Source organism: Diospyros lotus, chromosome 4, assembly GCF_014633365.1.
Source record: "Diospyros lotus cultivar Yz01 chromosome 4, ASM1463336v1, whole genome shotgun sequence".
Taxonomy (NCBI): Eukaryota; Viridiplantae; Streptophyta; class Magnoliopsida; order Ericales; family Ebenaceae; genus Diospyros; species Diospyros lotus.
The window spans coordinates 18,079,283-18,151,371 of record NC_068341.1 but is presented as its reverse complement, the minus strand read 5'-3'; the positions used below and the strand labels follow the sequence as shown (position 1 = coordinate 18,151,371).

General features: G+C 33.8%; 4 protein-coding genes across 5 annotated transcripts; 2 read left to right on the top strand and 2 right to left on the bottom strand.

Annotated features, from left to right (window-relative positions):
• The first annotated feature begins 28,226 nt into the window (after positions 1-28,226).
• On the top strand, positions 28,227-30,111 carry LOC127798970 (3-ketoacyl-CoA synthase 4-like). Its single transcript, XM_052332629.1, has 2 exons — positions 28,227-29,167; positions 29,276-30,111. Exons 1-2 carry the CDS (start codon positions 28,479-28,481, stop codon positions 29,961-29,963), a joined length of 1,377 nt encoding a protein of 458 aa, XP_052188589.1. The 5' UTR covers positions 28,227-28,478; the 3' UTR covers positions 29,964-30,111.
• Positions 30,112-46,304: 16,193 nt separating this feature from the next.
• Positions 46,305-55,364, top strand: LOC127800045 (protein PIGMENT DEFECTIVE 338, chloroplastic). Its single transcript, XM_052334440.1, has 8 exons — positions 46,305-47,248; positions 49,012-49,086; positions 49,174-49,245; positions 51,009-51,089; positions 51,284-51,381; positions 53,620-53,745; positions 54,750-54,798; positions 54,901-55,364. Exons 1-8 carry the CDS (start codon positions 46,445-46,447, stop codon positions 55,063-55,065), a joined length of 1,470 nt encoding a protein of 489 aa, XP_052190400.1. The 5' UTR covers positions 46,305-46,444; the 3' UTR covers positions 55,066-55,364.
• Positions 55,365-56,375: 1,011 nt separating this feature from the next.
• On the bottom strand, positions 56,376-61,100 carry LOC127800044 (uncharacterized). 2 transcript variants are annotated; one of them, XM_052334437.1, is made up of 3 exons: positions 60,703-61,086; positions 59,204-59,368; positions 56,376-56,841 (listed from the first exon to the last, which is right to left on the bottom strand). In XM_052334437.1, exons 1-3 carry the CDS (start codon positions 61,009-61,011, stop codon positions 56,743-56,745), a joined length of 573 nt encoding a protein of 190 aa, XP_052190397.1. In that variant the 5' UTR covers positions 61,012-61,086; the 3' UTR covers positions 56,376-56,742. The 2 variants fall into 2 exon arrangements, with proteins under 2 accessions (XP_052190397.1, XP_052190399.1); XM_052334439.1 differs by lacking the exon at positions 56,376-56,841 and adding an exon at positions 59,926-60,016 and having other exon boundaries at positions 59,224-59,368; positions 60,703-61,100.
• Positions 61,101-62,031: 931 nt separating this feature from the next.
• LOC127800143 (polyadenylate-binding protein 3) lies at positions 62,032-67,574 on the bottom strand. Its single transcript, XM_052334591.1, has 7 exons — positions 67,075-67,574; positions 65,430-66,208; positions 65,240-65,317; positions 65,049-65,138; positions 64,103-64,402; positions 62,892-63,110; positions 62,032-62,625 (listed from the first exon to the last, which is right to left on the bottom strand). The coding sequence occupies exons 1-7, from the start codon at positions 67,340-67,342 to the stop codon at positions 62,401-62,403; spliced, it is 1,959 nt and encodes a 652-aa protein (XP_052190551.1). The 5' UTR covers positions 67,343-67,574; the 3' UTR covers positions 62,032-62,400.
• Positions 67,575-72,089: the final 4,515 nt, after the last annotated feature.

Below are 72,089 nucleotides of genomic sequence, written 5' to 3'. Positions count from 1 at the left end.
CAATCCCCCTTTTTTACCCTCACCTTTGTTCAAAAATTAAGTTCATTTTTTACCATTGACACAATTCTCATTTTCATTTAATTTAAAACACAATTTGCAATTGGGCTCAAGCCCAAATCAATAATTCAACAGATACTTACCTAATGGACCAACTTTATAATTTTATTTAATACAACAAAATTTCAAATGGGCCTAACCAATTTTCAAAGCCTAATCAATATCATTCCCATTTAATTAAAACACAATCCACTAATACATGGGCTTAGGCCCAAATGGACAGCCCAATCCATTAATTTAACACATAATTTATTTACATACATTTGCCACATAAAATATTTCTCACATTTAATTTAATTGGGACAAAATTCCCAATGCTCATAAATAAAATATTAATAACTCCTAAACCCACTAACGGGTTGTTACATCATTTTTGTCCAAGTGTGGACAAATATTTATATTCACATAAACTTTTATTGTGGATTGTATTGGTTGTCTAGAACCGTTAAAATCTAAGAGTGTATCTAGTTTCCAACATAAGCTAGAGAGAAAACCTTGGAAGAGTGGAGTACGTGTGTGTAAAGACATCAAACTACTATAAATTGTCTATTATCTCATTTTATTTATTTTTGCTATATCTTGTGATTTGCATATATTATTAATCTCAAACACTATTTATACATATTTGTTAAACATATTCTTTAATAAAATCATTAATAAATTTTTTTTATTAAAATTGCTAAAAATTTTAATAACTCAATTCACCTTCCTCTTGACTGGCTATACCTTAAGGGACCAACAAATTCTGGGGCTACCATTCATGTATGCAATTAAAGATTTTCAGAGATCTCGTGATTTGGAGAAGAACGACACAATACAACAAAAAGGAAGAAATCATTCTTATTGCTAATCTACTTGGTACATACACGCTCGTTTCATATTTATAATGGAAAACCAGCTATAACAACCATGCTAACCATACTATAACAACCGTAATAGCTACAACAACTAAATAACCGAAATAACAAACATTCAACTACTAACCAACAAGACAGTGGACTAGTTGGTTAGTTAGTTTTAACACACCCCTTACAAGTTGGAGTCTTAGAGACGGTTAGGGATCCAACAATCCCAACTAGGAAATAAGACATCGGTGTTAAGCTGAGCTGAGAGGCTCAGTGAAGACATCCACAAGTTGTTCCAAAGAAGAAACATGTATAAGAGTAATAAACCTACGCTTGTATTGATCACGTACAAGATGGCAATTGATATCCAAGTGTTTAGTTTGTTCATGAAACACAGGATTTGTCATGATGTGAATGGTAGCCTAGTTATCACAATGAAGAGGAATAGGACTAGGCAATGGAATGTTGAAGTCCTGAAGCAAATTAGAAAGCCATAAAAGCTCACAAATAGTTGTACACATACTTTGATACTCTGCTTTAGTTGAGGAGTGCGAAACAATCGATTGTTTCTTTATTTTCCATGACACTAGTGCATCCCCAAGGAAAACACAATATCTAGCAAGTGATCTACGGGAAGAGGCACACAAAGCCCAATCTGCGTCACAATATGCTCTAAAGGATAAATGATGGACAAATTGGCAAGTATACGAAATTGCTCAAGTAATAAAGTAGTGAATCAGATATCATTCTTACAAAGATTGTATATTAACTACCAAAATTGGTTAAACCTATTATTATTTAAACTATTCAGAAAAATTATAAATAAACTAAACCTAAATGAAATAGAACTAATTAATTTAATTTCAATGAATTAGATAATAACAATAAAATTCAATATTAATTTATTACCAGAGTATTTTGAATTCACTTAAATCAATCTTATTTAATTTATTTAACTAATAATCCAATTTTAATTATCTATGCAATAGTTAAACAACCTTAAAGTAATTGATATTCTCTCTCAAGTCAACCAATTATATTCATCAATGTTTATCATCTATTTTCCAATAACAATGATAAAGATCAACCAATTTATTAAGATCAATGGTTATTGAATTCACTTCCACACAAGTCAAATCTTTACTCCCGTTTCAACTATTTTCTTATGAAATTTCTTACCTAAATCAAATCATGAAACTTTCCTCTTGGTTTCATTCCATGACAACAAATCAATTAAATATTGGCCAAATATTTAATAGCTTTAGGAACAATAAGAAATTCTTTGCATAGATAAAGAAAATCAATTCAAATAAATATAAATTGTCAATTATTCAAGTTTCATCAAAAACCATAATAAATAAAATTAATTCATGGAAGATTTAATAGAGTCCATAAAATATAATTGAAATAACAATTTAATGCTCCTTTGCCCATATCTGAATTGTAGAATCCTTCTACCTTGCAGTTGTTGTTGTGCGTGAGTTGTCTTGGTTGTTGCGTGATAGTGTTATGCATGAGGCTTTTTTAATTCTCCTCTGATTGCTGCTTCGACCACTACTTGAGTCCTCCTAATTTTATATTTGTTCGCCGCTTTAATCCTTTGTCCATCTCCAATCTTTTTCCATCCTCTGCCTTTATGTATATAAAGCATGGCAACCCTAGTCCTCCTCCAATTGGACATCTCCTTCAATTGCAATTCTCCAAATCAATGCCTCCAATTGCCATTGCCTCATCCTTTTAATTCTTTAATATTAATTTATAAAATAAAAAACAATATTATAAATTAATCAAAAATATCTTCTTTAAAGCCCAATTTCTTGAATTTATCTCCTTTGCTATTCCTACAAAAAGATATTCAAATTATATAAAATTCATATAAACTCACACTTTAAGTAAGAAAAATCGCATAAAGTTAAGACTAAAATTAGATAAAAATATGTATAAAATTAAGACCTATCAATAAAACATTAGAAATCGGATAGTATAGACCTGTAAAAGATGTCTCCTTTAAGTAACAAACCATTGAAGTGCACTAGCAAGGTGAGGTTGACGAGGGCTGGTCATGCATTGACTTAAGCGTTGTACAACATAGTTGATGTCAGGCCTAGTTAGATTGAGATATAAGAGTTCACCAAGTAAACGACAATACTGATCTAAAGTAAATAGGAGAACCCCCTTATCAGGGTGCAAGTGTAGCCCTTTAGGTAAAGGAAAAGAATATGGCTTGGCTACATCTAAACCTGTCTCAGATACTGAGTAAAGAATGAACTTGCGTTGAGAGATAAACGTGCCCATAGAAGATCGAGCCACTTCAAGGCTAAGAAAATACTTGAGAAACCCAAGGTCTTTGATAGTAAACTTATTGTCAAGTTGGTGTTTCACCTATTGTATCAACTACAAACTATCTCCAGTGATGATAACATCATCCACATAGACCAAAAGAGCCAAGAAAGAAGACTCGGTGGATTATATGAAGATAAATTGGTTATGAGGGGACTGTGTGAAACGTAAACCAACAAGAAAAGACGAAAACTCAATGTTCCACTGATGAGATGCCTGTTTAAGGCCATAAAAGGACTACAGTAAGAGGCAAACTTGCCTAGGTAAAGCCTTAGAATAATCAGGGGGCGGAACCATCTAAACTTCTTCATCTAGAAAACCCATGCAAGAAAGCATTGTTAATGTCAAGTTGATGTATTGGCCAGCCTTTAGATGTAGCTAATGCTATGAAAAGTCGAACGGTGACCATCTTAGCAACTAAGGAAAACTCTCCTTGTAATCCAAGCCCTCAATTTGATGATAACCCTTGGCCACTAATCTGGCTTTGGAACGATTTATAGTCCCATTAGGCTTGTACTTGACTTTATAGACCCATTTAGAGCCTATGGCTTTCTTGCCCTTAGGAAGGCTAGTAAGTTGCCAAGTATTATTTTGTTCCAAGGCTTGCAGTTCTTTATCCATGGAGTCAACCCAATATGGATTGGATTTGGCATGGTCACAAGTAGATGGCTAAGAAACAAGAGTCACATTGTTAATGAATGAAGTGTAAGAGGGTGAGAATTCAAAGTAAATAGGTGAAGTCAAGGCTATACCAGAAGTGAATGAAGCAGGGGCAATTGGTGCAACCTGGTGCTGTGCAAAGCAGACAAAATCCTAAAGCCAATTAGGTTATGAACAACATGAGTGTTGCGGCGTAATGGGGGAGAAGATGGACAAGTTGGAATAATGGGAGAATCTATGATGGGATATGAGGATGTAGGTGAAAGTGATGCTCGTTATGGTAGGAAAATGTTTGTATGAGGCATAGTAAACTTTGCATCAAGTGAGAGAAGGGCAACTGGAACTAAAGGATTAGAAATTTGGCCATAATAATTAATGTGAAGGAAGGGAAATACTACTTCAAAGAATTGAACATCTCGATTGGTAAAAATGGACTTTGTTTGGAGATTATACAGCTTATACCCCTTTTGTTGTGTAAAATAACCAATGAACAAGGATGGAATAGCTTGTGGTTTAAAGTAATCTTTTCTTGGCTTGTTATTAGTAGCAAAACAAAGGCAGCAAATACTCGCATGTGAGAATTGTTCTGGGTTTTATTATATAACAACTGATATGGGGTTTTCCATTGTAAGACAACTGAAGGTAATCGGTTGATAATGTGTAGCAGTAAGGATACATTTTGACCAAAAAAATATTAGGAACATGGGATTGATGTAAAAGTGCTCGTGCAGTGTCAAGGAGATGCCGGTGTTTATGCTCAACCACTCCATTTTGTGTGGTGTGGAAGCACATGTACACTGATGGATTATACCAATGCTTTTAAACACTTGATCACATGTATGATTAACAAATTCACTACCATTATCAGTTCGGATTACTTGAACTTTGGATTGAAATTGCGTTTGGATCAAGGAAAGGAAACATATTAGAATGAAAGTTGGTTTGGGACTTATGCTGCATCATAAAAGTCCAAGTAGCTTAGGAAAAATCATCCACAATGGTAAGAAAATATCATGCCCCACATGTCCACATGAATAAAAGCAAAAGGTTTTTCAATGTGGGTAACACTATTTGGGAATGATTGTCTAGATTGTTTTGTAAGAGGACAAACAATACATGGTTGTTGTGAAGGTTCCAGATGCTCAAAAAATGAATGTGAGAAATCTTAGCCGTCGAAGTATGTCCTAATCTAGCAAGCCATACATTGTAATGACATCAGGTAAAGGATAATACTGTCGAACTTCGGAAACAAATGCATAAACCTTATCTTTGAGGAAACTTGATCTTGTCAACTCGTATAGCCTCCTTTCTAACTTCCCAACTACCACAACCTCACAAGTCTTCAAGTCTTGAACAAGGCAACTAACAGGAAAGTTGGTGTCATTTAACAATTTTCTAACTAATAGTAGGTTATATCGAAAGACAAGGATATGTAGAACATCATGAATGAACAAATTTGGGTTTACACTAATGTTGCTAGCCTAATTAATTGAAGCAACGATTCCGTTTAGCAAAGAAATTGTGACATATTGTTTTAAGGTATGCATGGTATCAAATAGGTGTTTGTGACAGCACATGTGGTTTATGGAACCACTATCCAAGATCCAAAAATCGTTAATTACAGAACCAAAAGAACAAAAATTACCAAGAACAACATTACCAGCACATCCAAGTGTGTTGTTAATTAGGGATCATAGATAAGTTGTTGTTCTTGAGAAAATTGAGGAAAGAATTGGCCAAATCTGTTCCTGACTCATTTTCCTCATCCTTGCCAAGATTCATGGGTGTATCTTGATGTATTTCTTGTTTAACAGTCACTTGAGGTACAATTCCCCTATTATCTCCCTTCTTATCTCTATTAAACTTATACCATTTTGGATAACCAATGAGTTTAAAACATTGTTCCTTAGTGTGTCCATCTCGTTTACAGTACACATAATGTCCCTTAGCTATTTTCCCTTTCTTTTGATCTTGTTTTGACTGACTATTAGTGCTAGAGGTAGCATTTCTAACAAACAATACAGAAGCATCACCTTCTTTAACAAAAGAAGAGGCAACATAACCCTGTGACTCCACCCATAAGATCATAGAATAGGCTTTATTAATACTAGACAATGGATCAAGTAAGAGAATCTCACTTCATACCTAATCATATCCATCATGAAGTGCCATTAGAAATTGCATCAACTTACTTTGATTGAGTAAATCTTCCATGGCATGTGCTTCTCCACACGTGCATGATGGAAAGGGTTCCAGAACTGTGAGATCATCCCATAATTTTTTGAGTTATGTATAATAAACAAAAACATGTGAATTATCTTGTGAAAAATAAGAAATTTGTCATTAGAGTTGATAAACTAAAGGATTGTTACTTTCTCCAAACTGTTTGGCTATTTCATCCCAAAGTTCCTTCGAAGTTGTAGTGTATAGGAAAGTTTTAACCAAATCCTTCAAAATAGCATTTAAGCTCCATGATTGCACCATATAATCACACCTCTGCTAGGCTTCAAATATCTCTATACCTTCATCTGGAGCTCGAACTCGTCCATCGATGAATTCGAGTTTATGTTTCAAAGGGAAAGAAACGAACTGAATACCTGGATGATCTACACTATGCAAATGTAACGCATCTCCAACAATTGGACTGGTGTTTCGGTTGTCAACAATTCCTTCTAGCCTTTCTGAGTTATCATTCATCTTAACAAAAATATGCGCAACTTCAACAACAATAAGAAGAGGCATCGAACTTAAAGATCTGCTTGTGCACAGGATAATCAAAGAAGAAGCGGAATCAAGTTGTCAGACATTGTTCTGATACCATGAAGATTTTCAAAGAACTTGTGATTCGGATAACAACGACGCAATACAACAGAAAGGAAGAAATCATTCTTATTGCTAATCAACTTGGTATGTACACACTCATTTCATATTTATAATGGAATACCAACTATAACAACCATGCTAACAATATTATAACAACTGTAACAGCTACAACAACTAAATAACCGAAATAACAAACATTCAACTACTAACCAACAAGATAATGGACTAGTTGGTTATGTTGGGTCGAGACAACTCTCGGCCAAAACTAAAAACAGTAGAAAAATAGAGCCAACAAACATTCACAGAGGCTTTAATACTGTAAGCATGCAAATAAACAAGAAATAAAAATAAAACATACACAGAACGCAAGCGATTTTTACCGTGGTTCACCCGTTAATAAGGGCTACATCCATGTTGAGCTTCGGCAAAGAGAGGTCACTGCACTATTAGAAAAAAAAAATCTATTACAACCTCAGTATACACAATCTCACTCTTTAATCTTACTGTACAAAACAACTCTCAAATCAAATCGGGCCCATAACCATAGAAACTACAAATTAGAGGCACAAACCCTAGAGACAAAAAGCATGCGTATCAACTATACAGAGAGAAAGAAAACAAGAGAAATGAATCAACAAACCCTAAACGAGGCAGATAATCAAAGGTTATGAATTGCACATCTCAAGGCAACTGTAAAGGATATAAAGGGGAAAGCAGTGGTACAGATCAAGTCGTATAAAGGCAACATCGACGATCGGGGAAGCAACAAGCAAAACGACAAGGTAAGTAAAGGTACGCTTTGGTAAAATGGTAGGGAAGGTTATCGTTTTGACCATCCGCTCTTGGGCCCAAAATGCTGTCATTTTGGGCGGCCAAGAGGGTTACCAAAAGACCCTCCTGCCCCTCCGTTAAACGTTATCGTTTTGAAGCTTCACATAAATACAACAATCTCCACCTTGAAGCTTCAACTATCAAGGGATAATTCTCCAACAACAGTGCAGCATGCTTCAATCTTTTCCATCATTACTCATGTTGGATGTTCCTTCAACCAACTTTGACATGCAGCAAGCCCAAACAATGTTTGAACTTGGTTGCAGTCACAAATTTTGTTCCCATATCTACTGGGTTGTTTTCTATGGGGACCTTTTGAATACTTACATTTCCTTTGGCCACTTGGTCCCTAACATAGTGGTATTTAACATCTACATGTTTTGTTCTTTCATGGTATACAGGGTTCTTACACAATAGCACTTTGACTATCAGAAAAAATCACAACCTTACCTTATAGTATCTGAATTTCTTTCAAGAGTCCTTGAAGCCAGATGGCTTCCTTAAATGCATCCGTCACAGCCACATACTCAGTCTCAGTGGAAGACAGTGCAACCAGAGGCTGCAACTGAGACTTCTAGCTGATACAATTACCACTTAGGGTAAAGTAATAAGCTGTAGTGGATTTTCTTGAACCTTGGTCTCCTGAAAAGTCAGAATCTACAAACCCTACCAAATCAAGTGCATCAGATCTTTTCATGTAATTTAAACCAACATTCAAAGAACCATTAATATATCTTAACAAAAATTTTAAGGCTTCCCAATGAGGTTTCCCAGGGTTAGACATAAATCTGTTAAGCAAAGAAATTGAAAATGCAAGGTCTAGCCTGGTACTAATCATGGAATACATGATGGTTCCAATTACATTAGCATAAGGAATAGATTCCATTTTCAATTTTTCAGAATCTGATGTTGGGCATTGAGCTTTAGATAAAATAAAGTGACCTCCTAAAGGTGTATTCACTGGTTTGCAATTTGACATACCAAATTTATGTGCAGCATTTAGTAAATAATCATGTTGGTGAATTTTTAAACAATTTTTACTTCTATTTCTCTCAATTAACATCCCTAAAACTTTCCTAATAGAACCTAAGTCTTTCATATCAAAGTTTGTGTTCAGCATTGATTTTAATTCATTTATCTTTGACTTAGATTTGCTAATTAAAAAAATGTCATCAACATACAACAACAAATAAACAAGGATATATGAGAGAACAAAGTAAAGACAATTTTCATATTCACTTCTAATAAAGCCAATCCCAATTATCAAATTATCAAATTTCTTGTACCATTGTCTTGGGAATTGCTTTACACCATACAAAGATTTTTTAATAAAGAAACATAATCAGGATGATTTTTATTAACATAACCAACTGGTTGTTCCATATAAATAAGTTCTTCTAAATCTCCATGCAAGAAGGTAATCTTAACATTAAATTGTTCTAGTTCTAAGTCATACTGAACAACTATGGCAAGTATCATACGAATGGTTTTAAATTTAACAACAGGAGAAAATATCTCAGTGTAATCAATACCTTCCATTTGAGTAAACCCTTTAGCTACTAATCTAGCTTTAAATCTTAAGGGATTAGTGGGTAACGTACCTTCTTTAATTTTGAACAGCCATTTACACTTCACCAGCTTTTGTTTCTGAGGTCTTGGGACCAATTCCCAGGTGTTGTTGGTTATTAAAAAGGCCATTTCTTCCTCCATAGCACACTGCCATTTTGAGTAGTCTTGAGAGCTGATAACCTCCTCATAACAAGAAGGCTCACTGCCTCTCAATTCCATTCCTGCCACTAAGGCACAATAAATAAGGACTGAATATGCATACCTAGCAGGGGATCTTACTGACCTCCTGCTCATATCACAAGCTAACTAATAATCCCTTAAGTTTTTGCTTAGGAGAGTCATGATGCTCCACCTCAGCCTCAGGGACTTCAGTTGTCTCCTCATGATCACTATCATGATCAGAGGATGAATCATTATCGAGGCTGGAATTATCAAGGATTGGGGCAGCTAGCAGGTTAGGTATACCTGCTGGATGCTCTACCTGAAACTGGGTATTACTGGTTATCACAAAATCTTCTGGAACACTAGGTTTAGGGTCTGTTTCTAAGTTTTTTAATCTGCAAGGGAAAACATTTTCATTAAATATAACATCCATGCTTATGATTATTTTGACTCCTCTAGAACTCATATCCCATAACCTATAGCCTTTAGTTCCATCTTGGTACCCTACAAATACATACTTTGTGGACCTAGGGTCTAATTTTCCCATAGATTGGTGAACATAGGCTTGACACCCAAAAACTCTTAAATGATTTAGGTTCATTTTTCTGCCTAACCATTTTTCTTCAAGACATTTCAAATCTAAGACAGTGGATGGGCTCCTATTAATTAGGTAGGTAGCAGTGGAGAGGGCTTCTCCCCAAAATGTTTTAGGCATACCGACTGTGAACAATAAACATCTAACCTTTTCTAGGAGAGTCATGTTCATTCTTTTAGCAACCCCATTTTGTTGGGATGTGTTCCTAACAGTTTTGTGCCTAGTAATGCCTTATGAATTACAGAATTTATCAAACTCTCTATTACAGAATTCTAATCCATTGTCTATTCTTAAAAATTTAACCTTCTTATCAGTCTGGTTTTCGACTAAGGCCTTCCATATTTTAAATTTTTCTAATGTTTAGTCTTTAGTCTTAAGAGGGAACACCCACACTTTTCTAGTAAAGTCATCAACAATGGATAAGAAATACATGTTGCCACCAAGAGTTGGTGTTTGAGAGGGACCCCATAGGTCTGCATGCAAATACTCTAGGTATGCCTTCGCCATATGAGTTCCTTTATGGAAACTCAGCCTGTGTTACTTTCCTAGAGTACAAGGCTCACAAAATTTTAGGGACTCTGCAGTCACTGAATCAAGATAACCTTGAGTTGACAGTGCCTACAGATCTTTCTAGCTCATGTGACCAAGTCTCAAATGCAGAGATCTGTCTTATCAATTTTAACTATGCATACAGTAGAAACAGGGGAAAGAGAACAACCATCTAACACATATAAATGATGCCTTTTAGTACCAGTCAGAATTAGGTCATTATTTTTAAAAACATGCATGAAACCATTTTCAGTAGTATAAGAATAACCTAACTCATCAAGAGTACCAAGAGAAATTAAATTTCATTTCAGTCCAGGCACATATCTAACATTAGTGAGCATTCTGACTTTATTATCATTCATTTTAAAGGTTATGTCACCTATTCCTTTTACACTACATGATTAGTTGTTACCCATATACACAGTGCCAGATTCTTTGTTACTAAAGTTTTGAAACCATGCAATGTTAGGAAATATATGGAATGAACATTCAGAGTCCATTATCCATTCATTAGTAACAGATTCATTAGAAATAATAAGAACTTCAGCTAAAGTATTGTTACTGGCAGCTATGGTTACATTACCCCCTTGTTTCTGTTTTCTTAAAAGATCATAATAATATTTTTTAATATGTCCCTCTTTACCACAATGATAACACTTCCATTTAGGTTTTTGTTTGCCCTTCTTTTCTTTATTTTTACCCTTATTCCCAAAACCCCCAGGTTGATCTCAATTTCCCGTGTTGTTTTTCTCTTCAAACTTACCTTTCACAAATAAGTTATTAGCAGGCTTTTTAGATGCATTTAACTCTAGTTCCCTAACTTTGATTCCGAATATAACCAAGTCTAGACTAGGTACAATTCCAGTATATTGAAGAGCATACTTAACTACATTATATTCATCAGGTAATGAGTTTAAGAGGATCATAGCCTCACTAGTATCACCTAGGGCTTGATCTGTTCCTCTTAACAATAAAGCAAGTTTGGTAAACTCATCTATGTTTTCATCCATAGATTTAGAAACATTCATTTTAAAGTTAAATAACATACCCTTTAAATAAATTAAATTAGGAGCAGATAATACAGAATATAATGATTCAAGTTTGTTTCACAGTTCAAGAGGGGTATTCATGCCATCAACTTTACGAATAACACTATCACCAAGATGTAAGAAAATAAGATTATATGCTTCTTCCCTTACCTGATCAGTTCTAGCCAACTGATCTACCGACCATTTTTCTGTCGTCAGGCTCAAGTGCGATAAGCACTTTGTGATGAGAGTAGGACTCTCGTCTTCTTTTTCCAACTACAGAAGTTACTTTTTCTGTCAAATGTACCAATTTCAAATTAGGTTGATGTCATCTTCGCTTTGCATGAAGGAACCCTAAAACCCTAGAGGCTGACAAAGATTCACACAGTAAACACTCGATTGACAGAGACTCACAACAAACCCTAGCGTCTTAGACCAACACAAGCAAAGCAAAAAATGTGACTCAAAAGTTGAAATAGCACAGGCTCCGAAAACCCTAATCGTGAATACCAGAGAAATGGCTCTGATACCACTGTTGGGTTGAGACAACTCAGCTAAAACTCAAAACAGTAGACAAATAGAGCCAACAAACATTCATAGAGGCTTCATTACTGTAAGCATGCAAATAAAAAAGAAACAAAAATAAAACATACACAGAACGCAAGCGATTTTTACCATGGTTCACTTGTTAATGAGAGCTATGTCCACTTTGAGCTCCGGCAAAGAGAGCTCACTGCACTATCGAAAAAAATTCGATTATAACCTCAGTATACACAATCTCACTTTCTAATCTCACTGTACAAAACAAATCTCAAATCAAATCGACCCCATAACCACAGAAACTACAGATTAGAGGCACAAACCCTAGAGAGAAAAAGCATGCATATCAACTATACAGAGAGAAAGAAAACTAGAGAAATGAATCAACAAACCCTAAACGAGGCAGATAATCGAAGGTTGTGCACTGCACATCTCGAGGCGACTGTAGAGGATATAAAGGGGAAAGCAGCGGTGTAGATCAAGTCGTATAAAGGCAGCATCGATGATAGGGGAAGCAACAGGAAAAATGATAAGGTAAGTAAAGGTACGCTTCAGCAAAACGGTAGGGAAGGTTGTTGTTTTGGCCATGCGCTCCATGGCCCAAAACGCTACCGTTTTGGGCAGCCAAGAGGGTTACCAAAAGACCCTCCTGCCCCTTTGTTAAACGCTATCGTTTTGAAGGTTCACATAAATACAACGAGTTAGTTAGTTTTTGCAACAATAACATAAATATGTTCAAGATTTATGAAGAGTTGAAGGAATCTAAACGAGTAATGATGGGAAACCATTTTGCTGCATTAGTGTTAAGCCAAAGGATTCACTATAAAAAAAAAAAAAAGCAGGTTTACATACGAACAACATTCCTCTCTAAACCCATAAAATTTTGTCTTTGATATTTTAGGGACTGATTTTCGTCCGTCTCTAAAAGCCTCATCGCTAATTGTTTAGCGACATAATTTTTGTTCCATCACTAATTAGAGAAGGAATTCTTTCCATCTCAAAATATAATAATTATGTCTCTAATTTGGTACTAAAATTAGTGACAAAATTGGTCATTTTTTGATGTTAGAGACATAATTTGTTCCATCTTTAATTCATGTTTTGTCTTTTAAAACCATTTAGAGATGGAATTTGTTTTGTCTCAAATTTTGGAGATGGAAATAAAATTATAGACGAAACAAATTCCATCTTTAAAGGGTTATTAGAGATGGAATTAGTTTCGTCTCTAAGTAGTTAGATTAGAGATGGAATTAAGTTTTGTCTATGTCTCTAAAATCAACTATCAGAGATGGATTCCCAATTTGTCAAAAGGGGTCAAAAATTACCAAAAAATAATCAATTTAGAACCTATTAAGAAGTAATATCTATAATGCCAAACTCTAATCACACCAATAATTTACAAATACATAAATTACTCCAAATATATCAATTAAATAAAGTATCACAACAAGTATTCAAAATACATAACAAATATGCATCAACAATCATCATCAAAGTCATCATCATATCTACGAGTGTCATCTGTTAGGTTATGATGGTGAGCTGGATCAATTGGGTCAAAAGAAGTAGCAGGCTGAGGTGGAAACTCCAAAGGGGTGGGAGTTGGTGAATGACGACTTGAGGGCATTTGGGTGATCCCCAAGTGCTAGAAGAGGGAGTGTATCATCTCTTGTTGTGACTACATCTCCATCGTCAAGCTAGAGGCCCTCTGGTGCATAACGTCCATCTCATTCGAATACACAACTGTACTAGATAAAGGCATGATATAGAACTCCAAATATGCTATCTTGAGGTTGAAAACACGTCCCTTCTTATTTCGTATTCCAACCACCTCCAGATATACGTCATTATCAGAGGAACCTGATAACTGACCTAAACAACTCCTCTCTACAGATGCTTGTGATGAGTCTATCTTTTCCCGTCACATATTAAACTCATCCTAAAATAATAAATTTAAATGAAAGTAAATTATGTGAAACAAAATTGAATTTGTTGTTATGTAATTTTTATGATGAAAAACTTGGGTGATTTTAGAATTTGAAAATGATATATGTTGTCTTATGTTTTGAAAATTTCCAAATGAAAAATTCTTAGCACAAAGGTGTTATTTTTACTTTATCAAGCCTTACAAAATTTTTATTGAGGCTCATTCTATGAAAAATGTCTCTATCTCTTGAACAATATGTTGTTTAGAGTGTGTGTTCAAATTTTGTCAAGTTTCTTCTTCAAATCACACATCTCTTTTAAATAATCAAGTCAAAATGTCGACTTTTTCATGCCTTTATTTTGTAAGAATTTGTGGAGTTGAATTTTTTTGACTTTCTAACAAAATTAGTCTACTTCTTTTGCTCCTTGAGAAAAATCAGTTGACAATTTTGGTAATCTGTCAACAACCAAATTTCATGCTCTTGGTCCAAATTGTTTTAGTTCAAAAATAGTCGATAGTGATTGTATCATGTCGACACTTCTTTAAAACAGTTGACCTTATGTCCAAAACATACAACAGTTTGCCTATCCAAGTTGACTTCTTTTTCTAAAATGTTGAAAGTTCTTGAAATTGTGTTTGAAAATTCAAATGTTTCGAAAGAAATAGTTGACTGATTCTAATCAATCAATAGTTTCTATTCTGACATCTTTGAAACGAATAGTTTTTCAGGCATTTAATGCGGGGCAACGATCATTAAATTGAATTTATGAGCTTGGCCGATTGGAAAGCTATAAATAAAGCATGAAGGAGCAAGTGGAGAGACTAATGAAAGTGCAAGTGTTCAAAGTGATCATTCATCTTACAATCTCTCCAAGCTTTCATATTTTTTCAAAGGCAAAGTGTATTTCTTGTAACATTGTTTTAGGCTTTGATTTTACTATCTATGCTTCATTGTAGCTAAGAGAACTATCTCTTAGATCACCATTGATTGTAAAATTTACTATTGTATTGCCTAGTTTTTGAGCTAGAGGGCCTATCGGGTATTGGTAGGAGAATTTGTATCTACCTACCTTATTGCTAGAGGGCCTAATTGGGTTCAAGTAGGAGATGTTATTGGATTTGAAAATCCTCAGTGAGGCACTAAGATAGTGGACTAGGCTGGTTGAGCCAAACCACTATAAATCACTTGTCATTTGTATCGTTCTTGTTTCATTTCTTTCACTTTTTGCAAACTCCACTATACAGTTACTATTTCACAGCATTTATTCCTCATTTCGAGTAAAGATTTTCATATTTCTAGTAAATTTTTAAAACACTCGAGTCACCCCCCTTCTTGGGTGTGTGGTGACATATTTTTGCAAATCTAACAAAATTTCATATTACAATGACAATACAAATATTAAATTGTAACAACCTATTATCAGGTCTAAAAATATTTTGTTATTAATTTATGTGTGAAAAGTGTACTACTATTTGAGGAAGGTGTTGGTAATATTTTATGTGAAAAGAAAATAATAATAAAAAAGGGAAAATTAAAATTTTGAAAGTGAGATTATGTGTATATAAATGTGTATATATATGATAATATGTGTAAAGTGGATAAAAAAAGAAAAAAAAAAGCTAAAATGACAAAATGGGGCATGGTTATATATGTGAGTGTATGCAAGTGGGAGGGGCAAATTTAGGGAGCATAAGTGGGTGGTGGGGTGGCAAGCATTCCCCAAATCCCTTGTCACTTTCCTCCTCATTTGTTCCTTTTTCCCCTCATTTCTCTCTCTTTCACTCCCTCACAATTGATTTTTCCTTCTTCTTCTTCTACTACTTCTTCTTGTTCTCTAGTTGGAGCCCAAGGAGAGTGAAATTTCAGCATTTATTAGGTTGTTTCTCCTCCCAATTTCATCATCTATCAGGGCAAGTTCCATTCCTTTCGTGCCTTTCATTTTGAAGTTATTAAATTTTTGGCCAAATTGCACATGTTGTACGTTTTGGGCTATAACTTGCTATGTTTCTATCCAAATCAAGATCTATTTATAGCGTTGTAAACTAGAGTTATTAATCTTCGTTTTGATATATTAATTGGATTATTTGGCTAAGTATTGAGCTTGTAAGTGCCCTGTGAAATACCTATTTGAATCTAGAATTTTTATTTCCGTGTAATCTGTCATTGCTTCGATTTTTTGCCAATAAATTTCTATGTTCATATCCAAATTGAAATCTGTTTATTTCTCTGTAAACTAGACTTCATGGGATTCATTTTGATGTATTTCATGAATTATTTGGTTAAGTTTGGAGCTTGTAATTGAATTGTCAATCTTTGTTTAAAATCTGGAACTTACTATTTTTGTGTAATTTGACCATGCTTCGATTTTTGAGATTTAACTTTTTTGTGATTATATCCAAATTGAGATCCGCTTTTTGTTCCAAAAACTATACATCCTAAGCTTCGTTTTGCTATATTACTTGCATGATTTGGTTACATTTTGAGCCCGTAACAACCCTGTTAATCTTTGTCAAAAATCTGGAAATTTTACTACCCGAGTAATCTGCCTTGCTTCAATGTTTAGGTAATAACTTCTTGTGGTTATTTTCAATTTAGAATCTGTGTGTTGTTTCAGGAACTAGAGATCTGTGGCTTCAATTTGAGTATATTATTCATAATATTTGACTAAATTATGATCCTGGAATAGCTCCCCAAAATTGCAGCTGAAATCTAAAAATTTTAAGAATTTGTTGATTCAAATTATTTCTTGTGTTACTACACTTCCTATGTTAATATCATGGTTCTTATGCAAAACCCTCATTTTGATAAATGGGTTGTATCTCCCTTATTTTGGTAAGTTTTGCGATTTTTTTATATTTTTGTGAAGTCTTGTTGGAAGCCTCAATAGGGTTTTGTGTCACCCTATATTTCTTAAAGAATGCTATTTTTCTTGGTTAGGGACTTAGTTTCATGCAAGTTTTGGTGTTTCTTGCATGAATGGTTGCATGATAGATATTTGCGCACCTATTATTTTGTGCGGCGACTATGTTCCACGTGGGGGGGAAAAAAGGATATCCAAAAATATTGTGGAAGAGCACTTGACACAGGCGAGCTATGGCTATGAGCCTGGTAAGTGGATCTTGATCCACGGTTTAATGAATGCATTGAGATTATGTATGTATATGTATTTGTTATATGTGGGCCAAGGGCTGTATATGAATAGCAAAATGGGTGCATGATTTATACGTATATAGTTGTAAGGCATGTCATTAATTATTGTAATTGTTGTGTGTAGCTCCAATCTATTTCGATTTCGATTATTCATGCCTCGATTCAAATGTTCTCACTTGCTTCATATATTATATCTTGTTGAGCCTTGTGGCTCACCTTGCTTCTTTGCGTCATTCCAAGTAAGGGGCTCACCTTGCTTCTTTGCGTCATTCCAGGTAAGGGAAAAGAGATCATTGGAGGCTAGTCTAGTGGAGCCAGCGTCACTAAGTAGAGTATGTGTATAGAGACGTCCCAACCAAAAAGGTCCTTGGGCAGTCGTGTTAAAAGCGTATTGGAGAAATTTTATTTTGTGTTTAAATTTGTGATTTTTTTTTTTTTTTTTTTTTTGGTTATATGGGTCATTAAGTCAAAGAGAATGTTAATTGAAGGATGTTGTAATTAGGGATGGTAATTCCAACCGAAACCGTGGGGAACCGAACTGAAACTGAACCAGTCAACGCGGTTAAAAACCATTTGACTGGGTAATGGTTTGGTTCGGGGAAAAACCGAACACTGTTTCAATGGGTATGGTTTGGTTATGGTTTTCACTAAAACCAAATCAAAACCCGAATCGAAATCGAACCGAATGGTGGGTAATCGAACCGAACCGAATATATATATAATATATATATTATATACAACCCCGCCCATCTAAGCCCACCCCAGCCCAATTGCCTTGCTTACAAACTCTTCTCCCCTTCTCTTCTCCTTCCTCTCTCGACCTCGCTCTCACTCTCTCTCACCCTCGTTGCCTCTCGCTCGTCCGCGAGCCCTTGCCCTTGCTCTCTCCATCTTTCTTGCTCTCTCTCGCCCTCGCTAGATCTCTCTTACTCTCGCTAGGGCTCGGCCCCTGCTCTCGCTTGCCCTCGATCTCTCTCACCCTTTCTGCCTCCTTTCTCTTGCTCCTCCGCGCGAGCTCGCTAGTCACCCTCGCTCTCTACATCTCTCTTGCTCTCACTCGCCCTCACTAGATCTCTCTTGCTCTCGTTAGGGCTCGGCCCCTCTTGCTCTCTCTCGCCCTCGATCTCTCTCACCCTCGCTGCCCCTCGCTCTCTGCCTCATCTCTCTTCATATTAATTTATTTTTTATATTTATAATTTTGTTAGATGGAGTTGGCTCATTCATTTCAGATGAATATGCATCAATTTACGAAGAATATATTAATATTGTTGATGAAGGTATTAACTTTCGTAGCTAATTTTTTTTTTAGCTTAAATTACAATTTAATTATGCACATATTAATTTATTGATCTTAACAATTGTAGGTTTGGAAATGTAATTTTATATCCAATAAGTTTTGTAACTTTATGCAAGAATAAGGTAACTTTATTAGAATTTATCTTTGTTTGTTGTGAAATTATCAAAAAAAATTATGAATGCTATTTGTCTTTATTTGTTGATATGGATTAAACTAAAAAAATCATGGTTAAATCGAAATTGAATTGTTTGGTTATGGTTTTGAATTTTTAAAACCAAATGGGTAATGGTTTGATTTTGGTTTTAGTAATTTAAGTTTGGTTTGGTTATGGTTTTGGCAAAAACCGAAACCAAATCGAACCATTGCCAACCCTAGTTGTAATCTTTATTTTGGACTATTATTAGTAAGTAAATTGGGGTTATAACCATGTTGAGTTATATATGTATCAATTTTGCGGGGACCTTCTTTCGGATTCCTATACTAGTGAGATATCCAGAAGTGGGCCCTTACATAAATTTAGTTAAAAATTTAATACTTACAAAAATAGATGCAGCTTTTAAAGAGACCCAACTATCTCTAGTTTTATAGTATTTTATTCATGTAAAGAGTTCAAAGCTGATGGTTCTCTATTTAACTTAGCTCTCTACAAAAGATAAGAGATGCACATTATTTTAATTGAGTTGAATATAAAGTTTTGTCATAGGATGTAACTAAACTTAATACAATAATTTACTTATTAATTATATGTAAATAGAACTTACCAATCATTTCATGTGCTCAACTATTGATATGCTACTACCGGTGTATAGTGAGAAACCTTATCTAGAGCATTTATTTTGGATATTTTTTAAACTTTTTTGTAACCACTTTGGGTCTTGCCATTTTTCCTCTAGGGTCCTTCAAATATCAGGAGAAATTCATTCTCTTATATCATCTATGTTGTTTTGCTCTTTGTTTTGGTTTTGATGATGAAAAATATTATTTTTTTTATAATGAAAATCTTGTCAAAATATTTCTATACTTGGTGCACCTAAGTCTCTTTATAAGTCCTATAAGCACCAAAATGAAATTCAATTTTACACCATGAAAATCAATTTCAACCAATGCCAAAAATTTCATTCTTGAATCTCTTGATGGCATTTGGAAAAACAAGATTTTATGTCAAAAGAATCATTTAAATTTGATTCATCAAAGTGGTTTTGAAGCACTTGAAAAATGGAGGAAAGTTTTTAAATGCAAAGGCCAAACTGTTGACCGCTCATGAGGAACGATCGACTGCTTGAGGCCTTACTGTCAATCGGCTTTCATAGCCTATCAACTGGTTAATTGAATGATCTCAGCCAAGAGCGGTCGACAGCCACTGCATAAAAATTAATCGACAATTTTTATCCCTATTGATTGCTTTTGCTTCTCTTGTCAACCGATCCCTTAATTAGGGTTTTCCCTAACCGGTCGATTGATTTCTAACCTTGTCGATCGTTTTCATCGCAAATCACTTTAACCACTATTTTTGTAGATCATTTATGGCAATCAATAGCTAAACCAACAGCTATCAAATTCAATGGGTTGGTGAAGTTTATAAATACTAGGTTGTTGGTGCTGCATTTAATGGTTATAAAATTCATTACAAGCTTCAAGTGTTGAAATCATTCTCGAGTGCTCAAATGTTTTCAAATTTTTCTCTCAAAAGGCTTTGTTCTTCATTTGTATTTATTATTCCAACCCTTCTATTAAATTTTTTAGAGATCTTGTAACTGAGAGATTCATCTCTCTAATTATCTCTTATTGTAATCTCATTGTATTTTCCTAGCAAGGTTAGTCTACTTTGCAAAGTAGAAAGTTGTATTCCTAGTCTTGGGACTAGAGAACTTAGCATCAAATAAGAGATTTTAGTGGATGTTTTAAAATCATCAATGAGAAGTTAAGCTAGTGGATTAGGCCATTTGACTGAACCACTCTAAATTGCTTGTCTCATTTGCATTTATTTCTCATTTCCTTGTTCTTGATAAGCATTATTCTCAAACACCATCATTTTACACTAAAACCTCACCATTTGACAAAAAAATTTCAAGTTCAATCAAAATTTTTAATCCCCCAATTCACAGCCCTCCTGGGTGTGTGGTGTCATTGCTTAAATAAATTCTAACAATTGGTATCAGAACACGTTTCCTCATTTTCAAGGTCTAACAACCTAAGGTAAGATCCAAATGGCACACATTTTTTTTGTCATCTCCTATTGAGGGTCAAAGCACCAGTCATTCTCCTTACTTTAATGATACTAACTATGGATATTGGAAAAAAAATATCTTGTTTTCTTATGCAGGACATTAACATCTTGTAAATTGTTATGCAAGGCGTAGATCTCCCAAACATTGAGAATATGAAGGATTGGATAAAAGAGAATAAGCGAATCATGGAGATAAATGTAAGAGCTATGAATATTTTGTTTTGAGCTATAAGCTCGAAAGAGTTCAATCGTGTGTCATGAAGGGCACAAAACAAATAAAAGAAATCAAAATTAATTTACTTATTCATGATTATGAATTGTTTAGTATGAAAGAAAAGAAACTATAAAATAAATGTTCACTAGGTTTAATGATATTGAAATGTTTACTAAATTTAATGATATTGTCATGATTTAGAGTCTTTAAAAAAGATTTATACAAATGATGAAAAAATAAAAAAAAAAATAATGAGAAGTCTTCCTAAGGTTTGGGATCTAAATCCAATTATTTATTTGGTTTCTTTCAATCTTAAGCAATGGTACGATTAATTAAGACCTGAGAAGCAGCAAGCAGCCAGTACCCCCTTCTCACTCCAATTCCTCTGTCCTTTCCAGCAATTAATTAAAACCCACCAGCACCAGCACCAGCACCAGCACCAGCCTGCCAAATTTGACTTGTAATTTGCTGAATATTACATTACTGGTTTGGACATTTTATTCAACTGAACAGGAGAGTTGAGTGCCTTTTCTAAGTAATAATTTACTCTCAAATTTTAATGATCAGTTGCATGCGCCAGCCAAGTAGAGTCGATGGAGGGTTCGTTCGTACGGCCGACAGTTTAGTGGCTGTAATCAAATGGCCGTCACTCGATCCATTGCTTTCATGTCTTCCTGTCTCTCCGTCCTTCAGTCATGAGTTGCGCCTACCATCATCAGTCCGCCTATACCCACGCTTGAGAATAATAATTGATCACTCTTAGTCTCATGTAGGGTTAATAGTCTTATTTATTCTCAATTTTTGTCATTTTCTAATTTAATCTTTTTTTTAAGAATTATTTCAATTTTGCTAATTTTAGAAAGAGTTTCTGAATTAAAAAATGTTTTAAAAACAAAACCATCATCATCCCGTGTGGTAAACCGTATCCTTTCACATGCACCATTGGGCATGGGTAGATAACTCAATAAGGGTTTTTGGCTCATCTTTCTTCAAGAGAATGCCAAACCTAGTTACTTCGAGAGTGATAATGAAGGGCGACTATGGTCACCCTATCCTCCAACTTATTATTCCCCATAACTTCAACCAGGAATCTAGCAATAAACTGATGTTTTAAGGGCTAGTTTGGCCTAGGTTTCACCCAAAGCAGGCAGGAGTCATTCTCCCTAGGGTTCAGTTGCCTTAGAATATATATTTGAATTGCTCTGTAAGTAATTTGAGTTTGGAGATACTAGTTTTAGGGAGTGTGTCAAACCAATCCCTTGCACCACCATGTAGGGTTTGCAAAGATTTTTTGCAAAGCATAGTATCGGTAGTGTACCTAAATTGCATGACATCACTATTGGTCTCTTAGGATATGATCACTCAAGAGGGGGTGAATTGAATGATTAAATTTTTTTTCAATTTTAATAAATATTCTTGATTAATGATTTTATTAAAAAATATATATTTGATAAATATAATAAATTATATTTAAAATTAATAATAAATGTAAGTCACACAATATCAGAAAAATAAATAATATGAAGCACAATACAATTTATAGTGGTTCGGTGTTTCCACACGCACCTAATCCACTCTCTCAATGTCTAACCACCATTGGGGTTCCACTAAATCAAAATCACCAAGATTTCTACATTAGCTCACTTTGGAAACTAGATATACACCTAGATTACAATAGATTCTAGGCAACCATTACACCAAGGTTTTCTCTCTAACTTATCTTGGAAACTAGATTCATTTAAATTTTAATGGTTCTAGGAAACTTATACAATTCACAATAATAATTTAATTATTCACAAATAATTGCCCACACTTGGACACAAATAAGTAATTAAGTACAAAATATATAAGACAATAATATTTAAATAAATAAATAAATAATTACCTCAATATTAATGGAGAAGATTGGATTCAGTTTTGCGATCTCTTTTTCTTTATTTGTCTTGTGACTCTTCGGTGGATGTGTAACGAATCTTTAAGAGCTTTATTTCTTGAAAATTAACTTGAGAGCTTTTGAATGCTTTGGATAGACAATATGACCAAAGAATGATCTCCAAAATGAATTTGGAGTTATTTATAAACATTCTGAAAATTACTATAGCAGCACTGTAGCAACGGTCAAGTTCACTGTAGCAACGGTCAAAATTTTGATCATTGGAGGGGCACTGTAATGGTACTGTAGCAATAGTGAAAATTTAAATTTTTTTGTCCAAATTTTGTAAAATTATTTTTTATACATTTTAGAAGTATTTTGAAAAATAATTTTAATGGAAGATAACATTTTTGAAAATACATACACTTATGAAAAAAATGTTTAATAAATTAAATTAAAAAATATATTTTTAATAAAAATAATATTTTTGATAATACGTATGAAAAATATTTTATAAAATAATCTAAAAATTACATAAAAAATATTTTTAATAGAAAATAATATTTTTGATAATACACATGTTATAAAAATATTTTATAAATTAATTAAACATAATTTGATACTATAATTAATATATTTAATAAAAATATTCTTTTTATTAATTATTAATATAAATAAGTTGACTCAACAATCACAATATTAACCGATACGATCTTTGGGATCTTTTGTCCCCTCATATATTCAAAACAGGGGTAGCTAAATTTAGTTGGCATGGGTCCATCTATAATGTTAGTAGTAAAGAGGATTAATATCTGGTGGTTGATTGCTCAAATAGCCTTTAGTTGGCTATCGGTCAATTCACTGCTAGAATCCAACTCCTCCTCTTGGCAACGTCATTTGCACTTCTCCTTTCGTGCAAAATTAGATGTCAACTTTGTTGGAAATAATGGGTGAGGCTCGCAATTAATAGTTGAAATGAGAATGATTGAAAATAAAATAAATTTAAAAATTTTATGTGATTCATTTAATATAGTTTACATTCACGGATAAACGAAAGAAGAATTTTACTAAAAATAATAAAGATCTTACTTGCATATTCTTTTCAGAATTGTGTGTTTTAATCATCTAATGAGTTATGCAAGAATCTTTTATTTTTCACATAAATTGCTTATTGATCATGCACAAATTTGATGATAACCAATATATTTACTAAAAAAATATGCTAGATAGAGGAATATCAGTGACGGATGCAGTAGTGAATTGCCCTGACCCATGACAGCTCACAACAAAATTTATTTTTGTAATATATTTTTTTTAATTTTTTAGTAATAGTTCAGCCTTAATTTAGTCCAGTCCACCCCTAATTTTGTCCAGCCCAGCCCATCACACTTGACTGGATCCGCCATTGAGGAATACTCTTTTACTTTGAATTGTTGAGCTAATCTTTTGTCAAAAATGAATTGTGAGACTTTCGTAGGGTTGGCTTGGAAAGTTACTGTAATGCTTAAATTAGACATGAAACAATGATAAGGAAGCACAAGAGTTTGAGAGCATAATTGAGAATGCCTACCCTATATGAGAGATCATTCTCTATTTATAGTAGTTAAGAGATAATCCTTTACTTTAAGATTATGTCTCATCATTGAACAATAACTAAGAATAGTACTCCTAAACAATTTCGAGCCCATTAATTTTATCCCCAACTACTATCTTCTTGGGATTTAGGAAAAAGTGGATTTATTTCAAGTTTATCAAGATTATGATAAAGTCGCTAGACCATAGAAAATAATTCCTGATCATTAGTTTATCTCTTAATTTTAAGATAGAATCCTAATTATCCCTACACAAGATTGGTTTGTTCTTGAGTTTGAGAAAAAAATCCTTTTCATTGGCTAAGTTAGAGTAAGTAAAATACTAAGGTCGATGGTAATTTGGTTAAACGTGTCAATACTGAGTATAACCTAATTAAGTGGCCTAAATTGAGAATAGGCTGACTAAGTGAACTAAAATCGAAGCCAAACATGATCCAAGTAAGATATATTTATTTTTTTATAAAAGATATGATCATGCACAGAGTTAATAGGAGATGTAAAATTCGTAACTAATTAGAGATATATTAAAGTTTATGATAGCTGGTGTTACTGTTGTTTAATTTTTGATTTTTTTTGAAAAAGAAAAATAATTATCAAATAATGCTTGTTTTTTTATATAAAAATAGTGCATTTAAAGTGGGTGCTCCAGCCTCCAGTTTTGCTGCCCTGCTGTCTCTTCCATTTGCAGATTATCTTTCACTGAAAAGCACTGAATCTATGGTCCATCATCCATACATTGAATTATTGAAGCTTCACACACACCAAAGCTTCAGCATTCCCTCAGACTGCTCATTATATAGTAATCTACAGATAATGATGTGATATCACCTACAAATATTTGACTCCTTTTGTATTTTATGATTTTTAAACATTTCTCCATATAACTCAATTTTTTTTTTTATCTTTTATGATTTTGTATTTTTATATTTAAAAAATGATAAAAAAAAAACCATTATATAAATTTTCAATTGCTTTTTACTATTGTGTATTGTTTAATTATTTCTCTTGATAAAAAATATTATATGTGTGTAAGGTAGGATGGATGAATGCATTAACATTAAGCCAACCCAAGCTGTCTGTCACTGGGTGCATGCTTTACAATTGTCCACACAAGTTGTGGCTTGAATTGTGTATATCACTAAATCTTCACAGAAACCTAGAAAAGTAAGTGTCAACTATAATTTTCCCTTTTTCTTAAAATACATTTAATATATTTTATTTATAATATTAAATATTTTATTAATTAATAATAAATGTATCGTATTTTAAAATATTTTATTAATTAATAAAAATATTTAAATTAAAATACATTAAATACACTTCAACAACCGCTCGAGGTACTCATTAACAAATCTTTAAATAAAGTATATTTATTATATTTTATTTTTAATTATAAAAAATTATATTAGTTGATGAGAGATACATAGTGGTTTGTAAAGTTTATCAATTAATATCTTCTCCAATTAAGAAAATATTAATTGTTATCTATTGTTTAATATATATATATATATATCTTTTCACTTTATATATATTTATTTTCATTGTCACCTCAAATAACAAAAAGGTATTTGAAATTATTTTACATTACTATATATATAGATAAAAGAAAATATTTTTATTTTATTTGACTCATTTTTATTACTAACTCTTCTTTAGAGAAAATAAATATCCTCTAATGAGAATGCAACACAAGTCATTAGTCATGACTTTTAATATTATTTTTTAATAAAATTAAACTTAAATTTAAGATCTCAACTTCATCAACGTTATCACTAAACCCTTAATAATAATTTCATTATACCAAATCTCACCCAAACAAAAGCTTGATTTAATAGAAGGAATATACATAAGTTGCCTCATTCAATTTAATAGATAATTTATTTCAAAGACATGCAAACTAAAATTGTGATATAATAATTACTGTTTTTTCAATATAAAAATTTATTTTTACATAAAAGATACTCATATACTTTATTCTATCAAAATTATGTACAAACATAAATATGTTTTATAAAACTAATTTCATGATAATAATAATAATAATAATAATAATAATAATAATAATAATCTATTAATTTTTAGCAAAATAATAATAATAATTTATTAATTAATATGTATATATTGATAATAGAAAACTATATATAAATATAATAGAATTACTTTGTAATTACAAAATTCTTACTACAAGAATATTAATTATTAGATACGGGTATATATTTTTTATAAAGATAAGTTTATATAAATCAAAATCTTAGGTACACAGAAATTTTTAAAAAATAAAAAAGGTAGTTATGTTTACTGTTAATCATATATACATTAATTAAAAATAAAAAAAATCTTATAATAATATACTATTAAAAATATCATATTTAATATTATTCATTTGAGATCATCGTCTTTACACACCCGATACTCGTGCCCTCAATTATATCAAAAGAGATAAATTACAAATATAAAATTTTTCTCATGCACAAAGCAAGAATCAAAATCAAGACCCTTAATAATTAAAGTATTGAAACCACCCCTACATAATCACAAGTTGAGTGTCGGTAGTTGTTAGTTGGGTAGTGCCATTTTTTAAATCTACCCACTTCAAACTAATTAATAATTAACAAAAACCATAGTAAACGAATAAAATATTTTTAAATACTTGAATTTAATTAATTTGATTACCCAGTCCAGTCGTCATCTCATCATCTTCCTCCCACTGATCTCCGGCCACCCTACCAAAATATCCTGCCTTTAATCCACAATCCAATTCAAACTAATTAAACAAAGAAGAGCAATATTGATGGTCCAGGTATATATTTGCTAGTTGGGCCTTCGCCGGAGTTAGTCCAGCGACCCGCGATGGCCGGCTTTGGAGAAGAAATTAATCTCTTCTCTTGTTATATGAATTCTGTGTGCAACAGTTATACATACATCTAAATATTTAATAATGGAGCAAATGAATATGCTCTGGAATGAATAATTCCAGAACCAAGTTGGAACCTGCAAACAAGTGTGTGTAATATATATATATATATATATTATGGGAAGTCTGCATGTATTGAGCAATGAATGATGCAGCAGCTATCAAATGGCCAGCAGAAACTCTTCGATATGGATTGCCATGGTTGGGGAGGTTTGGCCGATGGTGGTTGGCTGATTTTTTATTTTTATTTTCAGTCTCTATATCATTCTACTAATTCATTTTTATTACATTATTATTATTTAGATATATATATATATATCTATCTTTGGATCACCCCTGAAAACAGTGGAAGATGGATCCACAGAGTTGAAGAAGGACGATGACTTGACTTAACAAAAAAAGAAAGAAACTACCAGCACCACCATGAAAAACTACACTTTGAATTTCTGTTCAACAATAAATATAAAATTAAGCAAATATTAAAATGGTGTTGTTTTATGTTTCTCAAACATTTCCTACTCTGAAATGTCAATAAATTTAAAAAAAAAAAAGAAGATTTTTGAGTTGTTTTTGTAATTTTAAAAATATTTTCAAATCATTTTATAATATTAAGAAAATATTATAGATGTATTTATGCTTCATGATCAAGTTAAAGATAAGAGCAATTCTATCTTTGTTGTCCTCTGAAAAGCACGTTAGAGACAAAAATGACTTATATTTATATTTATGTTTAATTAAATAATTATTTTTATATTAAAAATTATACTTATAAAAAAACTCTTATATTTGTTTATTTATTCGTTTCTCTATATTTTTGTTTCTTACTTTTATAAAACATGCTATCTCTTTGTTTTTATTTTGTATCATATTTATTTTTCATTTTTGTTTCTGTATAAGTTTAAATATTTTTTATTCTTTTAGTGTGAGATTTCTTATAAATAAAAAACAAAAAAAAAAAAGGTACTAATTTGAATAAAATATAAAAGTAAGGGTGAAGGCTGGAACGACGTACGTGATGGTGGTGGATGGCACAAGTTGGAAGTAAGTATGAAACTACCGCTTGGAATGGAACGTCATTTTGGTGTTCCAACAAGGGTTCGTCATTGGGTTGGTTGAATTGAACTTCCAGTTCAATTTCCCCTTTACTACCTTCCTTTGTGTGCTTCTTCTGTCTATAAATATTTCAACCCATCCACATCACTTCTTTCCAAACTCAAAACCCAAAGGCTGGCTGTCTCTGTGTCTGTTTATATACACTGCAGAACATTAAAGAAGAAGAAGAAGATGATGATGATGATGAAGCCGCAGTCGACTAGAATCCATTTCCTCCAGCTCTCCTTCTTACTCCTCTTATTCTTCACCCTCCTCCTCCACGCCACCTTATCCTACACCCCGCGCCTCCTGCCAGCCACCACCCTCGTCCTCCTCCTCCTCCTCCTCCTCCGCCGCCGCCGCCGCCCCGTCCTCCTCCTCAACTACTCGTGCTACAAGCCGCCTCCCAACCTCAAGTGCTCCCGCGAAGCGGCCCACGACTTCGTCCGCCGCCGGATACCCAACCCTAAAAGCGTCGACTTCATGAGCAACATTTCCTCCAAATCCGGCCTCGGAGAGGAAACCTACGGGCCATCGTTCATGTTCCAAGGAAAGCCCGCTGCCACTTTCGCAAACGCCGTCGACGAAGCTCAGGACGGCATGTTCTCTGCCATCGACTCACTGTTATTCAAAACCCAGCTCAATGTCGATCTCATAGACGTCGTCATTGTCACCAGTGGAAGCTTCTCGCCGGCGCCGTCGCTCTCTTCGAGAATTGTCAACCGTTACAAGCTCAAACCCGACGTCAAAACCTTCAATCTCAGCGGCATGGGCTGCAGCTCTGGCGTCGCCGCCTTTGATTTAGCCGCTAGGGTTTTGAGCGTTGGAAAGAAAGTTCAATATGCTCTGTTAATCATCACCGAAGGAATCAGCTCGAACTGGTGCCTAAGAAGAAACATCGGAATCCAAATTAATATAGTTAATCTTAGAATAGACATAAATCTAATTTAATCTCAAACTTAAACTAATCTGATCTTACTCTTTAACAGGTATTTCGGCGACAACCGCTCCATGCTCGTAACCAACTGCATCTTTCGCGTTGGCTGCGCCGCCGCGGTGCTCACCAACGATCCGAGCCGCCGCCGAGTCGCAAAGATGGAGCTGGTCGACTCGCTCCGAACCCACCACGGCGCCGACGAAGGATCCTACCGTGCCGCCTTCCAGGAGGAAGACGACAAGGGAATTACTGGGTTTTCGCTCACCAAGGATCTAGTGAGAGTTGCCGGCACAAACCTACGTGAACACATCAAGATCCTGGCGCCCCGAGTCCTGCCGCTGAGTCAACTCGTCCGCTACTGCTACTCGGCGGCGGTGTCCCGGGGCGGATCGAAACCGGCACCGCCCGATTTCAGGACGGCGTTCGAGCACATGTGCGTGCACACGGGCGGGAAGGCGGTGATCGAGCAAGTGGGGCGAGTTCTGCGACTCGGAGACGAGGTGACTGAGCCGGCTCGGATGACACTGCACCGGTTCGGCAACACGTCGAGCAGCCTGGTGTTGTACGAGTTGGCTTATTTTGAAGCGAAAGGGGTGGTGAGGAGCGGGGATCGGATGTGGATGATTGCATTTGGGACCGGTTTTAAGATCGGGAGTTTGGTTTGGAGATGGCTCTGTGATTCCACCGAGGACTGTGACAATCCATGGAACGATTGCATACAATCCTACCCCGTTAATTAAAAGCTATTCCATTTAAATTAATATGATAATTGCATGATTCCTATTTTCTGTTACTTGTGAAATATAAAAAGATTACAGTTCTATGAAATTTTCTTTTTTTTAATTATTATTATTATTATTTTGTTTATGGTCTTCTTAGTTGGGTTAGAATTTAGAAAGAAAGCTGTGTAAATAAATCATCTGCATCTGCTAAACTAATAACTAATGTAAATTATGGACGACAATTAGATAAGTATCGTTCCATTTGTTGTTTGTGTTTTATTTGATTCTTCAATTACTAATGCTAATATGTTTGAACCATATATATATGAAAAATGTTTTTTTTTATTTAATTTAATTTTATACCCGAGAAGTCAATCACTCCTAATTTGTTAATCCACTAAAGTTTTATGAATGTGAGAGACGATTTGATTTTGGAGAAATGTTTTTAAGTATTATAAATTTTTAAATTATTTTTAAAAGAAAGTAATATAATTTTTAAATAATATAATAAACTATCATATATAAATCATTAATCTCACCATTCCAAGTAACTTTAATACTTGGAAATTTGCTTTGTTTATTTTGAACTCGTTTCTAAAATAGTGAATTTTTGATAATGTATTCTTGCCTTGAAAGCAGAAGGGCAATGCGACTAGCAATAGCAAATTTAGGTCGGTCTCACGATTCTTAATAGCAAGATCGTCGAGATGCCAAAATACTTACATAAACACTTCTTGTATATACATCAATAACACTTGGTATAAACATACAACACATCAAAAATACATGTATATGTGATAGCATGACCACAAACTTAAGAGCAATCTACTTCATATATGTATTCTTGATGTCTTTTGAAAAACATTAAGATCTCAAGTAAATGATCATATACTCATAAGATGTTTCTTAAGTTTTGATCCATAAAACTTAGATTATTTATTGGATATTTAATATCAAGTTGCTAAAGTTCTTAAGTCCAAGAAGGAATTCTTGAAGAACTTATAAAGCTAGACGTTAGTTTATTGTTAAGAAAAATCATTCAAGCATTTAAAAAAAAAATGTATTGAATTCAGTAATATTTGACCAAGTTATTGTGATTTGATGAATAAGCTAAGTAGAATGAATTTTATTTTACAAAATGAATGCTTCTAATTGAGTAACATATATTGTGCTCAACGTATTTATAATTTTTTATATGTTTTGTCTTAATCAAATAGTAAGTAAGTTACTTGACTTGTTTATATTTCATGTGTGTGTATTTAATGAAATATATGTAAATGAATAGTTATTTTCTAAAAGAAGAATAATCTTTTCTTAATTTAGAAAGGAATATTTTTAGTTGATTAATATTCAATGTAGTCGACTTAATTATTATTCTTTGAGAATTAATCTAGCGAAATTTCATGATACGAGAATATTTCATTATTTTAGTCTTTAAAACTTTCTATGCAACCAAAGTAAATGTGATTGGAAAGTTAGTCTTAACTAATTTTAACAAATAACATTTGTGTATTAAATATCTTAAATATTCAAGCTTAATGTTTATGTTAAGTTATATATTAGGTGTTAATGTTGATGATTGTTTTGATGCATAAAATCAATTGAGTATATCAAAATATTAATAGAGTAAAAATTTCATGTTACTCGATTAAAATGTTGATGAATAATCTATTATTATTTTTTTGCAATCAAGTAAATGTTGATATATAATTGATTAAATTCAATTTATAATCGAGTAATTATTTCATGTTTCTGCAACAAATACGTAATTGATTATAAATATTTTATAATCGAGTAAACTTCAAAATTAGTTGACTACAAACTGTTTGTACTCGAATATAGATAAAACTTGGTCGATTACAAATTTTGTTTACTCAAGTAAATATAAAAAGTACTCGATTACAAACTCTTTTTACTCGAATAAAAATGTGCTGAAACTTAAAATTATAGTCGTTAAACTAGCTATTAAACTAATTGTTGCAAGTGCATTTGATGCACAGTTTTGACCATTAAGGCTTTAAAATTGTTCTAAATTTTTTCTCATTCTTTTATCTTAATTTTTGAATATTCTAATCTTTATATATATAAAAGTAGGATAGTCATTGTTAAGAGTTGACTTGCCCAATTTCCCGCCTAAACTATGTTGATTTATTTATTTTTTTCCCAAGCTATTACTCTGCTCATATTAATTATTCAACAAGTTTCAATGTAGCAGGTTTATTGAATATAGCAGGTTCTAATGTACCAAAAAAAATTTATTTAATAATATTTTATTCAATTTATCAAATACAACAAGTTTCAATGCACTAAAACTAAAAAATTAATTATTCAATTTATTAAATATAACTTATTTAAATGCACTAAAAAATAAACTATTCAATAATATTTTATTCAACTTATTAAATACAACAAGTTTCAATGCACCAAAAATTGAATTATTCAATTTATTGAATATAGCAATTTCAATGCATCAAAAAATAATTTATTTAAACTTATTAAATACAACAAATTTCAATGTATCAAAAAATGAATTATTAAATAAAAAAATATATCTTACGCATTAAACAGCATATAAAATTACCCCTCCAAATGAGTGGAACGTCTTTGGAACATATTTGTCAAACAAAAAAAAATTCAAGCTCCTTATGGCATCTGAATACAGCATATAGTAATTAAATAAAATATATAATTATTTAATTATGATTTATTTAATTTATTAAATACAATAATTTCAATACATCAAAAAATAAATTATTTAATTTATTGAATACAACAGATAAATATTTAGAAATCCAACAGATAAATATTTTTTGGTGTAGGTTCCAATGCACCAAAAAATAAATTATTCAATAATAATTTATTCAACTTATTAAATACAACAAGTTTCAATGCATCAAAAAATGAATTATTCAATTTATTGAATATAGCAGTTTTAATGCATTAAAAACTAAATTATTCAATTTATTGAATGCAACAAATAAATATTTAGCAATTAAAAAATAAAAAAATATATCTTACACATTAAACAACAGATAAAATTACCCCTCCAAACGAGTGGAATGTCTTTGGCACCTGTTTGTCAAACAAAAAAACTTTCAAACTCCTTCCGGCATCTAAATACAACATATAAATATTTAGGAATTAAAAAATAAAAAAAATATATCTTACACATTAAACAACAAATAAATATGATTGATGATGATTTCAATATTAATTCAATATTTTACATTCAATTTATTGAAGACAGGTACCAAAAAATAAATTATTCAATTATGATTTATTTAATTTATTGAATACAATAGATAAATATTTAGGAATACAACAGATAAATATTTTTTGGTGCAAATTCCAACGCACCAAAAAATAAAGTATTCAATTATAATATATTAAACTTATTAAATACAACAAGTTTCAATGCACCAAAAAATGAATTATTCAATTTATTGAATATAATAGTTCCAATGCATAAAAAAACAAGTTATTCAATTTATTAAATATAATAGATAAATATTTAGGAATTAAGAAATAAAAAAACATATCTTACACATTAAACAGTAGATAAAATTACCCTTCCAAACGAGTGAAACATCTTTGGAACCTGTTTGTCAAACAAAAAAAATTATCTGCTCCCTAAATGGCATCTGAATATAGCATATAAATATTTAGGAATACAGCAGATAAATATTCTTCATTCAATCGATTTCTCTACAAACTAAAATTGAGACACAGTATTTTCCATAACTCAAATACTGCATATGCTGAGATATGTTGACAACACTCGGGCAAATTGGGTGTTCAAGATACGAGTCATCCGAAAGTGAGAAGTTTACAGTTATCATAACCAGAATGAAGTTAATAATATTGCTTTAGTATTGTCTGACAAATATGTAAGTTCGAAAAACGCTATTTTTGTACCATACACTTTTGTTGTTTTTGCCAATATATAATATGTGTAATGTGTCATTTATCATGTTATGTAGGGGACACGAATGCATGCAATAATCGCAAAAAACTTGATGCGTTACTTTGCAGTTAAAATTAAAGAGCACAAATTGTACATAATGAAAATTTTCGAAGTTGATCATAATACTATGATGTTCAAGACTACCACACATATGTACGTGTTAAGTTTCGTGAGGACCACTCAAGTGATTGAGGTTGAAGATCAATCATTTCCTATTAATATATATAGGATCAAGCCTTTTGCCGAAATTATGTCCAGTCCACAGTCCAAGAAAACTTATCTATTTAGTGTGTATTCGGCCCCTTTTTTAAGTTAATCTTTTTCTACCTCTTTTTTTGGTCAATTTTTTACTACATTGTTTTGTCTCTTTTCCCAATTAATTTAAATCAATTTTTTAGTTTATTTTTTTAAAATTATTCTTCACTGTTTGCTTGCATCTCTTTTTGGTGAGACGCACTATTCCACAATTATAATACATTTTCATTTTTGTTTTGTCCATGTTTATCTCAGATTTAAAGATATGATAGGCAAAGTCGTCCAGAAGGACAAAGTTAGAACTCAGTCATCTTCCGGATACACTACAAAGTATATTGATATTGTTCTTGAAGATTTGGAGTATGATCTTTTAATTTTGTTTATCTGTCTTTAATATTTTTTTTTATCTTTTTTTGTTGTAGAATGTATCTTTATATAATCGGATCCACTACAAAGGACAAATGTTGTATACAAAGAAGTCTTCCAAAATTTACTTTAATCATAATGAAATAAAATTGTTGTTTCTTTACTAATTCATATAGTATATTAAATTTACGGTAATATGTATTTTATATTTTAAATTATTATTTTATATATATATATTTGTTGAATATTGTATCCCGTGTATCGCACGGGTTGAGAACTAGTTATTATTTTAAGGAAAAAAATTGTTGATCTTGATGCACAACTAGCTATTAAACTAATCGTTGCAAGTGTATTCGATGCATAGTTTTGATCGTTAATATTCTAAATTGCTTTAAATTTCCTCTTATATATTCTTTTATCTTAATTTTTTAATATTCTAATAATTATTTTAAGAAAAAAGAATGTTGATCTTGCAAATATCATTCTCTTAACAGCAAGTATAAAAGGGAGAAGAGGGTAAAGAAAATGAAGCTATTTCTAAATTCTTCCTACTTTTACCTTGAGCCAAAGAACCCTAAACGCATACATCTTCTATTAGTAAAATAGAGAGTGTGTTATTATCTTTTCATCATTTTAAATCTCTATTTTCTTTGTGAGAAATTATTCATTATTTAATTTCAATTTTGTAAAAGGTTCTCAAAGTGCTCAATTTGTATACTTTACTTATCTTGTTGTGATTAGTGCTTGAGCCCATAAAATACACAGTGTAAGATGTTCTAGCTACAACTTATAAAAATTGTTTGTATTTAGTTATTGTCGATCTATTGAAAAGTAAATATTACAACTGCATCTGTCAAAAGTTGAGATTTTAGTTAATCTTGTAAAAAGTTATAGTGGATTGTTGAAATCCTTAGTGAGAAAATAAGAGAATGGAGTAGACTGGTTAAACTGAATTATTATAAATTTTATGTATGCTGAATTATTATTTCTACCTTTTATTTTAACAAGTCAAGTTTTTATTTTTAGCATTCAAAATTTGCAGTCACAACTATATTATTTGATCTTGTAAAACTTATTCTCATTAAAGTTATATTTGCATGATTATTTCTTAAAACACGAGATAAAGTTTTCAATAAAAAAATTTATAACTATTTTTCAAGAACTCTAAAAAGTCAAAAAAATTCTTTGCATAAAAGAACTATAAATTGAAAATATTTTTAAAACACCCAATTCATCTCCTATTAAGTCATATTATTTCATACATGCTCGTATGAATTCCACGTTGAAACCTTATCTCCAATGTGAAATGATAAGATTGATGACTTGTAGTAGTTCGTTAAATTGTTTGTAAAGTATAATTTTGTTAAATAGTCTAAAAATTTATAATATTTTTTTAAAAAAAAAAATCTCTTTGATTTTGAATTCTCTCATCAAATAACTCACTCTCATTTCAACCTGATCACTTTACATATTTATACAAGTGAAATTGTTATTTGTATATGAAGTTTGTATATTCCATTATATAATAAGTTATATTGTATTATATATTCTTTTAAATTAAAAATACAAGAATTTGTAAATTCAAATTGTGCAGTACAGTGAATTAAGCCAAAAGTTCCATTAGGGGCTTATTTGACGTGAGCTTTTTAGTTGGTTGAAAGCTAGTAGAAAGAGAAATATGTGAGTATCATTCTATAAATAGTGACGAGGGAAAAATGTCATAGGATTCATAATTACTCTTATACCTCGAGAATATAACTAGTAATAGCAAAGACATGTGTTTGTCGGGGGGTCAATCTAAGGTCGTCATGTAACTCGAGTTTGGAAGGGACACATGGCGAAGGAGTCTCAACAAACTAACTAAAACCTATTGTTTAATAGAAATTCTCCGGATTCCTCAACATCAATAATCGTTTTGAGGATCATGGAGATATGGACTATCCCGAACCCCTCGAAAACGATTATCATATCCATATCATTAAAATCATGACTCCGTAAGAGACGAGATCCGGATCCTGTCGATTCAAAAAGAGAATTCTTATCTTAATAAGAGAATAAAAAAAGGTAACTAAGAGGAGTGAGGGCTCTCTCTCTCTTTTTTTCCCCTAAATTTCTCTACTGCATATTGAAAACTCGTGATAAACTAGGGAACTAACTCGTGGTAAATTTCTCTTTTGCAGGTACTTGGTCTGAGGTAAGAGAGCGTAATTGGCTTCCGTATCATCAAATAGCTTCTCAAGTGAAAAACCCAACCCATTTTTTGGTAAATTCATATTTTCCAAATATTTATTTGAGTTTTAAGGAATGAACATTTAACCCATTTTCACAAACAAAACCTAAGGTAAACAATAATTTTTTCCCAATATAACTCATCTGGAAATTACATTAATAATTAAGCTATAATTAAAGTTTTCATTGTTCTTTGCTTTGTTTTAAGTCATGTTTCTCTTTAAAGTTTTTTTTAGTGTTTTTTGCTTAGTTTTAAATCATGTTCTTTGTGTCGATACATACATACTTTCTCACTAAGTAATGTAACATTCAAGTTTGGTGCATAATAGAGCCAAATCCAAGCCATTGAGGAAGAGCCCAAATCTAAGCCATCTAGCCCATTAAGAATGGGCCCAAGTCCAAAACCCCAATTGCATAAGTTTTTTTTTTTTTTTGGGTAAAAAATTGCATAAGCTGAACCTTATAGATACAATGAAATCTGCTCTAAACTTAATTTAATTTCTCTAAGCACTTTATCCTCTTCTTTTATCATCTTTCAAGCCCTGTTTTCTTCTTCTCTCCTCTGATATTTACATTTACAACTTTTAGTAGATTGTACCATGGTTTTCTCCAGGGTTCAATTAATCTAGATTCGATCAAATCAAATTAAATTGGTGGGCTCCCATAAAATCGAATTAATCTCCAACTCAACCTTAAACTAGATTGAACCAGATCAGATTGGTCTAGCTCGATTTAGTCTTATTAAGTGTTTTGATTTTCTAAATAAGGTTATTTAGTTTATACTTAGTAACGCTGATGTAGTAACTCAAATATAATGATGTAACACCTACCTTATCAAATTGTCGTGTTAAAAAAATTAAATTGGTGAGCTCTGCATAATCGTTATATTTGAGTTGCGACATCAAAGTTACTTAATTTAAATTAAACAGTGTTACTTAAGAGATCAAAACTCACCTTATTAAATCAGTACGTATATATAACATGTTATATATATAATAATTTATATAAAGAGAATTTATTCAATTTTCGATCCAAAATTGGGACCAGGCTAGACCAAACCGAAAACCAATTTTTCAAACTAAAGACTAGATCCGACTTATTTGGTCTGAGATCGAACCGGGTTTTTTAGTCTAGTTTGAAATGAAATATTTGAACACCCCTACCCCCAATGCCTTTTACCTATATTAACTTAATTGGAAGTCCTTCTGGGAACGACCTTAGACAACTTTAACCATCTATTTCACAGGTTCAATGAGGAGTCCCACCCATTCTCGCGGCCACAAATTTTTTACATTTGTAAATCCAAGCATTAATAGTGTATTTACTAACATCATCAACTAACTAATCATGTGATACCCCGGGAGTCCAGAAGAGAATAATATATATCGATGATAAGTAAGAAATGAAATACCACCAATTCGATACCTTTTGAACTGAATATTAGTAAAGAACTCCCAAGTTAAGCGTGCTTGACCTGGAATAATCCAAGAATGGGTGACCCCCCTGAAAAATTCGAGTAAACCCATCAGGGTAAGTTGTTCCGATCATTCCTATCGCTCAATGCGAAATGTTACAAAACATATATTGAATCACAATGAAAATATAAAATATCAATATCCAACTATTATTATTGAAATTTCTTGCTTTATTTATTACATTCTTGAATTGATAATAACTTTTCAAACTTTCAAATATACCATAACTAAGTGTACCTATGACACAACATCTAATCTTAAGAGTTCACAAGGCGCATGTTACAGCGAATTGGCAAAAATTTAAGAAGAACATTGATAAATGTCACTAAGTATCTAGGTTGTTAATAATAACCAAAATATGTCTTTTTGTTTTAACAACTAATAATGATTGTTAAAATTAAGGACAAATTGCACTCAGCACACTTGAAGTTTGGTAAAAAAAAAGACATTTTTAATATTTGAGAAATGATAAGGAATTCCTTTCTTACTCAAAAAAATTAGGTAAGAATATATTTTTACCCCCAAATTATGTAAACTATCTCATTATATCTCTTTTTTTCTTTTCTTTTTTATTTTTCATCACAAAACATGGTTGGATCAGCTCTTTATGTCATGAGAGAACAATCGCCCAATCATGGTTGTTCTTTAATAATAGGGAGAGTATAGAAAAAAGAAAAATTGAAAAGCCCAAAGGAACGAGAAAAATTGAGAAGCCCAAAGGAACCCCATCAGTGACGTTGATCTCTTGAGGTATGGCCACTTAAAAGGGATGGTGAATTAAGTTTTTAAATTTTTTTTCACTTTTAATGAATATTTTTAATTAATAATTATTTAAGAATATATATTTGATAAATATAATAAATTATATTTGAGATTAATAATTAATGCAAGCCACAAAATATAACAAGAATAAATAAATGATGCATAACATAATTTATAGTGGTTCGGTATTTTCACACACACATAATCCACTCTCCCAAGGTCTAACCACCCTTGGGATTCCATTAAATCAAAATCACCAAGGTTTCCACACTAGCTCACCTTGAAAACTAGATATACAGCTAGATTACAATGGGCTTTAGGCAACCACTACACCAAGATTTTCTTCCCAACTTACCTTGAAAACTAGATTCACCTAGATTTTAATGGTTCTAGGAAACCTATATAATTCACAATAGTAATTTAAATGTTACAAATAATTTGTTCACACTTGGACATAAATAAGCAATTAAAAACAAATTATACAAAGCAATAATATTTAAATAAATAAATAAATTTATAACCTCAAATGGAGAAGTTTGGATTTGTCGTAGAAAATTTGAAGAACTTTTCTCCTCTTGCCTTATAGCTCTTCGGTGGATATGCAATAATATTTCGAGAGCCTTGGGTTGCTTGAATGCTTTGTTTGAGAACGTTTGAGAGCTTTCGGGTGCTTTGAATATGCAATGGAAGTACTTGAATACTCAACAAATAAGTTTGGGAGGGTATTTATAAGCATTTTGGCCACTAAAAAAATAGTTAATATAAAATTTGGAATTCAAAAAATGTTTAGAGTTTCTCAAACAATAAGTAAACATGTCTCACCTTTAATTTAAAATAAATTTATTTTTTACATGAGAAATCAAGATTTGAAAATTCAAATATAAGGTTTTGAGACATAAATGATTAAAATAAGAAAACATATCTAAAAGCAATCTTCCTTAATTCAAAATAAATTTATTTTTTGTATGAGTAAAAGAAAACATGTCTAAAAATAATTCTCCTTTAATTCAAAATTTAAAAATTCAAATATAAACTTTTGAGACATAAATGATTAAAATAAAAAAATATGTCTAAAAGCAATTCTCTTTTAATTCAAAATAAATTTACTTTTTGTATAAATAAGATAAAACATTTATATCATAAAAATATTTTATTAATTATCAAAACTTAATTAATATAAGCAAGTTGGCTCAACAAATAATGTTAGAGTTTGTTGAATTGTACCCTAACAACGCTGAGGTCCAACTCAATATTTAGCCAATGTGTGTGCGCGTGCGTGCACACATGTGTGCTTGAGAGTGTGTGTGTGACTTTTATTTTCTTGTTTATGCTCATGATATTCTTCTCCAACTTCATCATCTTCTTAGTTTGTCAAGGCCCTAGATTGCCTTTAGCTACAAAATTAAGGTCATTCATCAATCTCTAGTTGTCATCAGGTTATCATCATTTTCTACCCTATCTTGATAAGGTTTTTAATTCATTACATTTCTTCAAAACCCCATGGTTTGGCGATAACCAAACATATGTTGGTGATTCACAAACTAAAAATTTGGGAAAGGGGAAGTATGGTTAGCTAGCAAAATATCCAATGACTATCTAAAATGGAGTTGTTTGCCAAAAGAAGAAAATGAAAGAAGAAAAAATATCCAATGACAATCCAAAGTGGAGTTGTTTGCCAAAAGGAGAAAATGAAAGGAGAAGAGATAGACAAATTGGGAAAAGATAAAAAAATATTAGTATTTTTGTATGTTAAAAATTTTAATGGGGACAAATTGTGTTAGGGAAATCTTTATCATTTTTTAAATGTCAACAGTATTCATCTTTTTTTTTTTTTATCAAATCTTAGAGGTGTTGGGTATATTTTACTCTTAGGTAGTATTTGTTAATCAAGATATAAATAGTTAGAAATGGGATATAGAAAATATTTCAAACAAAAGTAATTTACATTGTGTTTGTTAAATTTATCTGGTGATACTTAGAAAAAAAAGTCACGTGACTTTTTATTTAGGTTTTTTCAGATAAATTTATCTTCTCCTCTAAATAAATTTATCTTAGTCTTTACAGATAAAAAAAAATGACACATCTAGTGCATTCCAAAAAGTTTAACAAACAGTTTGATAAAAATCTTAAAATGTTTCGCCTAATCTTGACTATTGTATATCTTGATTCGGAAAGTATTCCAATCTTATTTTGATATAATCTTATTTTACTCATTTTAACAAAAATTACCTTAAGGAGGGAGATAAGAGGAACTATTTAAAATTTTCAAATAGAGTATAGACAAAGTGTAAGCACCCCCGTCCAGATATTCCAAACCACCTGGTCTATCCGAACGGAAGCGCTTACATAGAGGAAAGAGAAATAAACACACGACAAAAATACCATGGCATGCATACATACGAAAATACAACAGCGGAAACAAAACAATATACATGCACGCCCACAAGTACCCTGCTGGATCAGTAGTCAAGGAGTATATAAAAATATACAGACACCTGTGCCAATGAGTAGGAAATACAAGGAACAACAGGGCACAATAAAAAATTAGAGTCAGAACTCCTAACAAAACATCAGAGAATATGGGGGCAGCTAACTATAAACCCTACCAACACAGCTGGCTGCTAGGTGACGCGGTTCTTGCCCTCAACTTTCGCTTTACCTTTACCTGGAATAATGGAAAGCAATGTGAGTCGCAAGACTCAGCAAGTTTATATGAAAAGGAAAGCTGTAAACGAAACAGAAAATGAGATCACCCCAAATATAAACCCACATGTACACACAAGCCATGTGACGCAACAACGCAACAGTGCACTATAATAAAACACATAATGGTCTTTGGGGCCCACATAAAACACCTGGCACCCAAGTCCTCTACCAACTTGCCGCTGCCCTGAAAGGCAACAAGGATCCTCAACAAACCTGTGCGCACTGTTCCGGGTCGGTACTCCCGTCACCCGTAACCTTACCGGTACTCTGACAGCCGAGCCATCGAGAACTAAATACTACCAGTAACCATGCAATGCATATAAAATGCAATGGCATAATAAGCATCAACATGATACAAGGCGCCCATACATCCAGGCATCAGGCCATGCTCCGCCCATATAGTAAACCACACGCAATGCATATGCCCGTGCTGGATGCAACCTGACCAAACTAGGATGTCCGTGATCAAGCATAACCAAATCATGATAATCCCAACATGCAGCTCGTACCCATGTGCATACCAAACCATGCAACAAGAATAAAACATAATCAGGTATGCTATAATCACATAACGGCAGAGCTAGTCAGCATGTCTTGACACTGGTCAGCGGTCTGTGACTAGGAGAGACCATCTAACGGTCTAAGATAGACCGTACGACAATCGCACCGTCACCGAACAGCTAATCCTTACCCCTACTGCACAACCGCTCTAGCCAACAAATAACCAAAAATTCAATAATAATACCCGACAGCTAAAAACCTAGCCCCGGGTGAGTATGGCATCATTCCCATAGGCTTGGGGGTGGCACAAACCCCCGTAGGCAACCAACGAATAAAACCCTCGAGACTAGGTTAATAAATTAAATTATTAAACGCACCGTTTAAATTTCATAATTTATTAACAGCTGAAATCAATGAATGGAGGTCAAATAAATTGACATAGAAAGAATCGACAATGAGGGTATAAAGAACTTGTCTTTCTGAAGATAGCCTTAGGTTCAATTTGATCAAACGGGGTCAAAGTTATACAAACTGCAATATTCCAATTATTGACAAAATTAATAAAATTTGGCTCCAAATAAAATTTTGACCGCAGAGAATATTAATTACTAGCTTAGGAACATACCTGGAATATTAAATCAGGGATTAAACGGGATTTTATCAGAATTTTGAAGCCCAAATTCCTCAATTTCACGCCGTAAGCTCACTGAAATTTTCTACCAAAATTTGCTCACTGTTTTGATACAAAAAAAAGCTCGAAATCGGGCTTTAATCGCGGCCAAAAGGAGTGGCCAGAACGCGGCCACGTGGCAGCGCTGGGGCCACTGCCTTCAACCCAAAACGGCGTCGTTTTGGGACGCTTGGCTGATTAAAAATCAGCCCTCGCGCCCGTAGCACCCCCGCGATTCGAACCCGCAACCGTCTCGCACACCCGTGACCACCCGCGCCCGTACACGCCTCTTAACCTATAACGTCCTGCATTAAATTTAAAGGGACTTTCGATCCCTTTTCCGAAATCGCGCCAGCCACCCCCAAATTTTCATAAATTACACACACCCCTTATAATATTTACAGAAATGCCCAGAACTTCCAAAAATCACATAATTTAATTTATTTCAATTTTTCTTTAATTCCAGAAATTCCTAAATAACAAAATTAATTATCTTAATTTCTTATTTCCTTAAAATCACATAATTTAATTTTATTTAATCATCATAAATTATTTTTAACATTTCTTTTAAATCAAATTATTCCAAAATTAATTTAAATTACCATTAACGGGCCGTTACACAAAGTGATTAAAGTAAAACCCATATCAAGATTTGAAGAACATCACAAAGTCGCAATTCGCCTTACAATGCAATAACACTATATCACGATCATTAATATTTGAAATGTGATTTTAGATGTAATTTTTGGATGAGGGTGTGATTGGGAATATAGTTAGGATAGTTAATGAAATAAAATGTTACCAATGGCAGCAAGATAGCCGCTTGACTATAAAAATAAAATAGCTTATTTGACCTATTTTTAAAATGTAGTGATCAATTTGACACTTCTCCTAATCTTTATTTTCCATAAAAAAAAAATGCATATAAATGTTAAAGAGTGTATAAAATTAATTTTCAAAAATTTTTGGAAGACGTGTTAAAAAAAAGGATAAAAATATTTTTCTTTTGTCTAATTCTTGATAAAAAAAAAAGGACATTCGAGATAATTTAAAAAAAAAATGAAAAAACAGACATGCTCAATTGTAGAAAACATCTTCAAAATTTTAATTTTAATTTTAATTTTTTATTGGATGATTGAATCTCCTATTAGAAAACAAAAATTATAATTTTTAATTTTTCAAATTTATTCTATAAATTGGAAAATGCCAACACTATGTTTTTTAAATTTTCTATAAATGAATGCTATTGGTTTTTAAAACATAAAATATTAAGACATATTTAGTTATAAAATTAGAACTTAAAAAGTATTTTCTAGCACTCAACAAACCCTATGTTTTCCAAATCTCTAAATTACAAGGGGAAGTTTAGAAAATTAAAAATGATTTGAAAATAATAAAGAGAACACAATCTTATTTTTCAAATTTAATTTATTTTTATATTTGGATAAATTTTTTAATTTTTATTTTCTGTAAAGTAATTTTCAAAAATATTGGGACTGTTTTCCCAACTAAATGAGTTTATATTCTTCCAGATTAACATTTTTTGTTTCAAAAATTTTTATACTTTTATTTTTCATTCATCTTTAGTAAGAAACAAAAGTGTAAATTTCAGGCACCACCTTCAACATTTGATAAAAAGCATCAACAATTCCTGAGTTTCAAAAATAACACTAAGGGTGCATTTGATTGCAATGGTGAAATTTGGGTGAAAAGAAAATGAATTCTAGGAAATTGAATTTCAGGAAAAATGAATTTCTAGAAATTGCAAGTTTAAGCTGTTTGATTGTTATAATTTTCTACCTAGAAAATAATGTTATTTTTCGTCTTTTGGTGTTTAATTGGTAATATTTTTCCATAGAATTTGATCATTTTTTTGATATTTCGTGTTTGAAAAGTATTATTTTTTAGGGAAAATGACCAATTTTTCATGAAATTCAATGGTGAAATTGTATTGAAAAACATCGAAAAATTAAAATAATAACCTATTTTAAATTAACTAAATCATTTTCACAGATAAATCAAATCACAAAATTAAAAATTTTCTGTTTTCCAAATTTATATATACAAAATAATATATATACACATATATATATATACACAATCACAGATACAAATATACACATTTTTGCAAACAGAGACATATATATACACATATATATATATATATACACAGACTTGCTGCAGCCTCCCGCTCACCCACCTACCGCCGCTGACTCGCTCGCCCACCCGCCCTTCCTCTCGTTCGCACACAAATACATATACACACACACACATATATATATATATATACGCCCTCTCTCTTGCTGTCTCCCCGCTCATCCATCCGTCGCCGCTCATCGCCACTGACCTACTCGCTCGCTCGCCCTCCCTCTCGTTTGCTCTCTGTCCCTCTCTTGCTGCAGCTTCAATAGTGTAGTTGAAGGGGATGAAGATGGGAGCACAATGAGTTGCTGCTCCATTTGCCTAGAAAATCGGAGTTCTTCCCCATGTAATTTGTTTTCCTTGATTTGAAGGAAAAAACTATCACGTGACAAGAAATGAGAAAATGAGTTCCTTGAAAAAAGTTTACTATCAAACACTATACAAATAAAAAATTGGATGGAAAAGATGTATTTTCTTAGGAAAAAATAGGCTATCAAACGCGGCCTAACTTCCGTTGCTTTTAAAAAAAAAGTAAGAAGATCATTTAATTTTAGTTTTTATTACCCCCCTCCTAACCTTTCTTTTTCTTTCCAAACAAATCCAGTGTTTGGGTTTGGCCACGATAGTCGACAAGAGATCGAATGGGTGAAAATTTGAAATTTAAAATTTTGGAAGAAACTAGATATGGGTTCTTAAGATCAATAAACCCAACTCAAAAATAAATTAATTGAATTTAAACTTAAATCTCATAGACATGGATTTGATACGAAAATGAATGGACTCGTATCTGAATTTATTGCTCATCTCCAAGTTAATCTAATTTTCTCTTGAGAAGTGAATCAAAATCTAAATTTATCTTTGAAACTGTGAAAGAGAGAGGTTCGTCTATATGATAAAATATTATTATTGTAATGTTTTTTCTTATTTCTTCTAATCGACGATCTCGTTTCCTCATCTATGACGTTGGAGTCTTTATTATCGATAATATTACTTCTCTATAACTGTAATGGAGTTGTAGAGACTTCTCACTAATCTTATTCATTATCTATCAATAATAAAGAATTAAAGATATAAATATGATGATATTTTGGGCATTTACAAAATATCAACAGCAGTTCTGAGAGGGACAAATTGGTATGGGATTATTAGTGTTGTTTTTAAAAAATATAAAGATAATATGTAGTTTTTTTTATTAAATCTAATGAATGTTTTGTGTGAAATTTTATCAAGAAAATTATCAGGCTGGAATTTTTGTTGTGGATATAAAGTTTGGTTGGTTTGCATTATGATAGAACAGAAACCTCAAAAGCCCGAGCCAGGTGGGTTTCAATCCTTTTTCTGTTCAGCAGGCGCACGTTAGAAGCAGATAAAGCAGTCGAAAGATAACCGGCCGGAAGAGCATCCGATGAGGTGCGCAGGATAAGAAGCCATGCCCCTCCTCCTTCCTCCCTGCCACTCTCTGTGTCGTCCACTCTGTAACTTCACCCCCCAAAAGGGACCCCTTTTCGGTTCTCCTAAATGGCCCGCTCCGAAAACCTCTCTTTCCATTGTCTTGTCTCCCAAAACCCTAGCTTTATCTTGGAATCTCCCAATTTGGAGAAGAACCCACATCGCCTTTTGCTCTCAAGAGGAAGAGACAGTCGAAGAGTTGGGGTTGCTGGGCAAGCCAACTCCCAAATCAATTGCCAACGGTTCTGTCACAGAAGTTGAGGTAAAACCCCAAAAGCCTGATGAGGAAGAGGCTTTGAAGCCCTTTTTGAAGTTCTTTACGCCTAGGGATTCATTAGAAGAATTTAGTGATTCAGAAGAGAGTAATGAGGAAAATGGGGGAGTGGAAGAGGCTAAAAAGGTCTCTGTCGAGTACTACGAACCAGAACCCGGAGATTTTGTGGTGGGAGTGGTGGTTTCAGGGAATGAGAACAAGCTTGATGTGAATGTTGGGGCGGATTTGTTGGGCACAATGTTGACAAAGGAGGTGCTTCCTTTGTATGGCGAGGAGATGGATTATTTGTTGTGTGATACAGACAAGGAGGCGGAGGACTTTATGGTCCACGGGAAGACGGGAATTGTGAGGAATGAGGATGCTTTGACTGCAGAGACTGTGCCCGGGAGGCCGGTCGTGGAGCTTGGGACTGTGTTGTTTGCCGAGGTTCTTGGAAGAACGCTAAGTGGCCGGCCATTGCTGTCGACTAGGCGGTTCTTCAGGCGAATTGCTTGGCATCGAGTGAGGCAGGTTCTTTTCTCACTTCTTGTATTTTATCATATTCTCTTGTAATGTCTTAAGGCTTGATATATTGTTATTGTTGTTGTTGTTTACTATTTTCATATATGAATTGGTTGGATATTTTTCTTTCAACTGTCCTGACGTTTTGATTGCATTAGAGATTCAACACCGAACGCTTTAGAATAATTATGCAAAGCAATTAGTAGTATAGAGCAAACCATACCATATGTTATCTTTCTATTAACCTTTTCTTTTTGTTGTCGTGAGGTTCAGATCAGACACTGATTATAACAATAACAGCCGAGCTTTAATTGAAGTCGGCTATCTGGATTTTAGCACGACAATCTTTTTTAGCAGTGACGATATCTTCTAAAAGGCCATTATGTTTCATATCATATATAAGTGTTATCTCACCAACTTCTTTTACTACAAACTTCTTTTGTTTGAGAGTTAGCCCCCCCTCCCAAAAAAAAAAAAGAGAAGAGAACTTCTCTTGTTCGGTCTACTTTTCCTCATGTTGTGTTTATTGGCTTTTATCTCACATATTCTTCTTATTGTAAGCATGTGTTGCATATTTTATCTTCAATGCACTCTCTAATCTTATTCAGATAGCAACCATAAGAACAACATTCTAAGCCTTAACCTTGCTAAATGGGGTCAATCACATAGATTCTAGTTTTCCATTCATCCCAACTTCTTTAAAACGAGAGAGTTTCATGCCAAATTTTCTTGGTCTTTCTACCTCGTATGCTACATACTTTTTCCATTAGATCCACTCTCTCACATGAACATATATTAGTCTTCTTCTCATTATAACCAAACCATCTTTACTGTTCCCATGCATCACATCTTGTACGAATTAGAAGGCAAAAATACTTTCTTATGATTCATCCCATTGATAAATAGTAAATGGCAAGCCTTTCTGCGGTTTTTTCTAAGGTTCTCTTCCCAATTAAACCTGGTGCCCTGTTGTCTATCCAGCTGCTTAGCCTCTCACTATAGCTATCTGACTGCTTGAGTTTGCTAAGCTTGACTTTGCCAAATGCCAATCCCTGCATCCCGAACTGGTCCACAATTGCATGGATGACTGAAAAACAGTGGAATATGTTTGCATTAAACAGTTCTATATAGCATATGTCATGATAAATAAACTAGAAAATTATTGCTAATACACTGACTAGAATTTGAGGATACCAAACTAGATTAATACTTTGGGCATTAGAGACAATTAACTTATCAGGATAACTACTTACAGAGATTTTACTAGTAGGATAAATTTCCCCTTGGCTGGAAGCAGGCAATATCAACACATTAAGAAGCAGGGTTCTGTTGGTTGTTGGTCATCATATATTGCAGTGAACGAATTTGATAACGTCCGTACCAGGCATAGGGGACTGCAGGATGAAACTAAAGGCAGAGAGCAGTAAAGGTTTACCATTTTGGAGATGGGAAAATTGGGGTTTCTTGGACCAATAAAGTTAGGTTTCCTAGGAGTCCAAGGAACATCCAATGGCTGACATTTTAAATTCCTTAGTTTGTCATGGAGATTTCATTTTATGCTTGGCTTAGTGTCATTACACTCTGGAGACTGTAGCATGGGATCTTTTCTATTCAAAGAAACTTCTGAGATGCTTCTTAGCTGTTTGCGATTATTTAATTTGAGGTTGCATTGGTTCATTTTCCCACCTTTTGTTCCCCTTTGTGACATTTGATTACAGTACTTCTTAAGTTACTGAATTTAAGTTCACTGATATAGTGTTAAATTTGGGCAGATTAAGCAGCTTAATGAACCTATTGAGGTTAAAATTACAGAGTGGAACACCGGTGGCCTCCTTACAAGAATTGAGGTTACAACTCTCTCTCTCTCTCGCTCGCTTGCCTGTTCATTTTGGCCCCCCTATTAATACAATACACTGGAGAATTTGGTTTTGTAGGGGTTGCGAGCTTTTCTTCCAAAAACTGAGTTGATGGGCAGAGTTAACAACTTCACAGATCTGAAAGAGAACGTAAGCTGATGATGCTTAAGATTTGAACTGTGTTTTTCATGTCACTTAACAGGACAATGATTATTTATATTTTGTATAGATGATTATTTATATCAATCTAAACTCAGTTTCACTATCCAGTGAATCCATTGTCCTCTGTTCGCCTTTAAATGTTGTTGTAGAAAAGAAAATTAACTAATATTTCACCAAGTTTCTCCAACACATTGAGAATGTTGATAATTTATATCATGTCACAATTATTCTTATATTTGTAAATTCTATTTGGTTGGGATCTTTCAAATAATTGTAAGAGACCACATCTTTTAAACTTGTGTAACGTTGAGTTTATACATATTTAAAATTGTAGATACTTCTTGTTCACATAATTAATTTTATTGGACACTGACTTAATGGGGGTTTTGATTTACTTTCCTACTGTTTACTTAACCCTTTCAAGATTTATAGATCTAAATGATATTTAATTGTGAACATGCATAAACATTAATTAGTTTCCGTTTTCAAATATTTACTATTTTTCTTCTTATTTCCTAAATATCTTTGTTTGAGCTAACTGAAATAGCACACCTTAAAATGAAAATTTGATCCTTGTGTAAGAGTGTACGCACATCTCTATTACCTTTCCAACTTAAATTGCATTTTTACTACTTCTGGCACAGTGCACTACACAAAAAATGGATCACTATCAAATCTGAAACAGAAAATAGAAGCAACTGAACACTTCAGCTGTAGTATCCAAGAACTGGGGTTTCCTCGATAGATGTGAGCCCTACTACTAATGACTGGAAAATCTTGATCCATGTTATCTGATATTAGGATATGAAAGCTTTAAAATAGAAGACAAGTATCACACAGTTTACTATGTGATGAAAAGTTTTGCAAGTGCAATTTTCTATTATAAACTCATACTGGTTCAGATGGATGAGATTAAGATCATTTTTCTGAGAAGTTCTCCTGTAGTCCTGTATAAAATTCGAAGTTGTTCTCCTGTAGTCCTGTATAAGCTTCGAATTCCGATATCTGTTGTGTCCTGTATAAAATGGATGTCCAGCCTTTGGCACTTGCCTACCACGGTGCCACCCTATGACCCCTTTCTAAGTGAACTGGTAAAGGTATTCTTGTGTTCATTTCTGTGATACACACTAGTCTGTTCAATTTTTGTGGCATATCACTGCCATTGTTAACATGGGAGAAAAGAAATAGGGAACTTATTAATCCTTAATCTGGATACAAGTTGGTTTGAGAGTCAACTTGGTGGTTCTTGCAAAATATATTCCATAGATTACAATGGCAGAAATTTGTATTCCTATTCTAGTCCATAATTTACTCATTGAACGAATGGATTTTTTTTCTACATTTGCAGGTTAAACAAGTTTAGGCACGTCTTATATGCACATGCAGAGTGTAACAATATAGAAAAAATTTCTGCTGTTGGTGCAAAAAGTACAAATTATTTAAACCTATCTTGAGAATAAAGAACATAAATAAAAAGAGTCAATTTTGTAAACATATGGTTCTTATACTAAATAAATGTAAAATGACTGACTGGTGTGAAATTGGAATTTAGTAAAAGCACTAGCAAAAGTGGTGCCATACTGGACAACATACGAAATGTAAAAACAGTAGAACAATAGTGAAAGAACGTTATAAAAGTTATGATTCTTTAGCTTTCCCTTCACTATATTCTGATGAGGTTCTGGAATTCTTTCTCATTTATTGCCTGGTCATTAAACTGTGTCTTTATTCCTTATTTCTTGGTGATGTAGGTGGGACGCAGAATACATGTTCAGATTACTAAAATAGATCAAGCCAATAATGATTTAATCCTCAGTGAAAAGACTGCTTGGGTCAGTTCTGATCCTATTATCTTGTGTCACTATCTTATTTGGCTACTTGATATGCTCATTGGTTGAATTTTCAATACTTTTCCCCTTGAATAATTATATATTTGTATAAATTGCATGTATTCCCCTTGTATAAAAATGTTAATATGTACATGCATAAATATAGAGTTTGCTGACTTCTGACTATGATGTTGTAGGAAATGTTGCACCTCCGAGAGGGGAAACTGTTGGATGGAACTGTAAGGAAAATTTTTCCATATGGTGCACAAATAAGGATAGGTGAAACTAACAGAAGGTGAGGTTCATTTCATGATTAGTTTTGTATATTGGGTAAATTGCCTGTACACCCTCTGTGGTTTGGGCCTCTCTCTCAGAGACACCTTATGGCTTATTTTTATCTAAATTAGCCCTTATACTTGTTTAAATTGTTAGAGCAGTCCCTCTATTAGCGGTGTTAATTAAGTTGTAATTAATATAAAATTAACTTAATCTCTTTAATTAATAAAAAATAAAAATTTAAAATTTAAAAAATTAGAAAAGCTTTGGCCGCCAGAACCATCTGGTGCTGCAACCCACCAGATTGGTTGCAGTGATGCCGGAATCTGGACTGGCCAGCATTGGTGGGTTGCAGCACTGAGATCCAGGTGGGTTTTCTGGCATTGCAACCCGGATGGTCTGTTGCAACACCTGAAGAAGAAAAACCTCCAGCTTCTCCATCAGATTGGAAACCTTGGCCGGTGGCACTGCCACTGACCTCCAACCAAAGAACTCAGATCTGGAACCCCTGCTGCCTCTGCCAATTGTATTGCCACTGACGAACCTCTCTTTCTCTCTCTCTGTGAACCCAGAGATGGGCTCCAGTGCTGGCCAAGCAATTGGTTCAGCACCAGAAGGGTTCCAGCCCCAGAACCCATCGCTGGGTCCCTGCGCCAGCACCAGAACCAGAACCCACCAGATGGGTTCCGACAAACCATTTATTTTTTATTATTTTTTTGTTTGGTTCTTTTATTAATTAAAGAGATCAGGTTTAATTTTATCTTAATTACAGCTTATTTAACATCAGTAATAGCAGAGGGGGTGTTCTGACAATGTAAGCAAAATACAAGGACTAATTTGGCTAAAAATAAACCATGGGGTGTCTGGCAAAAGGTCCAAACCACAGGGTGTGTATGGTCAATTTACCCTTGTATATTTGTTTCAAATATGACTACCTTTATGTGTTTCTCAGTAAATTTTGTATTCTTGTTCTCTTTTCCTCCTTTATTTTGATACTTTCGAAGTTTGACTCTGAACTAAAGCTTTGGATCTGAAGCAGAACCTCTTTGTTACTCGGGCATGGAGATAGATAGATTTGGAGTTCATGGGAAAGCTAAGTAATGTTTAGATGAAAATAGGAGATGAAATACTAACATATATTTATCATGGATAAATGAATGATGATCTCTGTCTTTTCTTTTATATTTAGGAGTGTATGTGTAATTAGTGCTTTATCTTTCTAGTTTGTTATTTTCTTTTTATGTTTATTTTACTCAATAGAAATGGGGATGACTCCATCAGATCTGTAGCTATCCAAGGTGACTTCTGGACAGAATCTGCCTTCAATCTGATATCTAAAGCTTTTGTTCCTTCTATTTTCTATTGTAACTTCTCTTTGAAGTGTGGATGGTGGTGAATGGAGGAGCAGAACTACAGTTCTAAAAATGATTTCTGATGTCAAGTTAGAGATAGAATAATTTGTAGAAACCAAAGCAATTCCGTCTTTACTATCCCGGCTACCATGTTAGAGACATAAGCAACTTGTGTTTATATTTGCTTGAACTTTATTGCTTGAATAGATGATGGAATTTATATTTATGTTTGATTGAATAATTACTTGTTTATAATTTTCTATATTAAAAATTATATTTACAAAAAACCCTTATATTTTTTTTTTATTTAAGTGTTTTCCCTACATTTCCGTTTTCTACTTTTTTTGAAAAATGTAGTTTTCTCAATCCATTTCGTATTGTATTCGTTTCCTATTTTCATTTCCGTGCAACCTAGGTCATCTTGTTATATCTTGTCCTTTTCCTTTAGGACTTTTGCAGAAAAAATGCATGAATATTTTAGTGCCATATCAGATGAATGAAAAATTTTATATTATTTTACTTTTACACACTGCGATAATAACTTCATCTACACAATTCTTCTCCCTGATTAAAACATATATATGAATTGCTAGAGAGAGGCCATTCATCTTAGGAAAAAATGCCATCCTTTTATTTTCTTCCTCTTTGTCTGTGGAAGAAAGAGCAATACTTTGCTACAAACGACACTATGTTGATGACCAACAGAACTTTTGGTGTATAAAAACTGGGTTGTAAAGGGCTTCTCCCTTTTCATTTTTGAAGTAACTTCCTCTTTCCATTTCTTTCCTTCTACCAGGCATTGGAAGTGCCTTTTAGAAAGAGTGAAGCGCAAAATTTCTCCATTATCAAATAGTAGTTGCTCATTATGGTGGAAGAGTTGACTTGATTATCATAATGTTTTTCAGTGGTTTGTTGCATATGTCAAACATCACTCGAGGCAAAATTACTAGTGTTGATGACCTGCTTACAGTTGATGAAAAGGTTAAAGTGCTGGTTGTGAAGTCAAAGTTTCCGGGCAAAATATCACTGAGGTAAGGATAAATTGGGTTCTTAGTTTCATGTCACGTTTTATGAACAGCTGATAATCAAAACCATTTGTTTATCAATTTACTGCCATGGTAACTGAATCACCAGTATACAATTTGTCAAATTTTTCATCATAAATTGTAAACAATGATCAGAGAGTTAGAATTCACGTAGCCAACCCTATCTAGTGGGAATAAGGCTTGTGATGATGATGGATTGTCACTAAATCAGTTCAAACCATTAAGATCTCACCTCAACCATCTGCTTTCACCATTTTAGTAATCAATAACCCTTTTGCAGTAATGGCTTATAAGGTTGCTTATTAAGGGCAAAAATGGCTCATATGGTCATTTCGACTCTCTGAATATGCTCTAGCTTCCTCCAAGTAATTTTTGCATCAATTTTGGCCATGGGTAGTAGCTACATTTTAAAGAGGGCAGGGAATACGTAAATGAAATCATTCTCATGCCCTTTTTGTATCCGTCTTACTCCTGATTCCTTCTTTAATCTGTGTTCATGTGTATTTGTATTTATATAAACTACATTTCCTGAGAAATAACATAAATCATTTAGCATGGATACAATAACTACTGTTGAAAGAAAATCATTTGTGTGAAACCATGAACCTGATTCAAATATTAACTGTTCTGAAATTTAAATATTTGTAATAACTGAATGAGGAGGTCTGTTCTCATACAATGTCATTTCTCTAACATATGAGTGAACCCACATTTATATTGGAGATCAATTATTGCATCTCTAGGGCGGTTTTATGAACCCACATTTATTTCAGAGATCAATTGTTGCATCTCTAGGCTGTTCTTTTGTTGTGGTATTTTGTTGGGCTGGTCATCTAAATTTTAGTTTTTGCTCAGTCAAACTTGAGGCAATGAAGTTAAATCTAACTAAATCATTTTGCTTATATGGTTTGCTTTCACATTGGTAATAAATGGTTGCTAACAAGTAACAACTCTCGTGTTCTTTTCCTTCCAAATAATATGTCTTGCAGTATTGCTGACCTTGAAAGTGAGCCTGGCCTATTTATATCAAACAAAGAGGTCTGTCTACTCTTATTACACTATGCATATTTGTTGACAGTTTCTTACCATTTTAGTGTTTATGCTGCGGCTTAGAGTTTTCTTATGAATCTGGGTTGGCAGAAAGTATTTGCAGAAGCCGAAGAGATGGCTAGGAAGTATAGGCAAAAACTACCGGCTGTTTCAGCAACTTGCAAGTCAGAACCCCTCCCAGCAGATGCCCTGCCTCTTAACGACGAAGGGAAATTATATTCAAATTGGAAATGGTTCAAATTTGAAGCATTATGAACCAAAATGGCTGATTTTAAACATGAGAATAGGGAACCACAAAATTCAAGACCTTTTAACTTTAATCCACCCCTTTCCAGGCTGCTGCTACACATGAACAAAGAGAAGGATATATCTTAAACTAGGCAATGAAATGTGGCTATTTATTACTTTGTCTTGGGTACATGTAAATTATTGCATTTTTTCTGTTTTGTATCTGAAGCCATCACAAGCATAGGAATTGCCCATGCATGGATGACTAAGCCCTTTTGTGAGTCGCCTCTGTTATTACTAGATTAAAGCCCATTTTTTCTTCTCCAGTCTTTGGAGTTATGAGTTGGGTGGTTAATTTCCTTGATGATTGATAATTGTTTTCTTTGCATCAGAAGAGATGTGGTTGATGCATTCGCTTTCCATCAAAATATTGTCGTCACATTAAAGAAGACTTTTTTATGTCATCTTTGATCTATCATAAATATATATATATATATATGCATAAAAATGTAACCACCTATTTCTTTTTCTCCATGAAACCTCTTCAATCGCTTGTAAACTGACATCTGAGGCATTTTTGATAGATTTTTTCGAGCCTTCTCAAGGCCACTGTTGGTCTGTGGCATATTTTGATACAAAGGAGTCCCATCCTTACTTGACCTTAAGTCTTTTTTTTTTACTTAAAAGTGTGAATTTTACCTAATTTAATTTTTTATGAGAAAAGAGCAAAGAAAATAAATACAATTAAGTGGGCCCTAAAGAAATAAAATAAAAAGAATTTTGGGCCAATCAAAAGCTGGCCCATTAATAATAATAATAGTAATAATAATAAACCTATTATTATAAATTAATTTATTTGATGAAAGATAAGATAATCTCTACCCCAGATGAAGAGAAAAAGAGAATGGAAGAAGAAGAGAGAATAAATATAAAAAAAGGCGCGAGAAGAAGGCAAGGAGAAGCAGGGAGCGAGGCGGAAAAAATTATGATTTATTTAAATTCTTTTATAGATTATGCTCTTTGTTTTTCTTGAAATTTTTCATGCCCTCAATGTTGGTTTGAGGTGTTGAATAATTTCGCCATAAACTAATTTTTATGCTAATGTCTTTAATTTCTTGGAATTAGAGTTATGGTGTAACTAAACAAGGAGAATGTAATGTCTTTAATTTTTATGCTATTCAGGCATTTCTATTTCATAATAAGTATGTATTATTGTATTTAATATTTTTAAAAGGTCGATCATCTTTTAAATGAATTGTGGTGCATAAATGAGATCCAGAGAAAATTCTATATAATAACTGATAATAATGCATAAAGAGCACATAAAGAGAATGCTATTTGATCCTATAAACTAGTCCAAATTGATAATTGTGACTGTTAAAATGAATTGCTGACTTCATACAATTGACCTACCAATTCGAAAGACTCTGTAGACTACATGTCATTGATCTATTTCTAAAACACACACCTTTCCATCTCAACTCTAGCTTGGCAAATAGTCTACGATGGTAGAGAAGTAATGTTCTTTATTTATGCTACTGTTAGCGGGGTAAAGACCAAGAAAGACTCAGAAAGCAATTCTCAAACATGAATTGCAAGTCGTAAATATATAAAAGCTAAACTGCTCAACATATCCATCCTATAATTCCTTTTCTCACCCTTAAATATAATCCTGGGTTTGTATTTGTACCGGGATCACTCAAATCACTTGTATATTTCAGGCTTCAAGACGCCAACGTAAGGCAAGTTCCTGTATAGTTCAGCGAAATCCAGCCCATACCCCACCACAAAATGATCTGGACACTGCCAATTCAACAAGAAAGAAAAAAGTTGAATTACGTACATATGGGCAACATGATCATAGTTTTTAACATGGAAAAGCCCTAAGCAATTATTTCAAAATCAAACATTAATAAAAAGTCAATAAATATGAGGGTAAACTCGGATAAGAAGTATGGACGAAATCAAGTCAAGAGCCCCTGCTACCTAGCCAGTAGAGTTAGAAGTCATAGGTCATCAACCCAACTGAGTTAGGCCACTCGGAATATCCTTGGACGTAAAACCATTGGAGTTGTTAGCAATTTTGTGGTTTAGTGACTTCCCTCTTCTTGTGTTGAGCTTCTCATAAAATTTTGGCACCAAGTGAGGGAACAAGGGTTCAAATCATGGGTGCTGTGACAATCCTGCTCGGTTGGTTTAGATAGATAGTGGACCACATGGACAACACAACATAATTCCACCATAGTGACTTATGGACAATATCACAGCATGGCACTTAACAACGACCCTAGATGACAGATAAAGTTTGACAGAAGTTGGGGAACAATGCCCAAAGAGATTATAAGCAGAGAAGGTTATATATAACACAGGGAGCTGACAGTGACAGACTTCTGCTACTAGACCATCAAATTAGGATCAAGAGAAGAAAGTTCTATTGAAGGCAAAGAAGACCCAAGAGTCCAAGACAATCTATTACAGCCCAACCATGTTTCAAGGGAGTCTTGTAGTTTCCAACAAACTCATGATAGCAGTAGACATGCTCTATCTTAAGGAGTCACTGAGGACCAAAAAGAAAAGGCAGATGCAACATGCCCCCACATAGGATCTCGATCATCAAAGTGCTTACAAGGAGTGGGAGTGCTACCAACAGGATGACCACAAAGTTATGGGTACAAGAAAGGAATGGCAATTCCCCAAGGCAGGGGGGTGGTGGAGAAGGAAATATGAATAACTACAAGAATGGTTGGCATAATTTAAATGAATAGCTACACATTTCACCTCAACTGAACAGGAACATAGAAGGGACAAGAAACAAAAACAGGCAAAACAAGAAGACAAAAAGATTTGGTTGAACCAACAACGGGACAACTGAATAAAGGAATGGAATGGAAAAACTACTTGGGGCATCATCTAGAGGGTGGAGGAAGATATTTAAACCATCAGATGGCTATCACTTAATTATATGGTTCAGAGATCAGATTGTTAAATGTGGAATTGGAGTGGTCTGGCCACCAGACTCTTGGTGAGTCACTAGTGACTCCCAGAAGCAATCTGGGAGTCATGCCAGCAGAGTGCTGGTGGCAAGAGGGTAGGAGAGGCGAAGAAAATGACAATGAAATGAATGGTGTGTGAAAACATATTTTCCTTGTCTTTTTTTTTTCCCCAAAATCTCAAAAGTTTTCACATTTTTGAACTTGAAAGCAAACAATCAAACACCATTTTCTGTTTTCATTTTCAAAATAATAAAAGCAAAAAACAGAAAATGGCATGGATGCCAAACAGGTGCTTACTGATTCAATTGGCTTATCTTTGTTGCTATGTGAAAATTTCCCATACAACTCCATGAAGAAATTTTTGGTAGTATTTCAAAATTCATAGAAAGCAAACATCAATAGGTAACAAATTATTCTAAGCTTTCTACGGTTATTGTCATCAAAATATACAAGAATTTCAGAGAAGGAAAATAGAGTGATATAAAATATATAGAAGGTCATTTTCAAGAAGGTTACAACTACTACATTGATGTGGTCAAACAGATGGACCATTTGGCATCCTGAAACCATGTCCTCACTAGGCCTTGACTAGAGGTTGTTCAAGAATGCTCGCAACTAACTCCCAAAAATAAAAATATTTGCCAAGCACATTATTGCTTAAGAAAGCAAAGGAGAAAATAGATTGGCAATCAAGTTGCACTAGACACTGACTACTGCAGACTATACTAGGTTACAATTACATCACAATTTAATGGAGCCAATACATTATTCTCTCAAGGCAAAAGGAACCTCCTCTTAAGACCTAATGTGACTGCAAATAGTATGTTCTTTTTTGTCATTGGCTCCACATATCCTACTTCAGCTAGACTCTATAACTGTTTTTAACTAAAAGGGTGTCCCCAGTGCACAAAGCTCTTCATTTTGTGAGTGTGGGAGGATTGTATTTGCATGAAGCCGTTCCTTTTCTTTTTGCAAAGAGGCTATTTCCACAACTCAAACCCATAACCTCCCAGCCACAAAGGAGCAACTTACTGTTGCTACAAGGTTCAACCCTTCTATAATTATTTTCAACTATTAATAGAAAGCCAAAAAAATGTAAAAGTCAATCATAGAAAGGGGTGTAATTAAAGATTCCACAACTGTGTTGTGCAAGAGAGAGAACAAGATAGCACCTCAAAGCCACAATAAAATTTTCCTTCACCCACAAGCTGAAAATCAACCTTTCGCCTTGCTGGTTTATCAAGTAGAGTACACACAGATATGCTGGAAGCTCCTTTGGATTTCAGAAGAGATATCAGAGAGGCTAAAGTGTTTCCTGTATCCACAATGTCCTCGACCTGAGAAAGAGCAAAATGTTCATTTCAATGTGCTTGACTAAAAAACTCTACTAAGTCTACATACAAGATAAAGATAGAGTGTAATACCAGGTCCAATAATTGAAGACAAAAAGGGTTAACTGCATAGCAATGAATAGATGAAGTTGCAATTCTATTTTTCTGTGTCTCACTAACTCAAAATAACTTTTCCCTACAATTACACGGGAGTTTTGATTCCCGGCTACTACAGATCCCTCAACCAGAAGTCATAACTTTAAATTAAGTATGGTAATAAAAAGGTCATGAGCAAAAACATTAAAAAGCGCCTTTCCAAATCATAGCAGATCTCACACCCTTCCCACTCTTATATGGACCTCATTGGTGGAATTAGGAAGAGGTGGTGCCACAGAATTGTCTTAAACATCACTTATTTGAATATTACCATACTAAACCATGTGTTGGCCCCGCTAAAAAATTTAGAACTTAGTTCTGACAAATTTAGGAGAATTTAAATTGATCCTTCAACAAAATTTCTGGGGACTATAGTGGTATGTTTAATTGAAATGGTGAATACACACCTTGTGCCCTTTTTGCTGCTAAATGGTTAATATAAAATCTCATCAAGCAGTCAAGCGCCAACATCATCCCAATGCCTCCCTTAAGCCATGGCTGTAACAGAGTCCACTTGATTAAGGGATTGTTCATGTTTTGCTTAGGCAGTATTTTTTGAGAGAGTTACTAAAAGAAAGAGTGGAATGGAATGTAAAATACTTCTCTGGGTTTGAGAAAACAAGAGATGTAAAGTCTTTTTTTGTTTGAGAGAGCACTGAAAATGGATGGAAAGAAAAAATATTAAACAACAAATGATACCCTGTTAGTGAAAGAGTTTTATTAAGGTTAATTTTGCAAATACACAAAAATAAAGTTCATCTATTCTCTCCCAATTAGGGGAAGACAAAAATAAGGTTTCCAAGGTATACGAACGAAAAAAGTTTCCATTCCATTCTTGTTGCCTTTCTCAAACAGGGGGAACCCCTTCCTCCCGTTTCCATTCCATCCCCCTCTCCCAAACACACTGTTGGTCTACTTGTGTAGCTTTTGAATCCATATAAAACAACCTTTAATCAAGATTATAATAGTCACAGCTCTTAGAATCAGGTGGAGTTTGAGACAAATCCAGAAGGTTCACGAAGAGCAGTCAAAACTTGTGTTGTTCACGTAACCGACAAGTTAATCGTGAGCCGGAACTGTCACATATAAAGGGCGTATTTTGAACGCAGCCTCCCTTTGCTATTTTGCAAAGAAGAACAAATGTAATGCAAATCAAAATCAAATGAAATCACTAAAAACAGTACCACAATTACGTGCTTGTCCTGGACATCGACCTTCAAGGCGAGCGAAATTCTCGGAGCTCCATTCGATTTGGTTCCACAGCCGTATGACTCGGCTCGAATGAAGTCGACGTAAAGAGGCACTTTGACCTTTCTGACGAGGTCAGCCAGGAAGAGGAATGCGCCAGTGGCGACACCGATGACCACCGGAGGCGACGGAGAGTCTGCGGTGGCGGCGAAGTCGTCGGAGATCAGAGAGGCGAGCTCGGAGACTCGCTTTGAAATTTGTTCTTCAGTGAAAAGTATTCGGTCTATATCGCCGTCCAAAGCCATTGAACGGACCGGAGCCAACCAAACGGGAGGAGCAGGAGATGGCGAGAAATTAAAATTTTTATGATTTTGTTTCCAATTTATATCATTACAGATTTGATTTTGTTAGGGTTTTTATATTCTTTCTTCTTCTTTTTCTTTTTTTTGTTTCCGTTTTTCAATATTTTAAATACCTGGCCATTTCCACTTTCCAAAAATGAACCTAAAATCCAAATAAGTGGCTAAAGGTGGAAACATCTTTCCATATTTGTTGATTTCTCCAAATGTGATGAAAAATAATTTTAAATTACATTAATAAAATAACTATGTTATCAAATAGTTATATAAATAATATATGTTATGTTAAATTAATATAATTATTAATAATATATTGTGCTGATGATAATAGTGCTACTATAAACTAGTAGATTATGTAAAATAATATAGTTTTATAATTCAGTGAAAATAGATTAATCTATAATTATATTAGAAAACATAAACACAAAAATCAAATGATATTTTATATTTTTATTTACAAATTTTTGGTAACTAAGCTTTCTAAAAATATATATTTTGGAAAGTTATTAAAAAATATCAATGCCTCCAGTTCACCATTCCCTTAAGGTTGTATTGCATAAACTAACTCACCATACACAATAATCTATAAACCATACATACCAAATAAGCAAAAAGACAATCAATATAACAATGATGCCAATTCAATAATATGGCACCATATATGAAATGTAACTGTGATATAAAAGCTAAATATAGAAGAGATCCCTATAACCTGTTACCAGAATGCCAGCCCATGCCTATCACAACAGCTTTTCATAAGCATGAACATAAGCAGCGGCGGCGGCGGCCTTTGGCCTTGGGGCATTCTTTCATTCATATATCTATATGGGGATCAAAGCCAATTCTGTGGTGTAACACCACACAACCACAAACGCCCCTTATACTATCAGACATTCCAACCATTATTTTGGTGATCAATAAAAGCAGCTATAAAAAGCAAGTTGAGAATAGCAGCCGAGCTCACCAGAAAGCACGCCATTCAAATCCCCAGTAAAATGGCAAAAGCATATATAGTCTAACCAAACACACACAAAATAAAGATATTACTGTCCCCAAGAAAATAGTTTAATTTCCAGCCAGAACTTGCCACCACGAAAACAGAAGAGAGGAGAGGAGAAGAGAAGAGAAGAGAGGAGAGGAGAAGAGAGGAGAGGAGAGCAGAGAAGAGAACAGATGAGATCCTCCTAAAAATTAGAACTAGGTGAAAACAAAACCCCCCCAACTAACCAGTCAAAGCTCATCAAGCCCTAAACCCTAACAAAAAATGGGCCTGCAGATCCATCCCCATATGAGAGATATTATATGCTCAGCTCAGCAAGAAAAACTGGGCTCCTTTCATTCCTTCAAGGTCATTGAGCCCAGCTGATCACCAACATCAGCTCCCGATGATGCTAAATTGAGGACGTCCATGGCCTCCCCAACTTTCTTCTTCAGAGCATCTGGAGACTCGATCAGATGGAGAACCTCAGTCTGATCCATCTCCAGCAACATTCCCGTCACTTTTCCTGCATGGTCACGCTCAAGCTGCTCCACCAGCGGAAATAACTGCTCTCCCAACATCTACCATTTTGACAGAAGACAAATTACAATATTAACTCAGAAACAGGAACCGCCACTATTTCATACTAGTAGACAATGTTAGCTCTTCTTGGCATTTCTGATACATTGATAGAAGTTATGTCCATTAAGAAAGCAAAAATTACGTTTCTATTTGATATTGCCATGAAAAGAGAATCAAATCCCTGAAACTAACATGCATGAAAAGCAGTCGCTTCTAACTAAAGAAAGAAATTATTATAGTGCAGAGAAAAGACAAAATAACCCACCATGCGCTGATTCTCTGGCGTAGCAGAAGCCATAGCAGAAGCAAGTGTTGACATTGGCACTGGTACAGGACTCCGTATATCCATTGGATTTGTTGACATCCCCGAACCATCAAAAGGCAATGGCATCAGTGGAGCCATGAGACCTTGGGGAACCATGGATGGATCAGTACCATTTCGGGCCACGTACCTCAAACCATGATTTGGGTTGCGATGCATCAGCTAATTGTAAACAATAACACCATTAGAAAGACCAATTGGAAGATAATCACTCCTATTAGAACATTCAGAAGCAGAATATAATAGACTTAACAGATGATTTTTTTTTTAAATACTACAAGTTTAAAATAATTAAAAAATGATACTTGAGGCAAACTAATTGTGAAACTATTACTCTTGAGGCCAACTCAGCCGTCTTGCTGGAAAATGGCCTGTGTGGAAGCTTCTGAACATGGGAGAACCACTTGGTCTTGCAAGAGGTACTGTGAATTCATGAACTTACTGATTCAAAATGTTTGTATTGTTTGTCTTAAATGGTAACTTTGCCTCCATCAATTCAGAAAATTGCTGGTCTCACCGACAGTTATTAGGCAGAACCGCTGGTCCCACTAGCGGTCTTGCCTCGACCAAAAATTGTCCTGCCGGAAGATTTCCATCATGGTATCTAAGGTGTAAGTAAGAATAGCATTTTGTTAAATAGTTTGGCCCAAGTAGCTTTTATTTTTAATTTCTTTTAAACTTGTAGTATATAAAAGGAATCCTTAATAGACACATGGGAGGGGTATTGAATAAATCTGAAAGGATTTCTTCTACTACATCAATCTCCTGGAAAGGCTGGCATTTTAATCTAAATTCATAGGCAGTGAAATGAAACTAGAATGTGAGTAGATTCCAAATATAAAACCCGAGCTTGTAATGCATATTAAAACTTCAAGTATAAAATAGCACATGTGATGGTAGAATGGAAATATGGAATTTACATAGTAGTCATTGCCTTGCATTACAAGACACATTATTGTTCAAGGATTGGAAGTAAAAGTTTCTAGTAACTCATGTCAGTGGTGCTAAACCAGTATAAAATCAACTCACAATTGATCACAGCAAAAAATCAATGCTGCTGCCCTTGATTATATAAATGGGTAAGGCATGCTGTAGTTAAAAATATAACAACTGAACAAAATTATGGTTAGGAAGCATAGAGAAAAGTAGTGTACCTGCTGGTGCTGCTGCATTTGTGGTGGATTCCCGCCTCTCCTACCTCCTCGCTGTCCAGATTGTCCTTGTCTCTGAAGATGAAATGGCATAACAAAATTTGGCGCAAAACCTGGGCGCATACCAGGCACGAGTTGCTGCTGGAACCCATAGCCAGCAGGTTGAGGAGATAGCAGACCAGGTGCACCTTGACCAAAATACAACTGCTGAGGAGCAAACCTGGGTGTCCCTGTGTGAAATCCAGGCATTCCTGTAGGCAAAACTGCCATTCCACCTGATACTTGTACATGAGCAAAATGTGCCTGAACCCAAAACCACGCATCCCAGCCCCAAAATATCCATATCAAGTTACCAAGAACAGGGCAGAGTTAAAGCATGAAAGATATTAATGACATTAAGAACTATAAAATGCAAATAACCAGAAGAATTTGTAAAGACTCAGAAGGGAGAAACAAGTGTAACATTAAACAGTGACCTATATAAGACTTCAAACACAAAATAGCCACAGCTTGTAATCTTAACCGTGATTAAGACTCTTCTGAACTGGAATTTTAACTCAATTGAAAGCAAATCACATCGAGACAATACAACTAGTTAAACATTGATTATTATGTAGAAAGCATTGTACACGTGAGCTATACAACAAGAATTCCAATAAACAACTTTTAGTTGCGATTCCTAAAAGTTACTCTGCATTCACTATATTGCTGATCTGAAGACACTGTTTGCAGGACTAAAAGCGTACGTAAATACAAAGCCTTAAATTTCATTATTGTATTCATTATGGAATGAGCACTAACCAAATCATATCCTTCTCCCATGTGTTTGTGTGTGTGAAAGAGGGGGGGGGGGGGGGGGGGGGGGAGGGGGTTGGAGAGAGAGAGAAGAAACTAATTTGACATATTAATCAATGACACAAGCATGAATATTAGTAGGAAGAAAAATTGCCTGCAATAACGCCTTCCTTTCTTCTTTACGCTGGGCCACAGCAACATACAAAGGTTTTCGACCAATCATCTTCCCATTCATTTCATTCAACTGTTAGAGACGGAGAACAATAAAAAATTCATACATGAAAACTCCATGGCTGAAAAACAGAGAGGAAAAATCTGCACAGCTAAAAAACACAGGCTACTTACTGCTCTTGCAGCTTCATCAGGCGTAGAGAAGGCCACAAAACCAGACCCCTTGCTCACCCCTTGTGAATCAAGCACGACCTGACAAGAAGTGAAGATATTAAAAAAAATTACCTAATTACAAAAATATCATGAAATATATATGTGTGTGCATGTGAAAAATAACAGGATGCTATTATTTAAAATACTATACCTTGCATGATGTTATGGTTCCAAACTCAGAAAATAACTCCTTCAGTCTTTCATCATTAATGTTGTCATCTAGATTTTTGATATATAAGTTAGCACCTTGTAATTTCTCAAATCTACTTCTCCTTTCCTGTTCAAATTTTGCCCTTAGTTCTGCTTCCCTTTCTGCTTTTCTTTGAGCTTTCCCAACATATATAACTTTGTCGTCATTTAGAGATGTCCCATTCAAGTTCTCTACTGCAGCGGCGGCAGCCTCTGGACTCTGGAAATTTACAAAACCAAAACATCTAGACTTCCCATTTGCATCCCTCATTACTACTGCACTGGTGATGGGACCATACTTGCCAAAAGTATTCTTAAGGTCCTCATCAGTAATAGTTTCAGAAAAGTTTTTCACATAGATATTGGTGAATTTTGGAGATCCGGTTGCTTGGTTTCTTTCCTGGTGACGAACAAAAAGGCTCACGTAAACTTGTTTATCATTAATCAGCATGCCATTTAACCGCCTAATTGCATTTTGGGCAGCATTCTCCTGGTCAAACTGCACGAACCCATATCCTTTTGATTGACCATTGGCATCAATTGCTACCTTGCAAGAAAGCACAGTGCCAAAGGCAGCAAAAATGTCATGCAAGGCCTTGCTATCTATGGATGTGTCCAAGTTCTTAATGAACACATTAGCATATCCACTCTTCCGGATACTAGGATCCCGTTGAGAAAACATAATCCTGATAGGTTTCCCATTGACAGGAGTGAAATTCAAAAGCTCCCTGGCATTAGCAGCTGCAATTTACAAATAAAAAACAGTGTCAGCACTAAACTAGGTAACAAAGCATACTGCTGTAGTGACAGAATGGAACATTAACGACTTGCCAAACCATAATAGAACATTATATACAACAAACCTAATAAGATTGATAACATATATTCAAACAATTGTAAGATTGTAATAGAAATTGCAAGTTTTTGTCATGTCCATGATAGTGCTAATATTATAACACCCTTAAATTTTCATTAGACAGTTAACCGCATGCCATTGTAAACATTTTTTCTAGAAATAGCAAGGTCCTGAGAGTACCACAATGAAAGTTGGCCTAATGGTGTGTGATGTCTAAAATCAAAAGCATCCAGTCAAAAGTAATTGACTATAAATTCCATACAGCAAATTTAATTGACTCGGTACAAGAATTACTTTCAAACACATGAAAAACCTCTATCCGGTTCTGTTAGATTTTAAAATAAGCCTGTTACATACAATGTCCACTCAACACAACAGGGATTTTTTTTTTTTTTTTTTTTCAATTTTTGAACAACTGTAATTTCTATGTCTCAATGATCAATTTAGACACAATCAGAAAGATGGATAAGTCATCTCTTAAAGAAGAAACAAGAAAAACAAACAGCATTGCAAAGAAATAATTTTTTTTAACACTCAATTCAAGTAATCATTTTCACTGTCCTTTTTTCAATTCCTTTCTTCTGGATATATGTAACGCAACGAGAAATCATAATCATAAAGAACATCCCTTATCAACCAAACAAAAAAACCTAACACGTTCATCATCATGCAAAATCAGCGATCAAGCCATCCAATCCAACAAACAAATCATCTCGAAAAGAAATTCAAAAAAGAAGGCGTTAAGTATAACCGTCTTGCGCGGTGCCGAAATTGACGTAAGCGTAGCCGAGCGAGGTTTGCCTCGCCTGATCCCTGCAAACCCTGACCGATACGACTTGCGCCACTTGGTTGAACAGATCGAACAGTTGCCCCTCGTTCACGGCCGCGTCCAGATCGCCCACGTACAGCGACGCATTGCCGAATCCTCCCCCCGGCTGTGCCGCCGGCGTCGCCACAGCCGACCCCACCGTAACCTGAACCACCTGGTGCCCCGACGGGGCTTGAATCGCCGTCGCCATCACAGTTGTCGAAATCAGAATAAAACCGAAATGCGCCCAGACCAAACGCAGAGAACAGATTTCTAGGGCTAGATTTTGTATGCCTATATCTAAACTAGCCCTGATTTCGCAATCTTTCTGGGGTTTTTTGGTAGGGATTTTTGGAGATCAAGAGAGAGAGTGAACGAGGCAGTGTGCGTGAACACACACATATATATATATATGTGTGTGTGTGTGTATGCGGGCGAAGAGAGTTGAGAGGGAGAGCGTGGGGGTGGGGACAGTTGGGGAAGCGGAACCTTAATACTTACGGAGGGAACGGTTCGGGAAAAGTGCACGTGCGGCATCCGGTGACGTGGAGTTTCGACAATATTATATTTGCGCTTTTTAGTCCGAGGTTGCCTTATCATTCTTCAATTTTCTGTACTACACTGAGCCCTGGGGCTGCCACGTGTACTGCTGTCGTGAGATTACGATCGCGCGCGTGGGCCTGCACCTGGGTCATGTGACGAAAACACAATCTCGAATCTCACTTTCCATCAATCCGTTTCCATAATATTTCAAAATTGGAATTCCGAATTCAAAAATGAGATTCCATTTTATTTCATTTCATGCCTCCGTCCGTTTTCAATTCCAATGGAATTCTCTAATTCTTACGTAATAATTTTAAAATTGAATTCAAATGAAAATTCTAGAGATGCCATTGGAATCTTCTCTTTTTAATGCAACCCATTACTCCTCAACTTTTGTCTCATTATATTTTATATTTTAATATAAAAATTTAAATAATATATTAATATAATTTTATATATTATCTGAGACAGATAAAATGAAAAGAGGTTGTAAACTTATAGAGTGTAGGACCCACTCTCTCGGCAAGCCGTGTTGAACAATATAAGAGTTGTCTAATACAGACAATATAATAATGCCTTACATTAATATTCATAAAATTACTTTTTACGATTTTTTTAATTATTTAAAATTTTACAATTTGACATAAAATATTTTTCACTTAAAAATAATTTTCTGCCAAAACAAATGAATCTACATAACAAAAGCCCATCTCCAACACTACCTTTTTGCAGCATAACATGACATGCTACATACCATACCAAACATGCAAAATTCATATTTTCCTATATATCCTTATGGTATTCTCATTCTCATTTTATTTTATTCTCAATAGAACAAATAACAAAAAAAAAAAAAAAAAAACTTAAGGGATTGTTGTTCTCTTCATGTTTAAATTTCCAATTTTGAGTTTTGAATTCATTTTTAGTTTTGTGTTTTGAGTGTTTATTTTAAGATTGCTGAAAATATATTTTTTTTGTATGTAACATTTTTCACATTTTAAAAATTTTGAACATATTTGTGATGAAAATTGTCAAAACAAATTTTTGTTGTTTTGAGTTTTCTTTATAATTTTTTTTATTTTTAAAAATACGTTTTTAAAATATGAAAGTAAACACGCTTTTACTGTTTTGAAAAACTGAAAACTGAAAATAGCTTGAATACAACAAAGATAATAAAGCCTAAACATTTTGGCTAATTTTCAATTTTATTCATTCGTTTCAATTTTGACAATTATATCTAAATTGACTCAATTAGATACAATTTTATCCAACATCTTATTCGTGTTAGTCATTTTATTTTTTATATATGCATGTGGATCCCATTCATATTTTTATTTTTATGACACATGGTCTGTTATATCAACAATGATACACGCCTCGTAAATTAATTTTAGGTGTTAGATAAAATTATATTTAATTAAATTAATTATGATACAATTATCAAAATTAAAAAAATGATTAGATAAAGTTGCAAGTTCGCAAAAAAATTTAAGTTTTTTTTTTTGTTGCTATTTACCCTTCTACATTAAAGAGTCACATTATCTAAAGATATATACGAGGATAAGAATATTCTTTTAACATTTAACATCTTGTTTTAGTAATTAAATTTTTAAAGACAAAAAAATGTCATGATTATATATATGATCTTATTTTTTTATAATTAAATTTATTTTACAATATAAGAATATATAATGCAAGGCCATTTATTTTGTAAATAATATTTTTAAAATTAAATTAAATTAAATTATTTAATGTTATATATTAAACATTTATTTCTATTAACTAGATAGCGAGGTCAACATATTTCTTTATTGACTATAATACCCATATTAAAAGACAAAGGGAAATTCTAACCGCAGTCACCTATTTTACTCTTTGCAGTCACTAAAAACTCATTTTTTTCCCTTTACCCTTTGCAGCTATCTATTTTACTCTTTGCAGTCACTAAAAACTCATTTTTTTCCCTTTACCCTTTGCAGCTATATTAATAATTCTTTGTAATTAATTTTTCAAAAATATCCTATAACGACCTGTTAGTGGGTCTAGACTTTATTAATAAGTTATTTTGGGTATTTGAATTTTTGTCTTAATTAATTATGAAAAATAATTTATGTGTTGATAAAAGACAATTAATGAAAATAATAATTTTGTAAAATGATAAATGTAAAGGAAATTAAAATTTTATAAACTCTCATAAATGGAGTTAAGTGTATGGAAGAGTCCAAGATAGGCTTGGGCCCAATATGAGTGGACTCTTGAGATGGGCTTATGCCCATGTATATATTGTTAGGATGAATTAAATAAAAGGAAAATAAATGAAAATGAGATGAGAAATGACCATAAGGGGTTTGAATATTTCAAGTGTGTGTGTGTGGTGAAGGGCAAATTGGGAAGAGGAAAGAAGAAGGGTCGTTGGGGTTGGAGTTGGCAGCAACCCACTCTGTAAGCATCCCCGCCCGGATATCCCCCAATCACTCGTACTACCTGAATGAGAGCATTTATGGAAGGAAAAAGAATGAACCATAAGACAAGAACCACCCTGGCATGCATACTCAAAAATGAGAGTAGCGGAAGCAAAACTAAACACATGCATATACTACGGGAACACCGCTAACACAACGGTCACAAGATCAATAAATGAAAACAGACTGTTGTGCCAACATACACGAGACTCGAGAAATGACCTGGCATAGTAAAAATAATAGAGTAAATCCTACTCAACCATCAGAGTTGATAGGGATTGACGGGACTGCTTGTATACCATACCGACTCTGCTGCTAAAAGCTGACTTCCTTACTCATGGCCCACGCTGCCACTACCTGGAATGATGGAAAGTAAAGTGAGTTGAGAGACTCAGCAAGTATAAGGAAAGAAGGGCTGAAGGCTACACAAAACCAGTAAACTTTCCCCAGAACACCAACCCCCAAGTACACACAAGCCATAAGACGCTACAACACAATAGTATAGCATAATAAAAGTACATATCGGTCATTGGGGCCCACATAAGACACATGGCACCCAAGTCGCATACCAACCTGCCGCTGCCCTGAAAGGCAACATAAATCTCCAACAAACCTGTGTGCGTTGTCCCGGGTCGGTGCTCCCGTCACCCGTGTGTCCGTGTCGGTACTCCCGACACCCGAGCCATAGGCTCCCTCGGAACGGTTCTCCTGTCCGAGAACTATTAACTACCAATAACCATGCAATACACATAAAAATGCAATGGCGTAATGAGCATCAATGTGATACACTGGCGCCCATACATCCAGGCCTCAGGCCATGCTCCGCCCACATAGTAAACCACACACGATGCATATGCCCGTGCTGGATGTAACCTAACCAAACTAGAATGTCCGTGTCCAAGCATACTCAATAAATGAATATCCCAACATGCAACCCGTACCCATGTGCATATCAAATCATGAACAGTAATATAATGAATCTAATCGTGCAGTAAATCACATACTGGCAAAGCTAGTCAACAGTGCCCGGCATCGGTCAACGGCCAATGACTAAGAGTGTCCACCTGACGATCCACTTCAGGGCTGTACAATAGTTTACCCCAACGTCACCAAACAGCCGACCCCTGCCACACTGTTCAATAGCTCTAACCGAACCATAAATAAATCCAAGAAAACCGTAAATAAACTCACACATCTAGGAACCTAGTCCCAAGCTGAGTTCGGCATCATTCTGGAAGGAATGGGGGCGATACAAACCCCCATAGGCACTCAACAAATAAAACTTTAGAAGTCTCAGATTTAATTTAAATTAAAACAAATGAATAATAATTCAATAAATAAGGCTAGGCGCCGAATTAGAGTAAGGGAGGTAATAAAATACGAGAAATCACAGGATCTTTCACAGGAATTAAAGAACAGGAAGAGAGAATTGGGAGCTTGCCTTTACACGGCCATTTCTTGCTTTTCTTGCATTCTCGCTACGAAGTAAAACGTTTCTTTAGCAATTAAAAAAATCACGGCTCACATTAATTAAATCTAACCGAGTAATATAAATAATTTAACCATCTAAAATCCCACGTAAGCACACCACAAATAAAACCGCAATGAGTCTCATATTTAATTTAAATTAAATCGTACTAATAAAATCCTCAATTCGTATAATTAATACGTGACACCGAAACGAATTAAGGGAAGGCGAGAGGTTCATAAAATAGAAAGAAATTGTAAGGGTAGATGAGAGCTTGCCTGTATCTAGTCGTTTGCAGCGTTTTTACGCTTAAATGCCACCAAAATAATACACGTTGTAAAATAGAATAACTCCCAAAATCAATAAAATTGGACCCAAAATGAAATTCCAACCGTACAAAATGATTATTACATATTTATTTACTTACCTGGCTAATTAAACTGCGATTAAACGAAGTTTAATCTTCAATTTTTTCCCCAAAATTG

What these genes read in the sequence shown, in the direction of transcription:
- LOC127798970 (XM_052332629.1), top strand. Translation starts at nt 28,479, where the DNA reads ATGATGATGATGATGAAGCCGCAGTCGACTAGAATCCATTTCCTCCAG. An exon ending in GAAGGAATCAGCTCGAACTG is followed by an intron (nt 29,168 to 29,275) that starts GTGCCTAAGAAG and finishes ACTCTTTAACAG; the next exon opens with GTATTTCGGCGACAACCGCT.
- LOC127800045 (XM_052334440.1), top strand. Translation starts at nt 46,445, where the DNA reads ATGCCCCTCCTCCTTCCTCCCTGCCACTCTCTGTGTCGTCCACTCTGT. An exon ending in TCACAGATCTGAAAGAGAAC is followed by an intron (nt 49,246 to 51,008) that starts GTAAGCTGATGA and finishes TTGGTGATGTAG; the next exon opens with GTGGGACGCAGAATACATGT. An exon ending in ATAGGTGAAACTAACAGAAG is followed by an intron (nt 51,382 to 53,619) that starts GTGAGGTTCATT and finishes AATGTTTTTCAG; the next exon opens with TGGTTTGTTGCATATGTCAA.
- LOC127800044 (XM_052334437.1), bottom strand. Translation starts at nt 61,011, where the DNA reads ATGGCTTTGGACGGCGATATAGACCGAATACTTTTCACTGAAGAACAA. An exon ending in AGGACAAGCACGTAATTGTG is followed by an intron (nt 59,369 to 60,702) that starts GTACTGTTTTTA and finishes GCTCTTTCTCAG; the next exon opens with GTCGAGGACATTGTGGATAC. An exon ending in AATTTTATTGTGGCTTTGAG is followed by an intron (nt 56,842 to 59,203) that starts GTGCTATCTTGT and finishes TTGAATTGGCAG; the next exon opens with TGTCCAGATCATTTTGTGGT.
- LOC127800143 (XM_052334591.1), bottom strand. Translation starts at nt 67,342, where the DNA reads ATGGCGACGGCGATTCAAGCCCCGTCGGGGCACCAGGTGGTTCAGGTT. An exon ending in GAACCATAACATCATGCAAG is followed by an intron (nt 65,318 to 65,429) that starts GTATAGTATTTT and finishes ACTTCTTGTCAG; the next exon opens with GTCGTGCTTGATTCACAAGG. An exon ending in CTGATGAAGCTGCAAGAGCA is followed by an intron (nt 65,139 to 65,239) that starts GTAAGTAGCCTG and finishes CGTCTCTAACAG; the next exon opens with TTGAATGAAATGAATGGGAA.